A 71,153-nucleotide genomic window follows, 5' to 3' on the forward strand; every position below is an offset into this window, starting at 1 on the left:
TCTGGCTTTCATAGTCTCTGGTGAAAAATCTGGTGTAATTCTGATAGGCTTGCCTTTATATGTTACTTGGCCTTTTTCTCTTACTGCTTTTAGTATTCTATCTTTATTTAGAGCATTTGTTGCTCTGATTATTATGTGTCGGGAGGTATTTCTTTTCTGGTCCAGTCTATTTGGAGTTCTGTAGGCTTCTTGTATGTTCATGGGCATCTCTTTCTTTAGATTTGGGAAGTTTTCTTCTATAATTTTGTTGAAGATGTTTGCTGGTCCTTTGAGTTGAAAATCTTCATTCTCATCCACTCCTATTATCCGTAGGTTTGGTCTTCTCATTGCGTCCTGTATTTCTTGGATGTTTTGAGTTAGGATCTTTTTGCATTTTACATTTTCCTTGATTGTTGTGCCGATGTTCTCTATGGAATCTTCTGCACCTGAGATTCTCTCTTCCATCTCTTGTATTCTGTTGCTGATGCTCGTATCTATGGTTCCAGATTTCTTTCCTAGGGTTTCTATCTCCAGTGTTGCCTCATTTTGGGTTTTCTTTATTGTGTCTACTTCCCTTTTTAGGTCTAGTATGGTTTTGTTCATTTCCATCATCTGTTTGGATGTGTTTTCCTGTTTTTCTGTAAGGACTTCTACCTGTTTGATTATGTTATCGTGTTTTTCTTTAAGGATTTGTAACTCTTTAGCAGTGTTCTCCTGCAATTCTTTAAGGGATTTTTGTGCTTTCTCTTCATTGTCTTCTGCCTGTTTAGCAGTGTTCTCCTGCATTTCTTTAAGTGTGTTATTAAAGTCCTTCTTGAAGTTCTCTATCATCATCAGGAGATATGCTTTTAAATCCGTGTCTAGCTTTTCCGGTGTGTTGGGGTGCCCTGGACTGGGCGAAGTGGGGGTGCTGGGTTCTGATGATGGTGAGTGGTCTTGGTTTCTGTTAGTAAGATTATTACGTTTACCTTTCGCCATCTGGTAATCTCTGGGGTTAGTTGTTATCGTTGTCACTGTTTAAAGATTGGAGCAGAAGCTGTGTTCCACTCACCAGCAGTCTCTAAATCCTGCGGCGGGGGTCGTGGGTAGCTGACGGTACCCCGGTGCTGGTCCAGCCGGAAGAGGCCTGTGGTCCTACACAGGCCGTTTTTCTGCTTCCCTAACTAATGCAGTCTCTGGTCCCGCGTGCAATTGGATTGGAGCAGAAGCTGTGCTCCACTCACCAGAAGTCTTAAGATCCTGTGGCGGGTGTTGTGGGTAGCTGGCGAGTGTCAGCAGACCCTGCGCCCCAGCTGCCCCGGTGCTTTTCTGACCGGAAGAGGGTTGTGGCCCTATGTAGGCCGGATTTCTCTCTCCCCAACCAGAGCAGTCTCAGGTCCCGCGTGATTTGACTGGAGCAGAAGCTGTGTTCCACTCACCAGCAGTCCCAAAATCCTGCGGCGGGGGTCGTGGGTAGCTGGCGGGTGTCAGGCAACCCTGCGCTCCCGCTACCCCGGCGCTGATCTGGCCGGATGAGGCCTGTGGCCCTACTCAGGCCGGTTTCTGCTTCCCTAACTAATGCAGTCTCAGGTCCCGCGCAATTGGATTGGAGCAGAAGCTGTGTTCCACTCACCAGCAGTCCCAAAATCCTGCGGCGGGGGTCGTGGGTAGCTTGCGGGTGTCAGGCAACCCTGCGCTCCCGCTACCCCGGCGCTGATCTGGCCGGATGAGGCCTGTGGCCCTACTCAGGCCGGTTTCTGCTTCCCTAACTAATGCAGTCTCAGGTCCCGCGCAATTGGATTGGAGCAGAAGCTGTGTTCCACTCACCAGCAGTCCCAAAATCCTGCGGCGGGAGTCGTGGGTAGCTGGCGGGTGTCAGGCAACCCTGCGCTCCTGCTACCCCGGCGCTGATCCGGCCGGATGTGGCCTGTTTGGATTGGGTTTATAATGCTGAGAATATTTCATGCATTCATCCTATTCATTTGTATTTTGGTCTGTTTTTTATTTAAATTTATTCAATTAAATCTCAACATCTAAACGTTTACACTACAGCCTAGCAGTTATCATGAGAAGGTCACCATGCAGTACACTTGTTCAGAAGACAGGTCTGGGATGCAGAGGCACCTGAGCATGTTCGTGTGGAATGTGTGCAGGCTTTGGAAGCCTCAGAGGAGAGCTTCCTGACACAACTGGCCAGGCCATAGCCTGAGCTCCTTTCTTCCTGGCTTCATATCACACTGATGTGGTACACACAGGGGATGCTTGGAAAGAATGAACACAACATTCTGCTCCTGAGTCTACATCTCATGGTGACCACATTCAAGAAGCCAGCAAAAGCAAGACACACACACACACACACACCACACACACATTGCCTAGCCCACTTTTGGGCCTTCAAGAATATATAAGCAGCTTTATAGGAAAGTGTTTGGCCAGAATTGGCTACTCATATTAACCCAAGTCTTTCTGATCAGAAGTAGCACATGAGTATTTGACTTTTCTTCAAAGCCATTCAATCCAAAAGATTTCCAAGCATGTCATATGTCACTTTTTTCCAAAGATGGGCATTCAGCCAATTGGCTAACACTCATTGCCTAGGAGAGGAGGGAGGGAGAGAGAGGGGGTGGGGGAGGGGAAGAGAAGAGGTAGGTGGAAAGAGAAGTGCTTAGGCAGTCACTAAGCAAATAGTTGCGTTCCTACAATATGTTTTATCTTGCTAGTCCTGGATAAATTACACTTGCTTTCCTGCTTTGATTTTCCATACAGACTGAGCCTCCAAACACACCCTACCTACATAATATTGCTCCTGCCATTGTGCAAATCCCATTCTCCTTGTCAGAACTGAGGCCATCATTTAGGTCCCTTACTCAGGACCCATCTCTGTAAAGCTTTCTCCTCTGCCCCTGCCTTTCTTGGATCAAAAACCTGAAGAGTTCACTATGAGGGTGATTTTTGCAGTTGCCTTCTTTATATAAGTAAGTTATAAGGAAACCACTTTGTGGAACCGCCTTATAGATTGTTTATTGAGTTCATTCCATAAGGCTACTACATACCATTTGATAGGTTCCAGCATTGGAAACACACGTTGTAACTCTTAAGTTTCAAATCATTCCAACCATGCATGTCTGCTGCTCCTTTTTTTCTGTGGTTGCCACTGGTGACTGTGAGCTCTTACAGTAAAACCCAGATACAATTAAAAGTCTCATTCCCTCCTGCTGCTTCTCTGGACAGTGGTGTGTCCTTACACAGACACTTGTAGCCTCAGACCCAGGAGCTGTTGCTTTCCCGGAGACTGCTGGGCCTGTCTTGCTTTCTTTCATTTCTGCTTGAAATCTTCTATGTAACAAACAGAATCCAAAGAACTGAAAGAATCATTTGGGAACAAATAAGTCTCATCTGAGACTCAAGAAACAAACAGTTGCTTAATGATTGACAGGCTGTGTGCTGTGGATGAAATGGACAGCTCTGTGTTAACACCCCAGGTTTCCACACCCCCTTCTCTCACCTGACATCTTTGCTGACCATGCATCTATCGGTACAGCAGTGTTTGCCGTCTGAAATGCATTCATATTTGAAACAAACAATTCAAAAAAGTACCTTTTCATAAATTATCTTAAATGTTTCTAAATATTTTGATTATTTACATACAGCTTGTGTTTACATGACAACAAGGAGGCCTTTCATCAGGGAAGCATCTAGCAGGAACATATGCTTGTGAGCAAACATTTTGACAAAAAACAGTCCTAGCTTTTTTTTTGGAAGAGAGTTTTCCCAATGAAGGTCTCGGGTGGGTTGCCTATGAGAGAACCCTATCCTGTCATACCAGTGGTACTGCCCTCCTTTTTGTGCCTCACGCAACAGAGAGAGTCATCCTTTGTCACCATCAAGGAGTAGTTCTATAACCCCTGCAGATTCTAAAATCTACGGGTACTGTCTTAGTCACGGTTTCTATTCCTGCACAAACATCATGACCAAGAAGCAAGTTGGGGAAGAAAGGGTTTATTCGGCTTACACTTCCATATTGCTGTTCATCACCAAAGGAAGTCAGGACTGGAACTCGAGCAGGTCAGAAAGCAGGAGCTGATGCAGAAGGCCATGGAGGAATGTTCTTTATTGGCTTGCCTCCCCTGGCTTGCTCAGCCTACTCTCTTATAGAACCCAAGACTACCAGCCCAGGGATGGTCCCACCCACAAGGGGCCTTTCCCCCTTGATCACTAATTGAAAAAATGCCTTACAGTTGGATCTCATGGAGGCATTTCCTCAACTGAAGCTCCTTTCTCTGTGATAACTCCAGCTGTGTCAAGTTGACACAAAAATAGCCAGTACAGGTACCAAAGTCCCTCTTGTATGGCAAGTATTTTCCTGTAGCTACACCTATCCTCCTATAGACTTTAAATCATCTGTAGCTAGATTATGATAATACCTAATACAATAGAAATGCCTTGTGAATGGATGATTTACTATATTAAATAGAGAGTAACAATGATTTAAAAAAAAAGTCTATGTGTTTGATCTGGAAAGTCAACTCCTTCTTCCTTAAATTTGGATTGAGGGGTCGGGGCAGGGACAGGGTCTTACTGTGTAGCCCTGGCTAGTTTGGAATGTACTTTCTAAGTAAGGCCAACAGAGATCTGCCTACCTCTACCTCCCAACTAAATTTGGGTTTCTGTGTGTAAGAGAGAAAGAGACAGAGAACTGATAATTAAAATAATTTCATATTCCTTTCTCCTTGTTTGCAGGGTTGGGGTGGAGAAGGTACAAGGTTTCTCTGTGTAGCCCTGGCTGTTCTAAAACTATAGCTTTGTAGACCAAGCTGGTCTAGAACTCAGAGATCCACCTCTGTCTGCCTACCAAGTACTAGGATTAACAGTGATCACCACCAACCATGGCTTATATTCCTTTCCAAACAAAAGCAGTCTTTTAAAAGTATGTGTATCTCTTCCTAATCACAGAAACCTCTGCAGTTCAGCTGTGGGGTGGGTCTGCTTAAGTAAGGTTGGATCTAGGGGATATTCAAAGCCAAAGTACAGTTTTGAAAGTCTATTCCAATGTTGTACACAAGACAAACCTGTAGTAGATGCTATGGCCAGCTCACCTGTGCATAGGAAAAGCACTGCAGTGCAGCACCATTGTCCTCCCTGTGCCAGTACTGCTGTGAACAATACACATTCCTAGAAAAGTATAGTAATGAAATTGAATCATTAGGTCAGCTTAGACACAAAACGAAGCAAGGGTCTGTGGGAATCCACCATTCCTGAAAAGCTACAGTTAATTAAAAAGCATTTAAGACCCTGGCAGAAACAGAACCAGAAAAAAAAAACTGCTATAATTGTATGATATTTTTTAATTTGTGCATTTGCATGTTTTCATTCCTAAGAAAGAAAAATCTTAATAGATTTAGTTTGGGACTCTGAAGACATTCCACTGAGAATCTTTGTCCAGTTTCTAACAGTTGCTGTAATTTGTAAAACCCTAGTAAGAAGGGAACGTGATGGTAATGGGCTTCGTCGGAGGAATTGTTTTAGCAGAGATTTCATATGCAAGACTAAATGCTGATCAACAGAGCATAATATTGTATTCTGAGTGTGCGGGAAAGCAAAATTAATTTTTTTCTTCTTTTCCTTCTCTCACCATGTGCCCAGCGACTGCATTTGCCTCCAGACTTGTCAGACACAGTGGGCCGTTCAAGCAAACAGGATCTGGCAGCATCCACCGCGCGGCTGGGTGCAGGCTGTAGCTCCATGGCCGAAGGCAAGAAGCACCTGGACTTCTAGGGACCCTCCATAGTCACCGAGTGCGAAGTTATCTGACACTCTGATTAGGATTGCTAGTAGCTCATGTAAATATTTGTCTTAATGATCTGACCCTCCAGACTTTGAGAAATACAAGGTCACAAAGTGGAGCCACCATCCTTAAGTTTGAGTTGTTTCATGACTTATTTTTTCTACTGACTTTTGTACAAACGTAATATGGCAGAAATACTGCCATTTGACATTTAGCTGCTGTTGGGTTTTTTTTTTTAAAAAATACTAATTACTTTTAAATAAACACCCAGAAAATCCCCAAAATACAGTTTGTCTTAGAGTTGTCGTTGGTTCAAGTGGACTATAGCAATGGGATGATGGTGACTTGTGTCTTATGGTAACAGGCATGGCACACGCCATAGAGTGTAGAACATTGAATTTAAGTTGTGTGTGAATACATTTCAGATCACTTTGTTTTTGAAAAAGTCACTGCCAAGACTTTTTTTCAAAGAATGTTTTGTTTGCTAGTATTTGAAAGAGTTAGCATTTGTGCATCCCTTTGTTGAAAATGGTGAAGACAAAAATCATATGTGGTGATTCAGTCTGCATTACCCACCACATTAGACAATACATCCAGGACTTGATGGGAAGCAGACAGGAAGACTCTGGGTGGATGGCTGTTCTAAAGTTCTGGATAATTGAGGTCAGCACTATAACATTATGTCAGCAGACAAAATTCAAGCTGGCAGCTCCACTAATGCCAGGGTCCTAGAGATGTGTACTGAAGCCTGGTGAGCAAGTTATATAATATAGGTCTAAGACAACGTGAGTAACTGAGACACACTCAGACTTCCATTGTGCCTTTGTTAACCATGAGCACTGGCTGAGCCTGTAAATGATATCTGACCATGCAAAATGTCTCGGGGACACAGCATATGGAGCAGGTTTTCCTGTAAAACACTAGGCTTTGGTGTCATGGGTCCATAGTCTTGAAGGGTTTGATGAGCCATAGGTAAACAGTGGAAGCCAGAAAGCAGCTTGCGTGTGTTTAAGAACTCCAGTTTTTTAAAAAGATATTTAACATCTTTTGGTAGAAATTGAATTTTCAAATAAATTAGAATATTTTAAAGTACCTTTAACTAGCATTTTAAGCAGTCTCCTTTTAATATACCACAAATTATACTCTATTTTCTCTTGACAACATTGTCGAAAACAAAGACTAGGTTTTTAAAACTGTCTCACCAATATGATGAATGTCAGTCACTTAAAAAAAAAAAAGCCCAGTGTAGCATAAACACGCACTGTATACAGTTCTCATTCAGAATTAGAATAATTGAATCAATGACAGTGATTTGCCAGGATGTCAAATCTCTCCATCATATCCTGTCACTACCAGTTTATTTTTTGTGATAAAATCAAAAAGACAACTATTTTGTCACCAGGACTTCATTAGCACTAAAAAATCAGGTTGATTTTTTTTTTTAAGAATATCTGGTTTATTTTTTTTTAATCTCTTTAAATTCTCAAGACAAATTCTTCCCCATTTTCTTTTCAAAATAAAGTTTTAGAATTGACCTGTCAGTTAAAATTAAAGGACTTTGTATTAAAGAAAGGTACTTTTAATATTTAAAACAACCTCAAAAATTGATTTCCTCTGTAGATTATAAGTCTTGTTGCAGAGGTACCAAGGAAGTCCTGCTGTCCTCTAATGGGTTGTGAATAAACTGAAGTGAATGCTTGATTGTTTTAATAACTAACCTTTCTCTTACCCTGTTGTGATTCATTTCACACAAACACACAACAGCACAATTTCTTGGCAGTTGGCTCTGAAAAGGAAGTGTGAGGACATCAGGTGTGTAAATTATTGTAAAATATCTAATGAGTCATTGGTTTCTTTCTTGATCCCTGTATCTACAAAATTAACAATTGACCACTAGTAGTTATGAGCTTTGCAAATAGCTAAATTCCCTTGAAATTGAGTGAACATATTTGAACCCTCAGCTTAAATAGAGGTTAAACTTTTCAAAGTTAATAAACCCACATTTTAAATAAATACAGTGCCTGTATTTAGTATTCCAAAAATACTACATCTACTGCTTTATTTTTCAGACTCAGTCAGCATATTTTAATACTACTACTACTAAAAATAATAATAACAACAAGAAGACACTGCTATTGGAAATAGATGTATGGTATATTTTATTTTGTTTTGTTCTCCTCTGATAAAAACCCAGTCTAACAATATGTTTTCCTTTATCTGGAAATTTTTGTCCTCTACAATTGCACAACTTCCTACATGAAAATATTGGCCTTCAAAATGCTAACACACACACACAAGCACATGTCCTTCTGATATATTATGAAATGTACACTCTATTCATAGTTTTTAACTTGTCTTGAGTATAAAGACTTAAGAACCCTGTCAGAGTAACTGAACTGTCTTTGTGTCAGCATCGCAGTGCATGAAGCCTGAGGCCCTGTGAAGTGATTCATTCCCCAGCTAGATCTGCCTTTCCTTAACATGGGAAAAGAATTTGACTACTCTAGGCTAACAAGGTATATGGATCTGAGACCATCAGATTTTAATAGCCACGGGACAAGATCACTTTTCTCAGCTTTTTTACTTATTCCTTAGCACTTCCCCCAGGATTTTCTAGTGCTAACACCAACACAAATGAAGAAGCTTCTAAAGTAAAGGCTATTCTTCTATTCTCTGTCTTTTTATTTTAATGACTGGAACATATACATACACTTACAGCAAGGGCATGTGGGGAAAACCATCGCTTAAGCCCATTATTAATGTCACCTCCAAGATCTCATGTTATTATGTCCAAAGATAGTCACCATCAACAGTGTCAAAATTAAGCAAAAGATTTACATTTTGATTTTTAAAAATGAGTTTAGTCATCTGTGACAAAAAAAAAAAGTTACTAAAAACTAGAATAATGTGTATTTGGCATCAGTTAACCAAACATAGAAACAAAAAGATCTTCTGGATAACATTAAGGCCCAGAGCACAAAGAATAAAAATGCTCGGTGCCTTCTGTGATGGCAGTCATTCACAGGACAAGGCTGAACACTAACGCTCTAGACGGAGTTCTCAGAAGCCTACCTAGGATGTTTCCTTTAAGTAGAAAGAGGAGATGATGTGAGCAGTGTGGAGAAGCCAGTTGCTCACCAGATAAAAGTCGTTTCGAGGTATAGCTTTGGAGGAGAGGAAATCCTCAGAATTTCATAACAGCACATGGCAAAATTATTTTCACCTAGAGGCAGCATTCTCAACCTATAAGTCATGACCTCTTAAAGTCGAACAAGCCTTTCACAGGGGTCGTTCCTGCATATCAGATGTTTGCATTACAGTTCATAATAGTAGCAAGATTGCAGTTATGAAGTAGCAATGCGATAATTTTATGATTGGGGTCACCCCAACATGAGGAACTCTATTAAAGGGTCACAGCATTGGGAAAGCTGACAGACCACTGTCCTAGAGTGATTCACCTGTAATTCTGTTCACCCAATGCCTCTAAGTCAGTGATAAAATGTAATCTGTATGCACCAAGATGTCATAAAATTTGGTCTTTGTCCTGGAAAATGACCCTATTGACAAATCTATAAATATACCTGTCAGCAAACAAACAAATGAAAATGACCACTGGGAGTCAGAACTCCCAGATCCTGGGATGACAGCCTGGGATGTGGGAAGAAGGCAAGGCTGCTTGCTGTCCTCATCTTGCTGAACCAGAGACTCCCACATCTGAGCTTCCTTCCTTTGGGATATACCAGACTGTCCCACTGCACTCTGGCAGCCTGGACCTGCTGATGACTTGTATATGTCTCAGACTGCACACATCCATACCCTCAGCTTTCATGTCACTCCCAGGTCTTGCACCCAGAATGCCCTGTGCCTTTCTGTCTGTGTGCTCTACTCAGCAGGGCCATGGGCCAGCACAGGATGCCTGACACCAGCCCAAATCACAGCCAGTTGAAAACTGCTCTCTCTTTTTCAAGGAATAAGTAAACCAGCCAGCAGAGGCTACAACACAGCTCTTCTCTGACAGTTCCCTCAACACTTGTCCCTCAGGGAACGGGAGGCTGCAAAATGTCAGGAGGTGGAAGTGTCTGCAAGGGTGATTGTACCAACAGAGGATACGTGCCAGCAGGCAGTGTGGGCTGACATGGACGACAACTGTGCATGCATGCACACACACACACACACACACACACACGGGCATATGCACACACACACTGCAATCCAGTTAGGATGCCATCTCCAGACATGAAGCAACTCCACTAGAATAAAATGGATCTCGATGATCTGTTCAGAAGTACCACATAGATGTCGAACTGCAAGGTTATGTTGAAATCCTCCAATCAATTTATTTCTGATCATTTGCCTTTGGCGATTTACAAAACCAAAAATCCTCAGAGTTGGGAGTCAGTGAAATGTCTTCCCCCTAGGACGAGTCTCCTTGTATTTTTAATCTAGGTGGCTAGGACCCCAGAGTTTCTCTCTCTCTCTCTCAAGCTTGCTAAAGAAAATGTGTCTATTTGACTTAAGTGTTGCACAGAACAGACAGAAAATAGCAGGCAGGCCTTTTTCTAACCAACAAAGGCTTCCTTTTTTTTCACTCCATTGCTTGGGCTCAGGCACTCCTGCCCTGCATGCTGCCACTTTAAACATGATCAGATCTGTGCTTCTTCGCAAATAACAACTGACCAACAATGGGCCCTGCTTCATAGATTTGGGGATGTTTGGCTTAAGCTGCCAATGACTGAAGGCCTTTAACTCCCACCGGCCAGTCACAGTCTGCTTTGTTGTTGTCTCTTAGTGTGTCTGTGCTCATTATTCCTTGACATGCAACATCCCCCTCCACCCTCCAACCATCCACCACAGCACCGAAAGCAAGACACAAATGGGAACAGCTGGAGGGGTTCAATGGGAACCGATGCCTCTTATGCAAAGAGGCGGGAGACAGGACAGCAAGAGGGGTTATCTGAGATTGGCAACAGCTTTCAGAGGATCTTGTTTAAGAACTCAACCTTTGAATATGACTGTAGTGGAATTATTGTGGGGATTGGTTGCCCAGGTTGAAAATGCCAGCTCTAATTCAAAACAATTCCTAGTGAATCCCTTGTTGCATATTTTTAATTACTTCTACACTTTGAGCTTTAAAATCAAATAAATATATAAATTTGAAATATTACCATTTTCTGTACACATTGTGGGATGCAGATCTACATACAGCTGTGTTTTGTTTTAGGTTTTTTTACAATACATTACCAACTCCTGATACCTGTAAAAATTATTTCTTTGAGGACCATCAGGTTGTAAAATGGAGTATATGAAAGTAACCATTGATTTAGGACATTAACCTAATGTGGGAACAAAATTTGTAACACCACACTATAAGGTTAAAAAGAAAATAGTGTAATAAAGAAAATACAAAGGCTTTGGCATGGTTTTTTTTTTACAATCAACAATGGTTAATTTTGATATGTATTTGTGAACAACTGCAAAACACTTAGGTTTAAAACTCTTGCAAGCACTTTTAATTGATTAGGAATGAATTCTAGATGCACAAAATGATTGGACTGTGAACAGTAATACAGCTATATCTAAGAACAATTAACTTTTGCTGGCCAAGAAAGAAACAAATGATTGCATGAAAATGTGTATAAAACATCTATAGAGTATTGTCAAATATAAATGAAATTAACTTTATTATAGAAATCATTCTGAGGATTTCTAGGGAAGACAAATACTTACATTTTGACATAAAACAAATTGGATTATATCGAAGACACACTCTACCTTTTAGCTATCAACTTCTCCTTAAATTCATATCTTACCCTTTTTTGCACATAAACTTCATCTGTTAACAACCTTTGGAAAACCAACAGATAGTTTTTACATATATCTAGTGTGTGTTGTCCCAGGTTCAATTATATGCAAAGGAATGATACAAACTTGGAACATCGGTCCATAAACTATGAACAGATGGGGAGAAGTATTTGATATATCTTGATAAAACTCTTAAATCCATGGCAAATCTTGTCGATCATGGTTTCCTTTAAACAACCACATGAGCCAACACAGATCCACGATCTGACAGCCTGTGTTGTTCTTTTCTTCATTATAACATACCAATGCCCATTTACAAATAATACACCAAAATGAATAAAAGTTTGGATACCAAAATGAAGATTTGTTCCAACTGATACCGTGCCTTCTGTATGCAAAGGTCCTTGGTTCTAGTCCATTCCCGGGCTCCAGTTCAGGACACAGTTACAAAGTGAAGTGCTTCTAACAGCCATTTCTCTTTCTTTCCTGAATACCCAACTGCTGTGTCCACATAGTCATTGGCGGAGTGAACACAATTTCCTCTCTCGATCACACTCTCTCTCTCCTTCTCTCTTTACTGTAATCGAGGCCAGTACTGAGACATGTCAGGTTCACTTCCGGGAACTTGGACGGGAACTGACACTCCAGGTGAAATGAGTCCTATAAATGAATACAATAACAGCTGCATAGGTACATTCTACAGTAGAACACGGCACCGACACACAGACTTTCTAAAATTCAAACACCAGCCGCATAGGTAGATTCTACGATAGAACACAGCATGAACACACAGACCTTCTAAAAATTCCTAACACTTCATAATACAGTTTTTACTTTATAAAAAAAAAAGAAAGAAAACTTTCAACTATTAGAAAGAAAAGCAGACCTTTTGAAACTAGAGGCTATGTTTGCACGTACCTCATGATACCCAATGTTTGGAAGTTTCTTAGTACAACCATCTCTGGAAGACTAACATGCTACATCCTCAGAAGCCAAAATGGGGCTGGGTGGGAAAAGCAGACCTAACATCTACACTCCTCAGCTGGCATCAAGAAGCTAGAAGATGTGAAAGTCGTCTAAAGAGTACTCATCACATCAAAGTTCAGTGGAGCCTCGCTGTCCAGCTCTGACTGAGATATCATCTGAAAACGTGATTTGGGTTCTTGTCTTCATACTCTATTTCTGTGATTACGTTCACCATAAGTGATGACTTGTCTAGATGCTGTCAACGCGCTAACTTAACTGAATTTCCCTAGTCAGTCTGTTTGCTTTCAAGACAAGAGTAGTAAAATATTCAACACACTCCTTTAATGCAAGGTCAGAAGTTTCTCTTCAAGTCAATAGGAAACACAGTGTGAAAGATCAGCTGGCCAAAGAGGCCCAGTAGATGCCTCTGCACAGCTGCAGAGAGCTCACCTGTTGAAGTGGTCCCCGAGGTGCCCATGGGCTGACTGTTCATGTGTGTTTGCATGTGCGGAGGGGTGTAGGTATCATAACTCCGCCCATTCACTGAAGGGCTGGTGGGCAGCATGCACGAGTACGAGGAGGTCTGACTGGGGACTGGGGGCTGCCAGAAGAAAGAAAAGCCTGTGATTACTGGAACCACCAGACAACTACATCCCAGGCTACCCTCTTCTCCAGGGCTTGCCAGCACACTTGGTCATTACTGGTGTCTCTTTGGAATGTCCTAGAATTCATTGGCCACCACCAGAGCATGCTGTGTATTACATTTCTGAAACACAGTAAACGCAAACAAACGTCCAGTTTTGGCAGTCTGTGCTGACTTTTACCTCTGCTAGAGTTACGATCATGAAAGACATCCTCCCTCTGCAAACTTGGATCTATTGGGGAATGCTATGATCACCAAATCCCATAGCTCAAGAGAGCAATAGGAGGACTCTCTGGAACGTTTAATGGAGGGACCTTGGGAACAGTTCAGTGCTGGACTTGAAGGATTAGAGAAATAATAATAATAATAATAATAAACCGCACAACCATAATGACGTCACATTGAAGAGGTTAGAAATGTCACGAATATAACTTAAACACAACCTGAGAATTAACTGTGACTTCCTAACTGACCCCAAACCCCTGCTTGAGTCTCATCCATAAAATTGTATTGCTATCTTCAAAGTATTCAAAACAGAAATGTTGGGGAGATGAATGTCTCTCATAACTAAACAAGAAATATGCAGAGCCAGGAGAGAGCTCCCTCATGGAAGCTCTCAAGGTTACTTGAGGTCAAAAGCCTCAGGAGGTGGATCAATAGAAACAGAGGGTCAGCAATAGCTGTTCTGCTCTGAAAATTCTTGACATCCTCAAACCTCCCTTCACAAAAACTGACAGCCACCGAGGAAGGTCCAGTAGGAGATACCCATTCTTTGCAAGACAGAGAGGATCTTGGTCAACAGGAAGAAGCAATTGACAGAGAAACTACCCCTCCCCATTCCAGAACCTACAAAGGAGTTCTCTCTGAACAATAAAATCACACATTGTTTCTATTTTCTTTGTTCAATGATGCTATTTACTTTTGTGACTGTATAATCTGTGTAATTTTTAAAGTCAATGTTTAAAATAAGTCACCCCAACCTATTTCTTTAGAAATGGAAGCAAGCTTAATATAATCCCTCATCTATTTAATTATTTCTGGTTTTTTTTTTTTTTTTTTTTACCATGTGCACATTATGTCACCCTCATAGAAACCTAGAAGTTGCTACAGTATATAGCAACAAAAGTGCACAAGCTACTCTATGGCCTCATTAAAGTCTGATGATGACTGCTCGTGTCAAGTTCAAAAAGGCAAACAGGCCTAAAGGGCCCTGCCAGAACTTCAGCTTGCATTTGCTTCTAATTCCTGCAATCACTTCCTCTAGGCAAACTGACTTCTGGGAAATTCCAAAATAGTTGTAGCCATACCAACTTAATGGGCTGCTGGCCCCTTCATTTACATCAATTGCACTATGTCCAATAAAAAACAGATGCCATAGAAATGAAGCAGGTGAATACGTCCTCTGGAACTGCTTATCCAGTTCTAGGCCTGAAGATTGAGAGACTTTATTTTGCTGTTATTTGAATTCCAAGCCTGGCAAAAGATGTTCAGTGCAGGCTAAGTAATCTGTATAAAACCCTCAGAACTGCTTCCAGCAGGGCTCATGCTTCTAATCTTACACCAGCAGGCATATCTGATGGTCGTACAAGCAGGAACCTTAGGAATGCTGATGTTCCTAAGACATCAGAATCCTCTAAGCAACAGTGATCTAGCACATACCAGGAGTCATGCAGAACTTACACTAGGCAATGCCAGCTTGGTCCAGGACCAACCCCTAAGAACACGGGCCAGGGTATTATAGTAAGAATGCCATCCAGCTCCCTAGGCAGCAAGGGTTACCACTGACCTGTCACATCGGCTGCAGCTGACACACATTAAATTTCTAGCAAATACCTTCTATTCCATTTTTACTTTTAAACGTAGAAGGAACTAGTTTCCCTATTTTACTAAATGCATTTCACTCTCTAAAGAGGAATCTTGCTTTTCAGCCGCCCCTCCCTTTTTTCCTCTTCCTCACTAGTTTCTTAGAGGAACCAAAAAGTAATCCTCAAAATATCTGTGCTGCTTCTGCATTTATTAATACAAACCCACTAACATAAACCTAAGCTTTTTACATGCCAACATCTTACTACCTTTCATTATGCCCGAATTATTTCTACTTTGATACAAACATCCCTGGTAGCCAAAACGGACCTCACTCCCGCCCGGCATTCTCCAGCTAACATAATGATGAAAGGCACATTAACTTGACTGAACAGATCGAGTGTTTGTTTTCCAAGGGCATGAATCAATCAATCAGTCAATCAATCAGCTAAAAGAGGTTGGATTGACTGTCTCAGAGTTGACTGGTCAAGCCAATCACTGTCACAAGAAGGACTCCCAAGGGAGTAAATGCAACGAATGGGGTCTGCAAGCCTGAACCCATCCCTTGCCCTGTGCAGCAGGTGACCGTCCTCTCTTACTTGCATAGGCAGGTTGTTTGCCATGGTGAAACTGGGCATAGGTGGCAAAGCACTGTACGTGTTGGTGAGGGCGGTGTCTGTTCGGCCCAACATGGAACCTGATGTGAAGGAGGAGACTGCAGAGGAAGAGAAAAGAGACAGAGAGAGGGCAAGGTCATTCATTACAAGGCAAGAGAGAGCCAAGGGCAGGCAAGGTTAAGAACCGTTTCTTGGCAGTTGGAATTTCAAGTTACCAGGTGTGGTGGGCTGTGGGATTGGCTGGTAGACACTGGTACTGAAGCTGCTGCTGATAGGAATGTGACTAGGGGTGTTGCTGGCCTGTCTTCTCTGGTTCCTTAGTTTCTCTTCTCTTCTCCATTTGGCCCTTCGATTAGAAAACCATACCTGGAAATGCACAGAACAGGTTAGCCCTGTGCTTGCTACCACTTGGTCACAAACAAAAAGCCCTCCATCCCCACCCTTGCCCTAGGACAAGGGAGTCTTTGCAAACCTGACCACGCTTATGTCAGTGACTGGTATGCAGCCAAGGCAAAATATAAGTATCCCAATGCATAAAAACCACATGGTCCCTAGGTACCTGTATTCTTGCTTCAGGTAGATCTATTTTGGCTGCTAGTCTTTCCCGGGCAAACACATCTGGATAATGGGTCCTCTCAAACTCTGAAAGAGTGAGATGGTTTTATATATTACACCAGAACACAAAATAGTTCAGACACTGGATCAACCTAGCTTTTAACACCCAACTCCCGTCTCATCCAGCCAATCAGACAGCTTAACAATGTGCTGACTGTACTTGCAAGAACTTTCCCACCAGGAGCAAGTTTTCTTTGGAATGACATTTAGTGTCTGTCCTTATCTGTGGCCTAAGACAGTCAGACAGGTCATCATTTCCTTTGTCTGTCAGAATTGTAATATTTCAGTTTACTGGTGTGTGAAAAGAAGAGAAAAAAATGCATGTGTGCTCGCGCGCGCACGCGCCCACACACACAACACACACACACACACTGAAAAGTGGGGGTGGGGGGCTTTTCATCTTTTATGCAAAGAGCCCTGGCTAAATTTAGCCCTTTTGTGCTTTTGCTGTGGCATTTACTTTGATTTAAGGTTTCTCTGCTTTGGAAATTTCCCAGTCACCTTTCTCCAGAGCCTCAATCTGCTCTTGGGTAAAAGATGTTCTATTTCTTTGCAGCTTCCGCTTCAGCTGAAGTCGCATCTGAGCTTCATCCGAGTCTTCTCCGTTAGAACTGATGGAGTTGGTGTTCTCTCCCCCTCCTTCCTGTTGCTGGCAGCCATCTGCAACAAAAAGAATAGGACAATAAGAGAAATCGGAATGGCATGGGGGGCTTCTAACTCGGTACAGTTAGAAACTCTGAGGACTGGGTAATCTGCTTCTCCACAAAGCCTTCCTAAGTTAGTCAGACATTAGCCTTCTTTGAATGACACCGTTACCAGAGTCACATTTCCTCTGTTTTCATTTAGATGAGACCTGACAGTGCTCTCACAAGGTCTCTTTGAATGACAAAGCAAGCCAAAAAGTTTCCTGGCAAAATGATCTTTTTCTCTGACTCCTCATCCAATTCCCTTGCCCTACAGAAAGTATTTACCTATGGCTGTGTTGGGAAAATAGAGTGATGTGCACGATTTCAGCTGATCTATAATCAGTAATTCCTATCTAATCAATTAGATGTTGATAGGTTTGTAGAAAATGCTATTAAGAAACCAAACCAAGCTTGTAATCTTTTTAAAAAAATATTTATCTAGTTTTTATTTGAATTCTGCACAGTCAATTTCATTTTAAAGGTTGTGAATTTAGAAGTGCTTGCATTGTTCTGCAGTTTTATTCAACCATTGTGTGAGTGTGTTTCGCCTTGACACCTATTACGAGCACAGCTGTAATTATATCATCACCAAGAACAGGCTATAATTGCTGAAAATGGAATTTTATATTTAGATAAAAGGACTGTCCATTCTTTGTAATGTGTTGCACCAGAGAAAAGTAAGATTTCTTTTAAATTTTTAACGTGTAATTTTAAAAGAGAGACGGCGGAGAGTTCACTAACTAGCTAAATATGCTAAGCTGCAGCTGAGTCCTTGGCATATCATTTAAGTGGTACATTTTTAATTAGGGCATTTCCACCACTTTTAATGTAATTTCTATCATTAAACAGGGAAAGTTTCATTGTTTTCCTTTGCGCTTGGTGAAGAGCTGTGCACTTGGGCTAACCGGCTCTGCCGTGCACCTTGCGGGCAAGGCGGCAGCCTGTGGGAAGGAAAGGACTCAGGTCTTGGCTGGGCTTCCCAGGGCACTGCAGGCTGTCTTGGGTCCTAAGGCCTGTGGCCCCCACGGGATACCAACAGGAACTGTTCTCTCCGGATCCTAGAAACTTGGCCAGTTTGGGGGGAGGGGGCGCCAGGCCTCTGTGGGAATCGACTTGGCCAGGAATATCATTTATAACCAGGAGACAATAGGCCGCGCCTTCAAAGCGTTCAGGGAATTGTGACAGGATCTAGTGGGATCTTTTCAGGAACTTTGAAATGTTTTAAAACCCCAACTTTCTCCCCCATTTAAACAGGCGGATTCATCGGCACTGGCCACCATATGGGCCCTTGGAGATCTATTGAGATGACCACCAACACTTGAATAGCGAAGGGCTGCTTTTCAGCACCACACAATGCCCCGCGAGTAAGGGAAACTATTAAACTCCTGGGGCAGGAGCGTTGGCAAACTTTCGTGGGCAGAATTTTGAGGCCACAATAAGCACGGACAACAAAAGGATTCTCTTGAGGCGTGCAGCGGGCCACATTGTGTTACAAGAAGCCCAGTCAACAGACTTTTCAGCGAAGTGTGTTAACCCCTCTGCACTGCTATCATTAATCACTGTCCGGAGAGCGGGCGCCTCGGTGCTATTTAGGGCGCTTGGCTGGGGGGGGGGGAGGTGGATGGGGGGCCAGGGCAGGGGGTGGAGGGAAGTGGGGAGGGTGGATGGGGACCAGAGCTGGGACTGAGGGGAGGCAAAAGGAGAGAAGCTAAAGAGGAAGAATGGTGTGGGGGAGGGGCGGAGAAAGATGGAGGGCTCCAAAGAGATGGTGGTCAAAAAGGATAAGAAGGGACAGAGGGGAAATGTAGAGGAAAAAGAGACTGGAGAGTCGACAGAGATGGGAGAAAACCACGAAAAGGAAGAGGAGGAGGGAGCGTGTATTGGTAAACAAGCCGCAGGCATCTTGCCCTACTTCAGATGAGTGGGGGAGGGGAGGGTCGCCTGCCGAAGGAGACGCGCCGAACTCACGTGTAGGGGCACAAGTGGCTGTACTAATTTGCTGCCCCAGGTCTCTTGAGGACTCTTCAAAGTGGTACCCCCATCCAGGGGGGAAAATGATGAGAGCCTGTTCCATTTCCCTTTTATTGTCGGATTCGGTGAAGGAGGATACATTTTTGTCGTCCCCCCCCACCCCCCCGTTGGAACTACTAAAAAGTCCATCGGTTACTGCTTTTGGAAACACAATCCTGCCTGGTCACTTATGCCTCCACCCAAAAGAAAAGCCCCACCCCTGTCCCTTCTCTAGCATGTTAGATCTTGTCAATTAAACAAAGCTGGGGGTCTCCCTCTGAAGGCGCCAAGCACATAGCGTTTCTCTATTCTCATCTGCTTCTTGGACATCCTCTTCATTTTAAAGCATGGAGGTTATATTGACAGTCCTCCACGCTCAGGCACTACTTATAGACTAGCACGTGCTGGTTACATAAGCCTAGGGTTTGCGCTACCTTGAAAAATGATATTTAGGGAGGAAATAAAAAGTCTAGAGGAGCAGGAAAATGGCATTTAAACCCTGTTTTGCTGCTTCTTTTTAAAAGTGGAGTTAGAGAACGCTACGGGATTCACCGCCGCCCGCTGCCCGCCGCCACCGCCTCTTAACCAGCCCAGAAAGCAATGCTGAAAATGTGTTCACTACTTTAAAAGTAGCAAGTGTTTGCAGCCAGGTGACTGAGTGCTCACTTAGATAGAGCTGGAGGGTTTTTTGCTCCCTCCCCCAACCCCACCCCTGCCTTTGGTGGCTTTACCTTCCACCCTTAAATCTTTTAAGAAACTAAAAATAGAAGTTAGAGTTTTCTAATTCCCCCACACGATAAACTTAAGTGGCAGACAATTAAGATATCTCCTTTAAAAGGCGTCCCCTCCTAGCAGCGCAAAGAAGGGACCTTCAATGGGCGCCGTGCACCTCCCAGGCTAATCCCAGAGAAGAGTGAAAGCGCCTCCCATTATCCCAGCCCCAGGACCATCTGACGCAGGGGATAGGATTTGTTTCCTGGAAGAAGAAGAGGAGAGAGAGAAAGAGAGAGGGAGAGGCGGGGAAACAGAAAAGAAAAAAAGAAAAAAAAAAGACGCTGGGAAATAAAATCATTCCTTAGTTTCTTAGTGTCTTAATCAGTGAGGCGGAAAACAAGCAAGAAAAGATAGCAACGCGGTTGCGGAACCTTTTCAGCTCCGGAGCGCGGATCAAAACATTGAAGCATCTGTTGAAAGGAGGCTGACTAAATCCTATAGAGGGCCTGGGTATTATGGGGGTTGGGGCGAGGGAAGGAGATGAGAAAAAGTGTCTTCGTGATCCCTAAAACCACCAAATCGCTGGAGAATTGGGGCTGGAATAGAGTCGTCTCCTTATTGTCAGCCCACGTCGTCAGGATTTTATTCACCGCCGCGTGGCGTAGATCAGATGGAAACCATATTTGTCTCCCTCAGAGACCTAACCTTTCCTTATGCTTCTGGAAATGGACTCTTTACAACCCCAGATCAGCCACTTGGGCTGGAAAGGAGGCCAGGGAGGGAGGGAGACCCTCTTAGCACCAAAGGGCCAGAGGAATCTCCAGGAATTTAAGCCTGGAAAGCTGACACCACAGACCCCCGAAGTCCCCACGCCCAAGAGCCACGCTTCCTCCCCACGCTGGAGGCGGAGCAGAGAGCCTGGGGGGAATGCACTTAGGTGGGGGTAAACAAGGTGGGTGGGTGGGACATTCAAGAAGTGTATGACCCAGCACACTCTAGTATCTAGCTGCCTTGAATTAAAAGTCCCTGAACTAGCGCCACCTCTCGCCCCCAGCGGCCACCACCAGGCCTTTCCCTTTTAGTCTCTAGTTCTCCAGCTCTCCAGGAGGAAAACCTGCCCTAAGCAGGGAACACTTCCTCTAGCGGAAGTTATTGCCCTGGACTTTAGTCTTGGCACCCAGAGACAGGAAGAGGGTGTTCATTCCCTGGTCTCCATGCAGACCTGAGCCCCAAACGCCAGGGAACACAGGAGTGGAGGGCTTCTGGACTCAGCCCTCCTAGATCTGAGCTTCTGGGCCCATTGCCCACAACCGAGACACCTTCGATCAAGTGGGCGGGGAAGGGCTTAGCAGAACTTCAGAGTGCTGGGGGTGGAGAGTGGATGGTCACCAGTTGAGGTTCTAGCTTCTCTGGGGTGTGTTCTTTGGGAATGCATGGAGGAGTCAAACCTCAGGCCCTGTGTGATTGGTTATATCTTTTCCTAGTAGACACCGGAGACTCCTGGACCTGTGAGCACTCTGAGTTCCAACTCAAAGCTGCAGGTTCGAGGTCACCTGAGCTGGGGCGAGGTGTCACCCAAGGGAGCCCGGGCCTGCACATCAGAAGCCTGCACTGACCAAGTGCGGCGGCGGTGCTCGGAAACCAGAAAGGAGCACTTTTCTCCCTACCGTCCCAGTGTCCGTCCTATATTGTTTTCTGCTCTTAAAACTGACATGTCTAATTGGCAATTGGTGCCGAATCGTGTCCAGGGGTCTCTTGTGGAACATTTCTACAGCTGTCTCCTTCAGCTAGACGCTTATTCATGTCGCCTTAATGAGAAACAAAACGTTCTCTAATGAGCAATTACAGAGCGACAGGATTGTTCCCATAACAAATTCTTGCAAGTGACAGAAGCATCCTTTGTACCAGATATTTCGCATACTGTTACCGATTTTCCCTTCTCTAACCCGGCTCTGTGGAGGCGCCCTGCACGCGGGGCCGGTCTAAGAGCTCACTGATTCACAGCAGCCCCTTCGCCATCCCTGGGCAGCCCCTGGCCCTATGCCCCCAGGCTCGGTGGTGCTCCGGGGGAGTGAGACTCCTCGTCCCATTATCCCCGCATATTATCTCCTTGTCACAAAGACAACAAATACCGATTAATCTTCGAAGTAAACTGTTTCCTATTCTTGACCAAGTTACCTCGGTGTGAGTGGGAAGGGGAGAGAGCCAACCCACTCGCTCCTCTTCCTGCACCCTTCTCACAGATCCTGGGAAAGGAAAACATAGTTCCTATCTGCCCCCTGGCCCCAGAACCTCTTCTCTTAGCCTCAGCCCAGTACTTGGTTTCCCTACCCCACTTCTAACCAGTTGCCACCACTGAGAATAAGAACTGGAACTGGGGGGGGGGGGGAGTACGTGGGTTAAAGTTGGGGGAGGGAACTATCACTGGAAGTCTTCAAACTGGCCATGCACATGGGGGTAGGGGGTCCGCCTTCTCCTACCACCTTACTCAAAGTTACATAATTGTCAATTATTTCAAAAGCAAATAATACAATTATATTTACCTTGCAGTCTCTCGGTGTGTTAACTTGTCTCAGTTGTACTGCAAGTGCGCTCTACTGCATTATAATGTCAATTTTGAATAAGGCACCACTAGGTTCGACCTTACACATGCACAACCTCCTAACCAATTCATACAACCCTTGACATACATAATTCTTACAGTCACCAAGATGGTTTCACAAACACCAATTAAAAAGTGAGGTTGGGGTATCAAAGCCTTCCAGGATCATACCCTCTTTAATCTCCAAGGCACTGGAAGCCCAGAGGAGTAAAACACTTCAGGAAGGTGACTGCTTGAGTTTTACCTTGTGTGGGTTGCCCTGGTACTGAAGTCCCAGGATACCAACCAGGGCGGGTGCCCCAGCTTCCGGTCTGCCCGTTCAACATCCTTAGTTTATCATACATGCCGTCTGCGCCCATCTGTTGCTTTTCGCTAGCCAGGTTGCGAAGAACTCTGTTTATTGATGACACCTGCAAATCAAACCAAATGGTAGTGTCTCTGAAAGACATAGTCACCCCATCTTAGGTCCCCATCTCAGCTCTCCCAAGTTTTAAAGAATGACCCCACTACACATACAAAAGCTCCCAGCCATCCTGGAACAGTCTGTGGATTTTTAACCTACTTTGTGGAAAGAATGGCAGCTATCATTTTGTTCCTGGAAATGAAGTTGGGTAAAAAGGAGGAAGCAGTCCTTCACCTCTGTAGATATCACTAATAACAGCTCACTGGGCTGCTCCGCTTTGACCAAAGACTCGGTGATAAAAGACTTACTTTAGAGATCTACTTTATCGGAGAGCAGAAATGGATGCATGTTGCCTGAAAGAAGCTTCAGGAAAATGCTTTGAGGGGAATTTAGAATCTGGTTTTCATTTTCATTTCCCAGTGCCTTTCCCTAGTTCCTTTGACTCCTGGTTTGTGGTATCCAAATGAAGGGAACTACTCCTCACACTTCAACCCCATTTTCCAGATGGTCAAAAAGTCAAAGCCCACCTCTCCATACCCCCAGGTACCCTGGAGACCCGTGCAAATCAGGGAAGAGAGGAAGAGAGATGGCAAGGCCTGGGGAGAGAAAAGAGCAGGAGGAGATAAAGAAGTGCCAGAGATGGGACTTGGGGCAAGGAGGACAGATGTTCACAATAAACTTACACTGGGTATGTTATCGTTGGTACAGACACCCTCGGATAATAATCTGTCTCGGATTTCCCAAGCAAAGATGGACGGGCACTCCCGTTTATACTGGGCTATTTTGCTTACAACTTCTGGAGTCGCCACTCTTGGCTTACTCCCTCCGATTGCCCTGGGTCTGATGGAGCCAGTCTCGTAATACCTGCCCAGAATTTTACTCACACAACCGTTGGACACCTGCATTAGGGAATTGGACAGAAAACCACATTATTAATAATTTCAAGACAAAAATAAAATTGTTTAAGTATGCATTAAACAATGACAAGCTTACGTTTTCATTGTCCAGCACCTGGACTTTTGCATCTGCATGGGTCTATAACACAAAAATATACCTTCAATGGTACGAGAACTTACTGTAGAGAGCTTTTTTTTTCTTAAAAATTACATTTGTAGCCCTAAAACTACAAATAATGATGATACTTTCAAACACTTTGAATTATTTTTTTAAAAGCTTTTTTAAAAAAAACTATTTTTCTAAACACTGTGTGAAGATGCATCAAAACGAAGTCAGGTTAATTTTTTTGTGCTGACCTTGTCTAAAGTAGTATTATGTTGTGAAGAACAAAGGGAAAATAATTGAATTTTTATGATTTTTCCCTTAAATTTTTGCCCAGTTGAGCAAATGTGAGTTAGGAGGGGATAACATTTGCCTTTGAAAATCCATATACATTCTTCACAAGCACGATGGATGCAAACAATTTTCTAAAATCTGAGGTTAGCACGGGATGGGAAGAGGGGAATGAAATTATCCCAGCTTATATAACTCAGCTCATTACAGCTTATACACTGTTACCACAATGAATGTCTTTACCAAATGAAAAAAGTATATTTTTAATTCACTCACATTCTTTTTCTTACGCAGATGAATTATCTTACGTAACTGACTGAGGTTGGAAGAGACAGGGACTGTGGTGGAAGGAGAGGGGAAAGCTGGAAGGTAGGGAAGTGGTGGGGATGGAGTTGGTGAGGGTGGTGTGGTCCGTAATTAGTAGCGTTTACAGTAAGAAATGAAGAGAGGACGCTTAGAGTGGAGGGCCGCAGGACGAGGGGGCGGGGTGGGGTTGGGTAGGGAGCGGCGAGTAGGGCAGCCACGGGAGGATCACCTGCAGAATTCGGGAAATGTCGCACGGCCGGGCCCCGCTGTGAGCTAGCTCTACGATCTTCTGCCGGGTGGAGTCCGGCAGTGGCCGCCCGTTGACAAAGACACCACCAAGCTGATTCACTCCGCTGTGACCTGAGGAAAGGACGAGGAGAGGAGAGGAGAGCAGAGAAGAAGAGGAAGAAGAGGAAGAAGAGGAAGAAGAGGAAGAAGAAGAAGAAGAAGAAGAAGAAGAAGAAGAAGAAGAAGAAGAAGAGGAAGAGGAAGAGGAGGAGGAGGAGGAGGAGGAGGAGGAAGGAAGGAAAGAAAGAAAGAAAGAAAGAAAGAAAGAAAGAAAGAAAAGAAAAGAAAAGAAAGAAAAAGAGAGAAAGGAAGGGATGAAAGAAAGAAAGAAAGAAAGAAAGAAAGAAAGAAAGAAAGAAAGAAAGAAAGAAAGAAAGAAAGAAAGGAAGGAAGGAAGGAAGGAAGGAAGAAAAGACCACAATGCAACCTCAGCTCCCTGCCAACCTGTGCGAACCTCAGCAATTAGGTCCTGGTTTTAAAAAACAAAAAATAAAAAACAAAAACACCCAACAACAGAATCACCAGCCACGCAGTGTACTGGGCAGCCCAGCCTCAAATACAATTGAACCTGCCCACTGGACTGTTGTCAGACCTGGGCGAATACACAGGAACATATCCACCCAGTACCATCATCACCCCTACAGTTCCCTGAGTCTATTGCCCCCTTCATAAGCATCCCCAGCCCTTCTTGGAACCCACAAGGGGCAAAAGTCAAGCTCTTGAAGTCTTCTCCCTACATCACCTCTGAGTGTCACCACAGAGTCCACACAGAAGTCCCTGCAGTGTTGGAACAGCACTGCAAATCCCAAGTCCTGCACGGCTCTACAGAACGTTATAAAACCTTAGCATGGTGATTTAACTCTGGCAGAGGTGCACAGCACATAGCACCGTGTGTGTGTGTGTGTGTGTGTGTGTGTGTGTGTGTGTGTGTGTGGTGCGTACGCGTGTGGAATAGAAAAAAGTCAGAAAGATAAATTTGTCGCTAGAGACCCCCAATCCGTGAATCCACAGCAGGCATGGAGTTGGAAACCCCACTCACACAGTGATCTGCCTGCCCCAAGTGGTGCTCAGAAGCCTGGAGTCTTCCCACCCGCCACTACTCACTTTACTTCCGCTGCTGAACTCCGCCCTCCCCCTCAGCCAAGGACACAAATATTAAATTAACCCAAACCAGAAAAAGAAAAAGACCACATCACAGTGTCACCGGTCCTTCCTTCCACTCTTGTCTCACAACCTCGTCCCATTGTCTTGTCGTAGAGACTAGAGCGAGAGGGAAGGAGCGCGTCTATGATTTTACCCTCCTCGGAAACAACAGGAATAGAAGGAAAAAAAAAAAAAACAGTCCCCTCTTTCCACTTCCTCAGACATCTCCAACCTGCAGCCCCGTGTCTAGACAGAAGCCCTCTCAAGGAAATGTGGTTCTCAGCTCCTCTCTCGGCTCCTCTCTTCTCCTCTCTTCTCCTTGGAGCCTCCTGATAAATTGACTCCAGGAGCCTGTGCTTCTTAGCAATAAATAAGCTCCAAATATAGACGAGGGGGGAATATGATGAGCCTCTCTGACATTTGTCTTTAAAATAAAACTAGCTGCACGTCAAGTTTGAGCTTAATTTCTGGAAATAGGCGGAAGTCGCTCCGGATCATGCATGGAAGGCTAATTGAAAAGATCAGTCGGGGCGCTTGTGGCAGCCTTGTCACTTTGTGACAGTGCTCCGCTCCGGGAAATTGCATCGTCACGACAAACGGGACCGTGATAAAACGACCCTTTCCGTCCCTATTTGTAGATCACTCAGACGAGAATGAACTGCACTCGGCTCCCCTTCGAGGGGAGCTGCGTTTTCAGGGTAGCTTGAGGCTTGGGGCTGGAGGAGGGTTATAGCTCACGGAGGGGGGGCGGGGCCTCAATTCGATGAAAAGTGACAGGCATTTAGGGATCTGGGCTCTGGCTGTCCCGGGCCAGTGCAAGAGGGGACATTGCACATTGCAAGAGAGGGCTTCTTAAACAGGGCAAGGCCTACCTACCTTGAGCTTCCAGTTTCTCCTAAATTTTCTCTCATCATCTACCTTGGCTTTCTAGATCTCATTTACCATGCAGGTATGGAGGCCCATCTCTGGGCAAAAGAAAGCTTCCCAGAAAAAGAAAAGCCGTCCCAGAGAAACGAAGAGAAACTTTTCAAAAGCAAAGCCAGGGTAATTCCCAGTCTACAGATGCCAGAGTGTGCAAGGCCTCATAGACCTTCCTTATCCCTTATTGCAAAACTAACGTGCCCAGCACCTCCACAGCTGAAGCCCGGATTTGCTGGTCTGAGAGACCCAGGGCCAGGGCGCCTCTGCCAGCAACGAAATGGCAGCGAAGAAACATAGCTCTAAATTCCCCTTTAGAGGTTAAGCCTCAATCATTGTGTCCCTTCCCTAGGGACTGCTGGCGTTCTCGCCCAGTGGCGATGATTATGCGCCTAGAATTCGACCGCAAAGCTTCTAATACGAAAACATATGGTGTCAATTTGGATGCTCCGCGCTTCGCGCACACCCGGGAACCAGCGGCACAAAGCCTACAGGCCAACCCGCGACCCGTACCCCTCTGGGCCTGCCAGCCAGGCCATAGCGTAGCGGCAAACGATCGCAACTGAGCGCCTCGGCCCACCTGAAAACCTAAGGCTAAAGAGTCAGACCTCCGGGGTATGAATCTGACAGGTTCTGCTCAAATGCAGCTGCAAATACACCTTTGCTCACTTTCCTGATCTTAGCGCCCCTGGTCCTGTGGCATCAAGAGCTGCTGGTCTCTCTAAGCTTCTGCCAGTCCACAACCGCAGAAGACCCAGGCCTCTCCATACTCCCAAGCATAGTTTTAGCCTCTGTAGATCTCCACCTTTACCCAGGCCTAGCTTCAGTGGCTCAACTCTATCACATACCAGCAACCATTGCCTGAGTACAAAGGTTGGGGCCCAAAGGACCTGGGCAAAGGTAAGAAGAGAGGCACAAAGGAGCCTGGTCAAAGGCACCAGGAGCCTGGGTCATCCTGAACCCACTCAGTTGCTCTTGCTAGTGCAAGGTTTATCCAATTCCTGACCCGCACAGCTTCCACTCTCTTCCCAGATCCAGTAAACTCTCCTTTCCAGTAAACCCTGTGAGGTTTACTTCCCCACTAGGGTACCAGCCCTGGGTGCTCCACTCCCCTTCTCTTCTAGGCCGGTAGCTAGGGTGGGGAGGGGAGGAGCTGGCCAGAGATTGACTAAGGGAGGGAAGCCCCCCACCCCTCGGGGTCGGAGGAGACGCTCAGTCTTGGCCAAGCCCAAAGAGGCCTCCTTCTCTTCTCAGGAGAAGCCTTTGCTTCGCCCCGCCCTGCTCGGCCCAGCCCCTCTCTCTGGGGTCAGAGCCCGGGCAGGGGCGGGGAGGGGGTATGAGTTACAGGATTGGGGGGGGGGCGGGTTTCTCTACCGCAGCTTCAAAAACTCAGAGGAGTAGTTTTGAAGGGCCCCAGCCTCTGCCCTTCTAGAACCTAGCAGAGCAAAAAACATCTCTCAGCTTTTCCTCGCGGGTGTTGCCCGGATAGATCTCAGGCCACCTCCCTCCCTCTCTTCCAGTGGCTTGGACTCCCCTAACCCATGGCCCGCATGCCTCCAGCCCTACAGTCCAGAGAAAGACCTGAGACACTTACTGTTCTGCATGCTGGAGCTGGTTGGCAGCCTCCGGATCCCACGGGGCTCGAATACAGGGCTCTGTTAGGAAAAAACTTGGAGTTAATCCCGGGCTTTGCACAGGTAGGCCTGTACTCCTACTGAGGAAAACCTGGTGCCTGAACTGGAGAATTCCCCTTTTCTTAGAAATTGAGCTACTCAACTGCTTGGGGCGATCTGAGGGTCACATAGTCTTGCCCCCATATGCATGCAAAATGGACTTTATGAGCAGCGAATAAAATAATCCAACATTCACAATCCGTTTCCCCGAATCTTTTAGTAGTTAGCCCTTTCATCGGGAGAAACAGAAACAATGATCGGGTTTTGATTTGTTTTCCCACCTGAACTACGGTCTTAAAAAACTCCTTCAGATTTTTGAAGCCCAAAGCAGCACCATAAAACTTGCCTGAAAACTGGGATATATGTCCACTTCTAGAATAGAAGATCTCACACATCTGCTCACCCGCCCTTAGTTAAAGTCTTCTGCCTAAGACAAAACAGAGTGAAAGAGAAAGGTGTGTCAAACTGGCCCAGCACATAGTTGACTGGCTGTCTGCGGTCCACTTAAAGTGAATCTGAGGCTAGATCCTTCTGCCTAGAAACACCAAACCCACCCCAAGCTTCCAGTGGCCTCTCCCACTGAAATTCACATGCTCAGGAAAAGGCTGTATTGGCTAGGCTTGGGAAAATGGGGGAAATTGAGTTGTGGGTCTCACTTTGCAAAACTACCAAGTACCAGGGAAAGGAGAAGGCTTAAACTAAAACATTAGAGAGGGGAGGAGAGACAGCGCTGGGGAAGGAAGGCGATGAGCACCTGAAGTGTGCGGAGGAAGAATGGAAGGACCTGGTGGTGCCTTGGGCCTCAGGTTAGGAAGTCTGGGTGAGCCTCAGACCAAGCTCCCTCCTTTCCTGAGGAACTAAGCTCTCTGGTTACTCCTTTATCCTTAACCAACCCCCCACACATACACCCCCAAAAACGCTTTCAAGTCAGACCCCCACAGTCCATCTCTCAGCTCCTTCCCAACTGAGCAAGTGGTGAGCCCTTTTCCCTAGATCTCATTTATTGTAGCTAACTTTGCTTTTGGTGTTTAGATCTTCCTCTTTTCCTGTACCGTGACACACGCTGTCCACCTCGCCTCCCTGCTTTAAAAAGTACAAATGGGAAGGGGTGTAGACAAAGTCTGCAGACACCAGACAATGGCTTCTATTCTGTGGCTCTCCCCAAACCCAGACAGTAAAGCCCAGGCTCTCAACCCAGCTACACCAGGTCCAAGCAAAGGAACCAACAACTCTGCAACTCCCAAAGGGGGGAAAAAAAAAAAAGAGGACTCTACTCACTGAAGTACTGACTCGCCACAGCGCCCCTCAAGGCGTCCAGTCCTCCGGGCTTTCCCTCAAAAAGAGGGTTCTTGGGAGTGAGGTGGAGAAAATAGTAAAGTAATTTCTTGTTATAAATATCTGGAGGTAATTGTCTTACTGGTGTGAGTTGTTAGGGGCTGTAAAAAGATACAAGGGCACCGTGGGGAGCTCAATTGGAAAGGGGGAGTTACAATAAAGAGCCCATTCAAGAGGATTGCCCAGGAAAAAGGGGGAGGGTTAAAATAATGAAATAGTCACAGCATCTCATTTAGTTTTATTTTTAAGAAATCATTCCCCCCCCCCGGTTTTTTTTTTTTTTTTTGGCTATGATAATGATTAATTTTGCCACCCTGCAAAGAATTCCAGGGAATAGTTTTCTCTTTAAGGCCTTTTATGATTTAACTTTTAAGTAACTGAGAGGCAACTTAAATCCATAAGACCTAAGTCTAGGATGAGGACTTTCTCAGTGTCTGTTTAATGACTGAACATAGCCAAGGACTAGATACCATCATTGCGGTTAACTCCTACAGTCTCCCTCCTGTCTCTAGGCCAGTTCCTGAATCTATATCATGTCGCAAACAGATACCTCACCCAGAACAAAATGTCCATCTTACTTATATATGTAGGACTCAGGCTGCAAAGGATAGCAGGTGTATGTGGAGGGTGTGTGTATGGAGGGTGTGTGTGTGTGTGTGTGCGCGCGCGGAGAATTCTGTTTGCAGCAGAAAACTTCCTAAGCTCTTCTGGAACCACATTTTTTACACAGCCTCATGTCTCCAAGCCGGCTCGGACCTCCGTAATACCATTTTAGAAAATTGTCTAGCTGATCCCCCAAAAGCTAGCTGATTAGTTTCCCAAGCAAGTGGGAAGGTGATAGCACTTCAGGTTCCGGTTTTGCTCGGTTCCCACCCTCCTCTCCTCTAAGAAGCTATCTAATTACCTAAGTAGTCGTTAACACTCAGTGCAGAAAGCACCCTGGGAAGCAGGGCACACCCTGCACCCGGAAGCAGTCCTATTCTTAAAGAAGCTAGACCCCTCTGCCTCAGCCCAAACCCCTAGCCTAGGCTAGGTCTTTGTATTGCCTTGGAGGGGGTCATAGTCCTGCATCAGGAATGAAGGAGTATTCAGAAATCTCCAAGGCCACAAGGTCTGAGTCTCCAAGGTCCATTGGACCTCTGTCCTCCTCACTCCCTGACCCAAACCCAAGCCAGAACTCTCACACTATGCTATTGTTTCAATTATTTAAATTTCAAAACCCACTCCCGCATTCCTCAGCTGAAGTGTTCGGAGAAGCTTGGGTTCTCTCTTCCAGATGCCCTTCCTGGAAATTAGCAATTAGGGCGACAAAGTTTACCCTCCAGGGCCAAATGATTACAACTCATCAATTGCTTTCAAACATATGCAAAGATCCCCAGCAACCCTCCTCCCGGTCAGCGGCAACCCTCCTCCCCGTCAGCACAACTATTCGTGCTCTTGGGTAAACCTGCTAGGCTTTCAAGGATTTTAGCTTCTCAGTTGTTTTTCTGATCCTATCTCCTCAACCCTTCCCAAGTTCGAGTTTAACATCCAAAATGGCGAGAGAGAGAGAGAGAGAGAGAGAGAGAGAGAGAGAGAGAGAGAGAGAGAGAGAGAGAGAGAGAACACATTCACTTTGTTTTTAAACTTTTCAGAAAGCTCATTAATGAAAGGCCAGGTTTTTTAGCACTCGAAAAAGAAAGCATTTCCACTTGAAATTCAACTCCATTTCCCTCAATTACACTTGCTAAAATTCGAGGCTATTATGGCTTAGGGAGACTGAGAAGATCTGCCCCGGGAAAGAGGCAACAACTTTCTGAACTTTGAAAAGCCACTTTTCCTCCTGGGGTCTTAGAATCCAAAAGCTCTCGAATTACTCAGACTAATTAGCAGGGAGAGGACGCGATCCGAGGAGAGGGAAAGCCAGTGCTTTCTTGTAGATTTTTTTTTCCCCTTTAGGCCACACAAAGAAAAATATCAGTACACTCGAAAAGGGAGCAAACCGCATTTCCAGCTTGAAACTTGTTGAAAAGGCAACACGGGGTACAGCTTGGTCAATGGAGACACGGGAAAATACCCACCAAGAGCTGGAGGTGGGAGTCCACAGGACAGGGAACACACCAACTTTCGCAAGATAGAGTTGTGGGAAGCAGGGAGAGCTAGGGCGTTTGTTTCCAAATCCGAGCTCAGCGCTCGGCTGAGGCTGGAGGCGAGGGCCCTGGGGGGTGGATGGAAGCTGGCAGTCCTTGCGATCGGCTCAGAGCTCCCTCGCAGAGCTCATCCGACCGCCTCGGCCTAGTGGCTTCCTTCACCGCCCGCGCTCGCTCTGGGTCCCTCGTGGCCTCCGGCGCACGGCCGTGGTCCCCATCCAGACGGCTCTGGCTGGCGGAGGGCGCGATGACCCTTTGGTGCTCGAGTGCTGCGGGCAGTGCTGCGCCGGGAGAATCTTGCACAAAGCCCGAGCGCGGGCTGGCGGGAGGCGGCGCGGAGAGTCGGCTGGTTGGGCGCTCTCTGCGCGCTGGCTCGGCCCCGGCTGGACAAAAGCATCGCCAGCGGCTGCTCTCCGCGGCCTGGGGCACGGCGGAGCCTCTTCGTCCTTTTGCGCTGACCGCGAGCTTTTGGAGGCGCTGAAGCCGAGAGCTGCGGTTTGCGGGGGCGCCCTGCAGCCTAGCTGCTCTCCGAGAGCTCCAGCCGCACTTGCGCTCGTGCAGAGCCAGCCGCCTGCCTGGAGCTCCGCGCTGTTGTGGCTCGCGAACCGTCGCCCTCCGACGCGGGCTTTCGCTGGAAGTAGAAAGTTTGGGCTCCTGCGTGGAAACTTCTCCGGCCCAACTCTCCCGGCGTAGCAGTGGGGGAGGGGACCGGCGAGAGGGGAGGAAAGAAGAGAGGGAGAGACCTGCCAGGATATTGAAATATAAAGAAATCGAGAAGAAAGAAGCGGGACTCACCTTTAAGAGGCATCCTCTCTTTCGTCGTTGTCAAGGCTCCTGTCAAGAGTTTTGTTGGGCTTTTTTTTTTTTTTTTTTTTTTTTTTGGTTTTTGTTGTTTTGGGTTTCCCTCCCCCTGTTGTTGCTTAAAGACCACAACGGTTTGAAATGACGGTATTTTAAAGGAGTTGCTCGTGAGAGTTTTCTCCACGGACGCTGCTGGGTTGGTTTGTGAGAGCAATTCTCAGATCCCTGGGAAGAAGACAGAGATTGACAATAAAATGGGCTGTCAGCGGCTGGAGAGTGAGAGATAAAGAGTGTGGGGAAGTGGCTGCAGCCAGCACACCTATGCTGATTGGTGATGGCTCAAGTGTGTTAATGTGTGTGTGCCGGCGCCCGGCCTCGCCTCCACCGCTCCTCACTGGCCCATTAGCGAAGCCTGACCTCTGTCATCATCCTCCAGCAAAACACTTCCTCCTGCGCCTGAACCAGAGCGGGAAATGAGGCCGAGCCACGGTTCGCTTTTCAAACCCACTAATCACTCCGCAACATGCAAATGCACCGCTCGCTCCCACACAAAATATTGCTTTATGCAAAGCAGCGCCGGGGCCTCGCGCCAGCCGATTGGATGCTCCCTCTCCCTGCCTGGTGCAATTGGTCGGTTTGTTTGAATATGAATACACTTGTTTTCGGCTCTGCCGGTGGGTCCCGGCTTCTCTCTCCGGCGCTGGGCCCCCCGCTCCTAGGCTCTGGCGCTCGCCGAGGTCTCCCGCTCCACGCGCTTCGGCGGCCAGCGCTGCGGCCGCGAACTTGATCAGTCTAATGGAGGCCTCTGAGCTGGAAGTCATGCTGCCCCCGTAACCCCAAGCTGGGCCAGGGGTTCTCAGTCCGTGGAGGTAGCAAGTTTCACCATCTCTACGAGGTCCTTTCTTGTACAGTGGCCTGCCGCTCCGCCCCGGTCCACCCTAACTTCCCACCCCTTGTCCACCTCGGCCTTGGCCCCAGGACACAAAGTACAGCGGTGGCGGCTCTCTAGCCCACCTGACTTTTAGGAGCAAGAGAAAAGAGGCGGGAGTGTCCCTGGATCCCAACAGCCCCCACTCCTGCGATGGTGGCACAACTATGCCTAGGCCCGAAGAGGGCCTCCAGGCCGAGAACTCAGCGAGGCCCGGCGGTCGCCCCTGCCCAGGCCTCCCGAGCCTGCCCATTTCCCCACTCCACTCCCGCACCCCTGGCATTTTCTTCTCTTTCTGCTTTCCGAGAAGCCGCGGTGCTCAGCGGAGCGGACGCACTGCCCCAGCTTGGAGAGGCCCGAGTAAACACGCCACTTACTTTGTGTACAGAGGATTCTTGTGAAAAGCTCTGAAGAGTCCTCACCAAACACTCTCCAACTTCTCCCACGTGCCATTTGTTGACTAAGTGCGGCTGCTTTTCCAAGCCATCGAAAGGAGGGGAAGACAAGAGGGGAGGGGAAGTAGTGGAAGCCTGAGGGTGGGGGTGGGGTTTGACCAATGCTGGGAGAGATTCTGCGAGTGTGTGTCCTCGCCGGCTTTCTTGGTGTGTCAACGTGTGTCGTTGTGAGGAACCGGTTATCTGTGTGTGGTGCTTATGTATCCCCGCCAAGACTCCCTTCTCTTGGGTCAGCTCAGTCCACGGAGGCAATTCCCCTTCAACTGTTGCCAGAAAAACGGCGAGGACAGTAAGTAAATGGCTTTTCCCTCCTGACCACACACCAGAAGTCCATTTGTTGAATGCTGGACATTAGGATACACCTCAGTACACTCCAAAGACGTCCCTTGGAGTGTGCAGTTTAGGTGACAGGGGAGCAGGCGGCCGCCTTGTCCTGCGCTGTCCGGAGCTATCTCGCAGCCTGCGGGCCTTGGAGCCGAGAAGTAGAAGGCCTGAGATCCGGAACACACTCAGAACCCAGCAAAGGGAAGTGGGGCTGGCAAAGCTCAGGCAAGGAGGCCGAAAGCCACCATCGAAGCCTTTGATTTTTTTTGACTTAGGGAAAGAACCGAAAGTCAGCGTCCAGCAGTAGTCTGCTCACTCAGTTGGTCTCTGGCAGGCTGCGCTGATGAATCCCCATGGGAGTTGGAGCCAGATGGACGCTGCAGGCTGCCTCTGAGCCTGATTTGGACATCCTAGTCTAGCCCTTGCCTGGGGCCCAGCAATAAGGACCCAAGGAGCCTTAGCAGAGTTCCCGGGACAGAAGAGGCCTTCCGTTGCCCGAGCCAGAGGTGGGTTAGCACAAACTGCTCATCTCCTCAGCTTGGGAAAGGTGGCTGACTAGCTGGGCTTATTCCGGAGAACCTAGGGCACTGGATCGGAGCTAGAAGGAAACACTGGCCAGAGGCTAAGGAGGTGGCGCCACTGCTTCAGTTGGCGGCCTCCAGTGAAAGATTTCGTAGGACCGGGACTTTCAGAGGTTCCCAGGAAGTCCTGCCTGAAGTCCAGGTTCCAGATCAGAGAAGTCTGCATTCTCCTTTTCTCCCCTTTTACATCTCAAGCAAGCATTAAAGAAGCAAGATGAAGGGGGGTGTGTGTCCAGCGACTGTCCCAATTGGAGGCAGCGAATATCATTTTTACAACCTCTCAATTAGCAACCCAGTGGATTAGCACCCTCTTAAGCTTTGCCTAAGAAAGAGGCAGCCATAATCTTGTTGCTATTTCCCCCCAGGGCACTGGCTCTTTCAATCAGCCCCTTCTCCCACCCACAACCCCCATCTCACCTCATAGAAAAGTTTTAACAACAACAACAAAAAAAAAATCAGAAGAAGCTAGGAGCCTGGCATGAATGCCGCTGACGTCATTGGGTGGGGATGGGGGCTTCGGGTGGGACTGTTGGAAACTGCACAAACAAGAAACAGAAAGGACTTGGCTGCTCTAGTGTGTCAATATTTGGGGAGGGGAGCTGAGGAACAGAAAGAGGCAAAGTTTCTAAAGTTTAAGGAAAGGGGTGAGAGCCAGGATCTCTCTCTCCTCTCCTCTCCTCTCCTCTCCTCTCCTCTCCTCTCCTCTCCTCTCCTCTCCTCTCCTCTCCTCTCCTCTCCTCTCCTCTCCTCTCCTCTCCTCTCCTCTCCTCTCCTCTCCTCTCCTCTCCTCTCCTCTCCTCTCCTCTCCTCTCCTCTCCTCTCCTCTCCTCTCCTCTCCTCTCCTCTCCTCTCCTCTCCTCTCTCCTCTCTCTCCCTCCCTCCTTCCCTCCCTCTCTCCCTTCCTACCACTGTCTCTGTCTCTGTCTCTCTTTGTCTCTCTCTGCCTGTCCTTGGCGAATCCTCTTTTCTGCCAAGCACCTGCTGTCGGGAAGAGACCTGGAAGGAGGGAGGCTAAAACCAAGGTGCAAGGCACTAGTAAAACTGAGACAACGCTCAGGTCGCCATTTTAACTGAGCATTCAACCCGTCGGAGGCCCATTTCGCTTGTCCTCCAGTGTTAGCATAGAAAGGCTGGCCAAGCTGCACTTTAGGCGCCCCCACCCCCCCACCCCCGCTGCCTTTCACTACTACTCTTTGCTACTCTTTCCTCCGTTCTACCCTCTGACCCGTGCGAGGACGGTTTTCCTCTAGCCTGGTAACCGAAAGCTCGTGGTGTGGAGAGAGTGGCGCTGGGGGCATCGAGGTTTGCCCGACGGTGTTCAGAACCTCTCTAATCATCATGGATGCGAAAGTGGGAGGCCCCTTCAGAATCACTCCCAACAGTCCCTGGTAGCCTGTGCCCACAAGTGCATCAAGTTCTCTGTCCCGAGAGCGGCCCCTGGCGAGGCAAAGAAGTGCCCAGTTCTCTGGGGAAATGTGCTTTAGCCTCACAGCCTCAGAACAACCAGTACTCCATTCCGTGTTCCCACACCTCCAAACTCCCATTTTGACTGGTCCTAGCTGAGGCGCGGTGCAGACACACTGAGGAGGGCAAGGATGCATTTCTTTGGAGGAGGAAGGTCTCAGTAAACACCCGAGACACTTTAGAGAGCTCCAAATGTGCCTCTTTCTGCAGGCCCTGAAGAGTGGATTCCACGGATCTCTGGGATGGCAAACAAATTAAAGGGTCATAAAAACCAAAGTCTTCCACCCTAGCCACCCAGTTTCTGATGCCTCCCTGGCTTGGGGCATAGTCTCTCCGCTTTCCCCAGCAACCTGCCGGAATCCTGCTCACCCGCTAGTCTAGCCAAAGGCCAGGACAGTACAGAAACAGAAGAGAGCCGAACGACCGCCCAGCGGCGCCTCCAGGCTTTAGTTTGACTGGAAAAAGCCACGGTGCCCTTGCCTTTCCTTGCTTCCTGCCAAATGGTTAGTGTATCTGGGCGCTCGCAGGTCCAATCCTCTTCTCTTCATATTGGTCAGCACCTCTCCTCCCCCATTTCCCTCCCAGCCCACCCCTAAAATGCTTAAAACCCGGCATTGTCCGGATGGGTGTCCCAGCAAAGAGCTTTCTTGTAGGAGGCGAGTTAACTCTCAAGCTTCCCTTTTTCCACATCCTACAGTTGTCTATATGGAAAGTAGATTCAAAGTCTCTAACGCATAGGACACCCTGAAATCCCATCGTTTTGGGATTTTTACAGATAGGGTGTCTAGAAAAGTTCTCTTTCCACTCTCCAACCCCGGGACATTCCTTCAAGTCTCCTTTTCTTCTAACCTCAGTACTAAAGAGGTAAGTGTTCAGCTTCAAATGAAAAGCTTGCTAAGGTCACCGCTCTATAGAATATGTCTAAACAGCTGTCTGGTAGAAGGGCCAGGGACTGACTCCTGCCATTTGTTTTGTCCAGGAGCTAGAAACGAACAGGCCTGATGCTCAGGATTTTGAGACTGGGAAAGAGAGAGCAAATGTCAGGGCTGGCTCACTCCAGCAGCCTGGAACCGAACTAAGCACATCCTGACAGGCTTTTAAAATGACATTGATTGAGACAAGCTGTTCCCAACCCCAGTAAGAGTTAATCTGCCTGTTAATCAAGGCACTAAGGGGCTCAATGCGAGTTTTATTAGTGACTGGAGAGCAGAGGCAGCAGTAGCAAGGGATCAAAAGCTGGAATCCCAGATACTTTGTCAGTGCACACTCCTCCAAAAAAAAAAAAAAAAAGGTATTTTTCAATTAGAGAACAATTTGGCGCTTTTCGTCATTTCCTAACCCAGTCTCACAGATGGTGACTTGAAGCCTCCCCATCAGGGAAAAACTTGTGGAGATTGGGAGTCAGGGACAGAGCAATGAGGGATGAAGCCCCGGTTGTTTCATCGGAGATCCGGGTCCACTTGGGAGAATATCCAAACTCTGGACTCAAGGCCCTGCAGCCAGATTCCTCCAGAAAAGAAAAGGAACGGAAAAGTGAAGCAAAAAATAATACCACAAATACTGGCACTCATCCTTCTAGGTCTGGCCCAAGCATCTCTGCCAGTGCACTAGAAAGTTCTCATGCAGGATATTCTCTCTCTCTCTCTCTCCCTTACTTCTCTCTCCCTCTCTCCATGGAAGCTGGATTCTCTTTGGTTTTCCTTTCGAAGTTTACAATAAATAAACTCCTGGGCACTGAAGGAAATTTGAATACTAAGTTCTCCAATAATTCAAATGATACGAAGTCTGAGGGGGGAAAAAGGAGACACACCAATCCGTTTTGCCCTCTGATCAAGCTGGGCAGCAGAGTAAGACCGCAGTAGAGGAAGTCCCTGGCTCGCCCTGGGCGCAGGGCGAGGACTCTGGTCAGAGGTAATTATGTCACCGCGTTTTCTCGCCGTGACAGCCGAATAAACACAATCTCCAATAAACATCTCTAATGAGGGAGGAGGCCCGAGGATGGCTGGGTTTGATTTATGACTAGAGGAGAAGGTCCACTTCCTACTGCGAAGCGGGCAAACTGCTCAAGGCTCAGCTCTGGAATAAGGAACTCACGGAGGAGAGGACCCCCGTTCAGGTAAGGTGCTCAGACCAGTGGCCAATTTGCCCGCGGCCTTGTTTCTATGTGAGGCGCTCAGAGGGGACTCTGCTCAGAGTTAGACTCCTGGGCACCTGTCACAGGTGCTTGAGATCCAAACGAGCTGGACAAGTGCCTCCAGCGGGTCTAGAGAGAGGGCGTCAGGAGCACGCGTGGGAGTGGGCGAGATCCAGGCCAGGCCTGCTACATGGCCTCAAATTTCCGGTGGGTTCCTCCGGTGCCCCGACTCAGGCAGCCTGAGCGGCTTCTGGTAAACTTAGGGCTTGGCTGAGAGATTTTCCAACCTGGCGGAAACACCTTTTAGTTTAAGTTTGGGGTAATCGCTTTCCTGACCCACTTCGGCCAAGTTCTGGCCTTCCTGGAACCGGAGCATGATTGGGTATCTCTCTCCGGGGCACTCAGCAGCTGGGTTCCCCTGGAGCCCACACGCTTCCCGCCGAGGCAGAGAGCTCCGCCGCTGCTAGGAACCCGTTCCCGGTAACCCGAGCCCGCATTCTAGCTCAGTGAGAATCGCTAATTATTAGGTCTTCCGAAGGAAGCTCAAATCACACGCTGGGGCCTTCGCGCGCGCTGCCCAGCTCTGGAGGGCCGCATTCTTTCGTCCTGTGCTCCTTTCGGGGGAAACGAACCCCAAGACTTTGACTTCGATATGGAACACATATCTACACAACCTTGGGGAAACTTTTGTCGTAAATCGCCCGACCTTCCGCGGGGTGCTCCATGAATTCGACGCGAGGCTTGGTGGCTTCTCCAAGCATGAATGTCGCTAATTGCATCGGGGGAAGGCGTGTTGCAAACTGCATGCCCACCGCCTGCTTTTCTTAGTATCTCAGCGATTTCTTTAGACTGCGGCCACAGCCACCACCCTCCCACCCCCATCACCCCCAGCTCAGGACCAGACAGGAAGTCCACTCTTGAGACCACAACATTTGGTTACTTTTACAAAGAAGCATGCTTCGCAAAGACATTCCCTCCCCCCCTCCGTCCCACCCGCAGCAACTCCTCTACCATCTTTGTAAGCTTCCTTTAAAAAGAAAAAAAAAAAATCAAGTCCGGGGCCACTCGGGGAGGGTTTCTACGACCTGAACACACAGGTTGCACGTCGGAGAGGGGCGCCGCTACTCGCGGGGTGAGTCTGGCTAGAGTCAAAGCGGTTACCTGCGAGCCGAGGGTGGGGTGTCAGGTGAGTCTGGTGGCGCTGGTTCCCACACTTCTCAAAGCCGCTTCTCGGGGGAAGTAGCAGATCTGACAGCCGGGTTCTACGCGAGGACCTGCCCCAGAGTTTAAATGTCAACGATAAGAAAAGAGGGTGCTCCGGCAGGCGCTAACTTTCCTTAATATCCACGCCAGCACTGCCCTCATTGGTTGCCGGGCGCGGATGACGTCACGGCGGCCAGAGTTGGGTTCAGCTCGGCAGATTAGCTCTCCGGCCCGGCGGGAGACTCCCTCTCTTCAGCCAGAGTCTGACTCGCTCCATCCTAAGAGTCTTCAGGGGTCTGACCGGTAACTGCACACGCCCAGCCTGCCTCTGGCTGGTATTGTCCTCTTTGAGGCTCGGCTTAAGTCCCCCTCCCCCTACTTTCAAGTAAACAGGTCCTGCGGAGTTCAGGGGCCATCCAGTACGCAGATCCCACGGTCCTTGCTCTTAGGTCAGCCAGTTATCTCTCTAAGTGACCCCCTAGCCTGTCCTTAGGTTCTCTAGAGAGTCACTTCATCAGAGGGACGAAGACCACGAGGGGTCGAAAGGGATCTCTGGCAAGTTCTTTTCACGAGATGAGCCAATGGATAACCCTACCTGGCCCTTGCTTCCACAAGTCACAAGCTGGGCACAGACTGTGGCTCCAGCAACCAATGGGCAAACTCCTTTCCCAAACCGGGCCAAATCTAAGCCTGTTGGCGTTTTCCTTAGGGAAGTCCCAAAGCCAGAGTGCCCGGGCTTCCCTCGCTTGGAACTGAAAAGCTCCATTCATGTAGAAAATGTAGATGATGGTATTTATCTTTGACTCGAGGGCTAACTGTTGACTTTGTGGCCCAGAGGGGCAAAAGTGGGGACATGGAAGATTGGGAGGTTAAGATTTCCCTTCCTCGTGCTGAGTGAGTGAAGATATTGGGGCAAGGTCGCCAGATACTGATCCCGTGGTCTTCACACCCTCTGTGGAACAGAAGAGGGCTTAGATTTGCTAAGCCTGTCTATCTTGGAATAGATACCTACACCCGCGTCGACATCCTTGCCCTTTCGCCCTCGAGGGCTTCTCAACTTTCATTCTCCTCCCTCTTCTGCTTGCTTTGGGAATGGAGTTTGGAAATGACTGAGGTCCTGGAGGGGCGGGAGACTCTTGTGGAGATGGTGGGCAAGGAAGGGAGTGGGCGTGGAATTGCCTTCAGGCAACTTCTGGGAGACAGCCAGGGTGGACCAGGTTGTACACGTGTGGAGACCAGGAGGGGAACATTTAGACGCGAGGGAAGTTCGAGGGCTAGAGCCTGCACTCCTTGGCCGGATGAGGGCAGTGAAGGGAGAGAGTCTTGCGCAAATGGCGCTGGGGTGCAGGCTCTCCAGGTTCTTGCTCCTCCCCCGACACACCTGGACCGGTGTGGAAGTTTGCAACAAGACCAGGGCGCCTCCAGCAGCCCGCTGGCCGGCTCCTTCAGTTTTGGCCAGCTTTCTGCCAGACCTTTTCTTTTCTTCTAGCACCTTGCTTAGTGCTTCGCGCCTGGAGATCCGGTTCTGTGGACAAGGCGAAAGGGAACGCATTGGATAGGTCCCAATGGAGACATTTTAATTTACAAAAGCCTTCCATTCTTCCTCTCTCCATTTCAACATCTACTCCCCTCGAACCACTGTAGCGTGATCTGGATTCTAGAACGGTCTAGTCGTCCCGCGAATCCTGAGAGTTTGGGTAGTGGCGTTGAAGCCTTTGCTCTGCTTTCTTCGCTCCCCGCTGCCACCTCCTAAGACTTAGTTTTTCGGTAAGCCCCTACCTTCCAGCCAGAACTTCCTCCAGTCACGTCCTCAAATGTCTTGCGGTCCCGTCTATTCCACCATCTGCCTTGGGGGATGGGTGACTGGTGGGCCCTGGGCCTCAGATTGACTTTCCCAGCTTCTCTGTGTCTGTCCCAGGCTTTTCACCCACCCCTTGTTCCGACCGGAGGCTGCAGCGAGGGCTGCTGGAGCTTGTTTGGAGCCATTAAGCTTGTGCGGATCCCTGCAACCCAGCAGGGTGCTCAAGAGCGAAGCTGGAAACGCCACAGCCCTCGCCAGCTTATCTATCTGTCTGTCAATAAAGGGCTCGTTAGGGCCGAGTAGTGGTGGAGGCGAGGCCAGACCTTGGCCCTCCCGAGCTCCAGGCCAACGCTTAAAGCCGCTCTCTATTTGCCCCGGGCACACACTGAAAACTGGGCGAGAGGGAGCGGGCGTTGGGGTCACCACCTGGTAAGCATAACCACAGGCCTGAATCAGGTTCTCCTGGTAGCTATCAACCTTACAGAACTCTGGAAACACTACCAGAAGTCTCAGAAGGGAGGGCGGCGGTGATGGAGCCTCCCTTCATTGCCTTAGACTCTTTTCCAAGGTGTGCCTAGCCTTGGGGTTATAGCCTTGCTGGGCTTGGGCTTTCAGCGTCTCTAGGCCACACTGCCCCTGGCCGAGGTATACTGAAGATTGCTTGGAGGCTTAATAGATAACTTGTAACTAGCCTCTGGAGTGCTACTCCAGGCAGGCTGTAGGAGAGGTGAAAGAAAGGTTCTTTTCAGGTTTCTTGTCTCAATTCTTCTACACTTGGGGGCAATCTGTTTCTTGGCAGCAGCTTTGATTGCCAGCAGGTAGTGGCCAAAGGTCTGTGGAGTTTCCATTCCTCCCTGGGATGCTGGAGCGTCCTTTCCAACTAGTTGAAGGGAAGTGGAAAGTAGGATCCGGCAAGGGGGGGGGGCACAAGGAGGGAACGATAGATGGGGAGAGTGAGACTCAGAAGTGCAGAAGGAGGGAGGGAGGGTGGGAGGGGGAGGATATGCATGGTCTTGAACTATAGCTAAGACTTCTTGTTCAAGGAACATCTGGCTCACCCACCCCTCCCTGTGCATCTGGCTCTTTAACTACTTTATGAAAACAAACCATTTTCTGGATTGGTGGAACCCCGTCTACTGGATCTAGACTACAGGATGGACATTTGTCTTTTCGCTGAAAATATCTGTTTACAAAAATTGATTCACCCTGTTAAGTTCTATCTTTAAAGACTAGCATTCCAGGGTGGGTACTAATTCGTGTAAGACTGGTTTCATAAAGATCTTCCAGCACAAAAAATAAAAGAGCAGAGAAATGTCCACAGATAATTGAAAACAAATTCTGTGTCTCCTTGCAGGTCATTTCAGATACCTATATGAACTAGCCAAAGCTGAGGTCACTTAAGCAATCAAATTAACTGGGCACTGCATGGCCTCTTACTCCTCTCTCCCTGTCCTTCACACCCTCCCCTTTAAACAGCAAACTTGTTCTAACAGGGCTTTTTTTTTTTTTCTTTCAAATCAAAATGGGAGGAATATTTTGTGAATTCAAGCATCAAACAGGGAGATATTTATGCAAAGATAATATTTGCCACTTCTTTACCCTGGTCTAAAGGGCTGCATGATGGTCCGATTATATATGATTTTGAGATTTCTGTGCTGGTCAATTATTTCCATGCTCTCATACAAAGAGATGCCTCACTTAGCTACCTCAGTGCTGGCTGTTCTGCCACGTAGTAAGAAGTTCTGCCGAACCTTTTAGAAAATCCTCAGTTCTTCCAGTTTGCTTTCCCCACTGAGAAAAACTTCTGCTGCCACCAATTCAAGAACATTCCACTGTCTTTTTTTCCCTCTTAAACATTCTCATAAGAAGTCAGCTTGCCATACCACATTTGATTTCTTGCTCTCCCTTGTCTGGGTGGAGATGGAGACATTAGCTGAATTCCCTGGGGGTGATTGGATGCAATTCTCTGAAAGTAGACAGGCACGTCCTGGATGTTAGAGATTCACTTTTTCTCAACCTGACAAGGCCGGCTTCGATCTACAATTGTATTTGAATGGGCAATGAGCGGAAAGATCTCTCATCATTAAGGCTGTGTCTACTTTAGCAAAATAAGGAGAGCCTTCATTTGCACACAAATTCTCATAAAAGTTGAATACCTTGCAACTCTTTAATAAAAAAAAAAAAAGGATGGCTTAGTAATTTAAACAGGAGATGAAAAGAATGGGGCTGGGGGGCTTCTGGTGTAACCCCTCCCGCCCCCTCAAAGGGCTATGTGATCGAGTTGACTTTTTTACTTTAAATCTTAAATAAGATGTGAGTTCTAACAAGAGGACTGGCACTTACTCCGTGACCCTTATAATTGGATTAAATATAGACCGAGACATACAAAAACACACCAAGATTGACACCTGCCAACTGGACTTCCTTATGATTGATTGTGATGCTTCGTGCTGGCAACAATAATGAAATAAATTGTACGAATAAAACAGCACATTTGTCGTTTCCGTGCCATGAGTGAGGAAGTCAATGAGTTAGGCAAGCTGTTAGCTGACAGGCGCAAGCAGGAGGCAAGCTAAAGAGATAAATAAGGATTCCAGGCATTGACAGGACAAATTATAACTTGTCACAACCTTTTTAAATTCAGAAGTTTTCAATTAACATATATATTGCTGTTACATATAAGATAAGAGGACACTGAGGTAAACACAGTGGGATTACAGAGGACCCCCGCCCCCAACAAGCTCCAAGGGCTTGGGCATAGGGACTTTTAGGAGGGCAATGTAGGGGGGTCGTCAAGACTCTGAGGCTGGTCTGGGGGCAGGGCTCTGCAGAATGAGGGTTCCTCTTTAGCTCAGACAGCTCCCTTCCCATAGACCTACCACTCTGTCCCCAAAGAAGCAAAGCTTCTTTGTCCAGGCCTTCTGTCCAGCTCTGGCACACCGAACCCTGTTGTCCCCTTGTCTTCAAGTGTGGAGTTGGAGGTAGAAAATTGAGTGTTCCCCCTTCACTATCCAAACACACAAGCTCTTCTCTCTCTCTCTTTCTCTCTTTCTCTCTCTCTCTCTCTCTCTCTCTCTCTCTCTCTCTCTCTCTCTCTGTCTCTCTGTCTCTCTCTCTCTCTCTGTCCTCGGGGTGGGGTTGGTGATATTAACCGTGTGATATTAACAATGGCCATGGCCCTGGGGGAAGACCTAGGCAACTGGACACTCCTTGGATTTGGATCCTCAGCCATCTAGCACTGGAGGAGGCCACAAAACCAGTTGTGTTCTTTGCTCAAGATAATCTGAGAATGCTGATTAGCCAGGTCATTTTGGACACAGTTCCAATGGCTATTGGTCCACTTGAGAATAATGGTAGGGAAGCCTGCTTGCACCTTGGTGGGCACCTAGAGGGAGGCCTCCACACACTGGCAAATGATACTCTTGTGGTGCAAAACTTCAGAGTAAACTCTCAAGACTACAAGTTAGAGGCAAACCCAGGATGCCTGGGGCCTGAGACCTCTGTACCTGAAGTTTGACAGGTATAGGGGTAATGTAAACTCCATGATAATCTTTCCTCAGAAGAAGGGCGACTTCTTAGTTTCAAAGCCCATTCTCATCCCAGACTGGAATCAGGACTTTGCAGTGTTTCTCTGAACTCAGGTCCTTGTCCCCTGCCCAAATCTAGGATGAAAACTCTATGGGAACGGACATCCCTAGGTTTGAGACTGCTCTGTGGAAACCAGCCAGAGCTGTAGAGGAGGGTACAGAACAGGGCAGGTCTAGGTTTGACTGAAGAGCTCCAGGACCAAGGAAGTCAGAGATCCAACCTGGTGGCATGTTTCTCCAGGCTGCAAGCCTGGCCCAAGAGAATCAAAAGCTGGAGAAGTCCAGTCAGTGCTGCCTTCTGTCTGGTGCTCTCCGCTTGCCTCGCTGCTGAAAGGTGCTCGCAGCACTGTCCTTCACTCTGGTCCTTGTTGCTGACAAGACAGCCTGTCGGAGGCCACAATGCAAACACTACCGGAACAACCATGTCATGACCAAGCCCCAGAGCTGGTCATAACCTTCTGGCGCCTGCAGCAAATTAAACATTAGGAAGGCTCCAGCTCCTTACAAAGATGAAGCCCAGGAAGAAAGGAAGGAGGAAAAAGAAGTTGTGTGGAATTAGTTGGAAGCGGCAGCATTCCCCAGCGACCACAGCCATTAACATTATAATCTCAAACGCCATTTAAAAAAAAAAGTGTAACACTATTGTTAGTAAATCAACTCCTCAGGTCCTCAGAGACGCTGACCCCTGGCAATGCAGTGAAAGTGTAATTATCTCTCTGAATCTTGGACAGATTTAAGAGATTACATTTCAACTAAATCTATATCAATGCTAATTCCCTCCCCCCACCCCCCAACCCCAGCCTGCAGGTGCTAGGCACTGAGAAATGGCATTGGGCCCCAGCAGAACGCCTCACAAAGAGGAAAGAGCTTGCTGCGTACAAGGCCAAAAGAAATGAAGCCCCACATAAAATTACACCTTCTTTAAAAAAAAATACTACAAAACCTGGTTCTTATATAGCAACGTTAAACAAAGCAGTTATGCTAAATTAGCGTTGCATAAAGGCGAGTTTAATGCTCGGTTACAGTCAACTGGTGTATCTCTGATGGCTAATTGTCTATCAAAATTAAAGAGAAAGGAACAAATGATTCGTTATAAGGTGTTAAAAGCCCCAACAAAAGGACATTTCACAAATATAATATCGGCAGCTCGGGAATTGCCCGCGGGGTTGTTCAGGCCCCGGCCCTGCGCAGCTATGAGAAGTGAGGTGCGGGGTGCTATTTGCCTGGCAAGAGCTCATTTCCTCCCAAATGAGTATAATAAAAATCAAAGAGGAGATATTAGTGTAAAGATCGGGATTAATCTTAATCCGTGAGATTGGACGAGGGCTGACTGATGAGTAGACCGCTACTCTCTGCTCAGACTGGGATTACAGAGCGCTTTTCCAGATCTCCTTCGTTCCCCACATCCAACGTGCCACTGTCCAACGATGGGGACAAGAGGAGCAAGCATCTGGCTGAAGAGAAAGACAGAGAAAGAGAGAGAGAGAGAGAGAGAGAGAGAGAGAGAGAGAGAGAGAGAGAGAGAGAGAGAGAGAGAGAGAGACTCAGATCCAGCTCTTCCCGGCTTTCCCTGAACTCTCAGAGAGCCTGGATCCCCGCACAGTCCAGCACGTGCTTTTCTGCTTGGTTGGCCTCGGGGGGCGCAGGCAAGCACTGCCAGCCCTCACCCTCACCTCCCGCTCCAGGCTGGGAAGGACACAAAGTACAATCCAACCCCCTCCCTTTCCCAAGGCGTCACCAGATCCAGAACTCGAAGCATATTTGTTGTTCAAAGTTAATTAAACCTGAAAGCAACCAAAATGCTCGCGCCAGGTACACGGAGGCCGATTTTCCACCCGTGGACCGCTTCGGCACAGCCAGAGAAGCCACAAGGGCCGACGTGGCTCTTCCCATCCAGAGAAATCTCTGTAAGAGACTCTGAGGCTGGGGAATAAAAGCTGAAACTAAATCATGCAGCAAGAGTAACAAACCGTCTGGAAAATGGACCCACGGAACCGCGAGAATGTACTTCCTTAGGAAAAAAAATCTTTGACAACTTGTGTCCTAAGAAAATATATTGAAGATAATTGAAATGATTACATTTCGCTGCTGCCCGACTTTGAATATGAGCAGTCACATAATGACATTCCCCCTTCATACAACAACAGTTTAATTTCCATTCTCCGTCTTTGGAATCGTTGTGCCAGCCGCCCGGGCAACGCAGTGCTGATACAGAAATCTTGGCTCCCGTCTGCATTATCTATGCGTGTGTGTGTGTGTGTGTGTGTGTGTGTGTGTGTGTGTGTGTGTGTGAAACAGGAACGGAGATGGGGTTTAACCTCCCTCCACCCTTGGTCTGGAAATTCCAAGGGACCCATGGACACCAGGGAGCCGAGAGAATTGCTATCCTGGGCCGCTCTGCCCGTCGAGGCTGCGGCGAAGATGAGGTCTGGTTGGCTTCTTTGTCCTTGGGAGCCCTCCTGGGAACGTTCCTTCAGCTTCCACCTAGTTGGGCCGAATCCAGGGGTGGGCTTAAGCTGGAGCCCTATGGTGGATCAGTCCCATTTCTCCCATCCTTCCTTCCACCACCAATCCTTTCCTTTCTGTTTCAGAACTCCCAGGGTCTCGCTGAGCAGGATGGACCTCACTCTGGGAGTGGGGGTGGGGGCTTCGCGAATTTGGAAGTTGTCTCTGCCTTGATCTAGTTCCAGGCTCCCCGCGGCCACTCCAAACTCTGAGACCACCAGAAAAGAAAGAAGAAAAGAGTCAGTAGCTATGCAGTGCAAGACTCTCGCGCTCACCTTTGAGCGGGGTCTCTTGGAACTCTTAAAGTCCGGCCAGGGAGCCAGGAGGGGGTCAGTGCGCACCGGCCCAGACAGGCCTCTGTAGCGCGCAGGCGCGGACCCAGCGGCCGCCCCCTCTGCAAGCACAGGGTTGAGGGGACAGACCCTAAGCCCCACTCTGAGAAACTACTGCCTCTTAAAAAAAAAAGACCATCTGGTAATTGTCTTTCTTTAGATCTTCCCTTAATTATGCTTTTAATTAAAGATGGTTCAAGGCACCGGACCACATGAAGGGCAGTAATTACAAATTACATTACAAACCCGACAGATGTAGTGCGATCTGCTGGGAAAAAGGTAGCGGAATAAAAATTTGACTAAACTTTGGGATAAATTAATCGGCGGCCTGGAGAACAGAAGCGCAGTTCTGGTCGTGTAGACTGCAAAGCAGGATTTAAGTTTTGTGTCATCATGACTGTTTTCATATTTCTTTGACGTCTATTGATTTGGAGGCAGCTGCAAGCCTTTGTCACAGGAGAGAAGAGCAGTCACAATATATTAGCTTGATGGCATAACTCGAACCGGAGAGGCGAGGGGAGCTGCAGTGACGGGGGGCGCACGTGACCCCCTGCCCGCGGCTTGCCAGCCCAGCCCTCACTTAAAACTTGTTCTAACTGGAACGGTGAGTATTGCTCTCCGTTCAGTCTGAAGGTGCTCTTCTGTCTAGGGTGCGGATGGCGGAGGCAGAACCAAGGCGGCTGGGAGGCGGAAGTGTCCGAGGGTCCCGCACTACCTCTGTTGGGAGCCACTAAGGTTCTCGGTGGCACTTCTGGTCCAGGCCTTTTGGATGAAGTTTGGGGGTTCAACTGTTTAGTCCTCAAGGCTCTGGGCCAAGTCCTCGCTCAGTCTGGTCTTTTTGGGGGGCCTTCTCGCGAGGATGTGCGCCTGAAAGACTCTTGGCTCAGGAAGCTATTGGACTGCCCGGAAGGTGGCCCCCGCCCCAGCCCCCGCCTCCTGGTGCGGGGGGGGGCGGCCAACCCCCCTCCCCCACGGGATTGTACCAGGTCCGGATGCAAACTGCAAACTCAAGGGAGGGAATTAGGCCATTCTCTTTGCTAAATCTTACCTCGGCTTTTCTTACCTCAACTCTATCCTGGTAGCACCATAGCCTGGAACACATTTTCAAACCAGAGTCCACTCACTCTGAGCCAGTAGCTCCGCTTTATGGAAAAACTATGTGCCCATCACTCACCCATCTATTTACAACACCGGTGCTGTGCCTCCCAGAGCATGCATGGACAATTAAACACGCCCACTTAGGGCGGGATGATGAAGGCTTTCTATTAACCACAGGCGTTCAGAAATGGATGCAAACCTAATTTGGGCTTCTTGTTGGGGATGGATGTTTCCAGGCAAGGTGTGTGATTCAGCCCGCTCTGGGAGAAGAGGAAGACCCAGCGGCCTTGCATTTTCTTCTGCTTCCTTGGGAAGGAAAGTTTTCCTTTTGATTTACCGTCTCCTGTGTCCTTCTTTTCTTTTGTATCGCAGTTCCTGAGAGGAGTGGAGATATTTTGACTAGGCCTCCCCAGGGGCCTTTTAAATACTAGGCACCATCACCCCTGCAATAGTTCATGGTTTCAAAATGTGGGTGTAAGGGTCTGTCTTGCTGAGGAACATCATGTAATTGATGGTGACTGCTCAACTCATACAGTGAAGCTGTGTATTCCCTAGAGATGGCTCACATGTGAGGGGCTGCTGCTTTTCCAACAGTTTTTATGTGGAGGAGAAAAAAATTCTAACAGACTTTTGATATTGGGTCACAGCAAGATCACATCTCATTGTTCTCTTCCATCTCTCCCTTCTTGCTGTTGAGGCAAATACAGGAAAAACACAGAAATCAAAAACAATACTTAAAGGATTCAAAGCCTCTCTGGCTTTTCTACATATTTGAATGAGGACTCATTGGGTCCATTGTGATACACAATGGAAAGCAGCTCTGTTGAGACAGATATGTGTAGAGTTCAGAGAAATTAGAAGGAAAGCAACTGTGCCAAGGGTCTCCTAGTTTTTGTGGATAATACAGGTGATATGATGCTTTTTCTTTCAGAATGAAGCAAAAGGTGCCAGGAGGCAGACAGCCTCTCTTTCTGTGTCTGTCTCTTTCTGCCTCTGTCTCTTTTTACCTCTGTTTCTCTCTGTTTCTCTGAGTCTCTGTCTCTTGTGTGAATGTGTGTGTGTTTCCCAGGTACCCAGGTATCTATGACTTATACTCAGAAATTATTTCTAAAAACAGATACGTTGCCAAGTATGGTGGTACATGCTTTTAATCCCAGCACTGGGAAAGCAGAGGTAGGTCTGTGATTCCAGAACAGCCAGGGCACATAGTGAGACCATGTCTCAAAATAAACAAATAGAGACAGGTCATTACAAACTTGGCTTCATCTTCTGTGGATGTCTGGGTCTTTGGAGTAGTAACGGATTAGGTCATGGTTTTTAATTTCTATGACTTTCAATGGTGGCTGTGGCCGTTTTAGGGCCTAGATGCTCTCAACAAGGTACCCGGGCTGTGTTTATTGATTTCTCCTGAAGATTTTTCTGTTAGATGAAATGTATTATTTTTAGATTAAACATCTTAGCCACCTCTAAATTCTTTTAAATTACTCTATTTGTGATTTTTTTAAAGGTGGATTTTTTTGTTTATTTATAAGCAATTTCTAATGAATACATCACAATACCAAGAGTTTAACACAAACTTGTATACAATACTGAAAATGCTCTACAGTAGGAAAAAAAAAACAAAAAAGAAAAACGTTAAAACGCCTATAACATTGCTTGTGATGCTAATCTCTTTTCAGTGCAAGGAATGGAAAAATTTCAGCTGGTATTTTGTTTTCTCACTTTGTGTTTCTTCTGTAATGCTCAGCAGCGCTCTGCCTGCCTTTGCTGTCTTCCCACAGCCTGTGTGTACACTATGAATTTCAATAAATATAAATTACCGCTTAAAAGAGTAAAGAGTGGTTACTTCATGTCTCATTGTTCTCGCTCTTCAGATGGCTCAAAGATTTATTTTATTTTATTTTACAAACCCCATTGTAGCCATTTCCCCTCAATTCCATGATGAAAGCGAATGGCAAATGCCATTCAATCTAGAGGAGCTCAAGCCCAGAGAATATAGATTTGTTCAAAGCCTCTGTCAAGTCTATTTTTAGACTTGGAAACAGAACTAGTCTGGAGGCCACATCAGCACACATATCTGACTCCATATGAGGCTGCTTGAAGCAGGTGGCTTTGAGTTATCTTGGAAAGAGAACACATGCATAGATGTGCTCATTCCTCTGAGACTGACCAGGCTGCAGCCACCCTCAGGAGGAACAGAGCATTCACTCTGCAGCTGCCTCTCATTTGCAGACCAGAGAAACTTTCTTCTGATTTTTCTTGCCTGCATTACTTTGTGTGTGTCTGCCAGCCAAACCAGAGAGAAGCCTGAAACATCTTGTCTGGGGGGATTTTCTGCAGCTTTGCCACATTCCCTGGAGAAACTGACAATCCTGGAGCTGATGGAGGGATTACAGAGAGCCACAAACATCATTCCCCTCTAATCCATCTGGACCAGATGCAATACTGATAACAACCTTTACTTGACAGTTACAGACCATTCAAATGAGAATAATAGGTAACAGAGGTGGGGGAGAGAAAGCCAGTGATAGTCTCTCAGTTGAAAGGATTGGTTTCCAAAGCATGGAGCCAAGAGAAAAATGAACACTTCCTGCTCAAGCTGCTTGAAGCAATTCTCTCTCTCTCTCTCTCTCTCTCTCTCTCTCTCTCTCTCTCTCTCTCTCTCTCTCTTCCTGTTGTACATTTGGGTTGGAAAATGGATGCCTCTATTTACCAGGAAACCCTACTTTGCTGCTCCGATTAATCACTGTTCAGCCATTTGGATGTTGGGGCTTAAGTTTCCTCCTCTTTCCCTGCCCAGAGCTGTGTTGTTAGGCAATAAGAAAGCTTAATTTGCATTAAGTAATAACAATCATGGATGAGACAGACTCAATGCTGATTAAATAAGGGCTCCTATCCCCTATTGAGAGCTTTCTGACAACCAGAGCCACAGACAGATTGGCAGGTCAAGCAAAACTCTGAGGATAAAACCAACATCCGCTTCTCATCCCAGTGACAGTTAGTCCAGACAGACTCTCCGGAAGCAGATCACCAGCCAAGTCCAAGGGCAGCCCACCAGAAGCAAGCCGTCCACCCAGTCACCCTCCTCGATGAGTGCAGTTATGCTGTGGGTCAGATATCCCCCACCTACACACTAATGTGCTGCAGCACCGATTGCTCTGGTACAGACCTGCACACTGTACTAAAGCTCAGAGCTGTCCAACCAACCGTAGCCCAGGCTGCCTTATAAGTAAGTGAACGGAGACATGGAACATGCTGGGGTTGGGCACAGATCTGGAAAACTGGGAGGTAGTGACTTCCCAAATTCTATTTGTATCAGAATCACTTCAGGCACATTTTATTCCATCTATTGGTTAATTATATTGCACAGTCTTAGTATTATTGTTTTAAAATATGACTCTAGAGTCATAGAGTTCAGAATTGTAAAGATCAAAAATTATTTTGGAATTTTTTTTCTTACTACCCTTCCATGCCATCACCTAATTCTTTCTAAATGGAAAAAAATATTGCTACCAGTTCTTGTGTATAGAATAGATTTAAAAATACAGAACCCCACCCCCAACCACCACCATTTGTTTGTTTTTTCCTTTTCCGTTTTTCAAGACAAGGTTTCTCTGTGTAGCCTTGGCTGTCCTGGAATTACTCTGTAGATCAGGCTGGCCTCGAGATCCATCTCCTTCTGCCTCTCAAGTGCTGGGATTAAAGGCATGTACCACCACTGTCAGACCTTTTTTGGCTTTTCAAGACAGAGTTTCTCCATGTAGACCTGGCTGTCCTGGAACTCTCTGTAGGCCAGTTACTCTCAAACTCAGAAATCTGATTGCCTCTGCCTCCCAAGTGTTGGCATTAAAAGGTGTGCACTAGCACACCCAGCCAAGGTTTTTGTTTTTAAACTTGACTTCAACAAGTTATCCTTTGACCTTCACATTTCAGAATGAACAGAAAATAAATAAAAGTGTAAACAAACAAACAAATACCCTATGAGGGCATGGTGGTACATGCCTGTCATCCTAGCACTTGGGAAGCTGTGGCAGGAGGATCAGGACCCCTGACTGCATCGTGAGTTAGACTTAGTGGGATCCTGTCTCTAAAGCAAAAACAAAAACTGTTGTGGCACACACATGTGATTCCAGCGTTTAAGAAGTTGAATTACTTAGGAAAGGATCCCCCATCCCCGACTCCCACTCCTACCCACCTCAAAACCAGTTCTTTCCAGGGATTTTGTTAGGTTGGACTTAACTGACTCCTAGATTCCCTTCAAATATGGGAATTCGTGGAAAGTGATTTGGGGTTCATGAGTATTTGTTCTATAATTCATTCAAGGGCTAGAGAGATAGCTCAGTGGTTAAGAGCACTGGCTGCTCTTCCAGAGGGCCTCGGTTCAATTCCCACCAACCACATGGCAGCCCACAGCCGTCTGTAACTCCAGTTCCAGAGGACCCAATACCCTCACACAGACATACATGCAGGCAAAACACCAACGAGCACAATATATATTTTTTTACTCTATGTATTTTCAAAATCAGTATATTAAAAAATTCTTATAGCCTTTTGAAGTTTTCTTTTTCTTCCCTATCCCCATTTAACAGGAAATATATACAAAAATCTCAGTTTAATCAACTTGAACAAGGCCGGATAATACATAAACTCAGTGAAGGTCATTCTAAAACTTAAGCCCTTTCCTTTGGGGGTTCTACTCCTTGTCTTATCGAAAGACAATAGGTACCCACACATTCCCACGGAATTATTTTCTATAAACCCTTTTGAAATAATTTGGAGGAAATGATTTCTTTTATGATGCAAACTTTGTTGTATTGCTGCAAGGTTGTGCAGCAGCTGGGGAACTGGTGTCATAGAAACATCAACCATGGAAATAGTTGTTGCTGCTGACTTTACAGTGTTCTTGCTTTTTTGGAGTTACCAATTTTGGAAGTATGGCCGGAATTCAAAATCTTTCAAGCTCTTGAAGAGCCTACAGGCTTCAGAGTCTGTCCTGGGGTGCTTGTCTTAGTTATGCTAGGGCTGGGGTCCATGACAGATGGCAGCAGGCAGGACTTCAGTGGGTTAAAGGTCATTTCTCTCTTATCTGATGTTTCTGCTCAGGATGGCAGCTTTCATGTGACTGTCCAGAGGTATAGATTCCTCTTGGGCTTTTTTGTTTGTCTGAGCCACAGATCTTTCCAGGTTCCAGCTCATGAGAGTAGGGAGAGTGCTGAGGCTGTCTGTGGTCTTCAGGTCTACTCTGGAATTGATGCTTGTCTATCCCTTCTGTCATCTCTCTTTGTCCAGATCTCAGTCATTAACCCAAGGCAAACTACAAGTAAAACAGGCCATACCACATCAGTCTTCATAGACAGAGAGGAAAGGACCATTGTGCTGATTGACCAGCAGCATCCAGAACAATGGCCAGTGCAAATGGGACAGAGTTCCAACAAGGCTCTTGAGAGAGCTGGTTCTGGAAGCAGAAGTGGCTGTGTGACATGGATAGGCTCTGACTATGTGTCAGAGAACTTTCTGCTGTTTGATTTTTAATTTGAATCACATATCTATGTGTGGGAGTGGGGCAATATGTGCACGTGAGTGCCGGTGGGATCTAGAAGTGTTGGATCCCTTGGAGTTGGACTTACAGGCAGTTATGATCTGCCAGATGTGAGTGCTTAGGAACCGAACTTGCATCCTCTGCTAGAGCATAGCAGAGGTGGAATCATATTGCCAGTTCTTGTTTTGATTTTTTCCCTTTTATTGAAAATAGATATTTTTCAATATTTTTCACACCTTTAATTCCAGCACTTGGGAATCAGAGGCCGTCAGATCTCTGAGGTCAGACGTCAGTTTAGTCTACCATGTGAGTTCCAGAACAGCCAGGGCTGTTACACAGAGAAACCCTGTCTTGGGCTATAATATATATGAAAAGGACTTGTTACAGACCTGTGCAGGCCCTGTGCATGCTGCCCCAGTCTCTGTGAGTTCATATGAGCTTTGATCATGTTGACTTAGAAAGCCTTATTTTCTTGGTGCCTTCCATCCTCTCTGCATCTTACATTCTTTCTGCCTCTTCTTCTGAGGGATTCCCTGAGCCCTGCAGGGAGGATGTTAGCGCTGAGTGCTCCCAGGTCTCTTACTGCATAATGTCTGGCTGTGGGTCTCTGTCATTCTCTCCCATCTACTTTGGGAGGGGGGCTTCTCCAATGATGGCAGAGCAAGGCGCTGATCTGCTTCCGTGGCTGGAGTGGCCTGAGAGTTCTCAGCTATTTTGATTTTTTTTATTTTTGAGACAGGGTTTAGCCATGTAACTCAGGCTAGTCTCAAACTCCGGATCCTCTTGCTTTCATCTCCCAAGTGCCAGAATTCTGAGTCTGTGTCACCCTGTTAGGCTGTATCTTAAAGGACTTTCTACTAAGGAAGCCTGGTCTATAAAGAACACCAAGGTTTCAGTCTCAGAAACAGGAAGAGTGGATTTATAAGGACAGGGAGAAATAAAGGGGAGGCAAACTCTGAGTCACGTCTTTGTTTAGGAGACTGGGAGACAAGAAGGAATGTGTTTAGAGCAGTGGCTTTCAAACTTCCCAATGCTGGGACCCTTTAATACAGTTCTTCATGCTGTGGAGACCTCCAACCACAAAATTAGTTTTGTTGCTATTCCATAACTGCACTTTTGCTACAGGTATGAATCATAAAGTAAATATCTGTGTTTTCTGATGGTCTTAGGTGACCCCTGGTGAAAATGTCTTTCCATCCTGCCAAAGGGGTCATGACCTACAGGTTGAAAACCACTGGTATAGGGGATTGAATGGAACAGCTAATGAGGCAGGCAGATGACCAATGAAGGATAGTACGTAAGCCACCAGTGAGGAAACCAGATTGACAACAGTCTCAAATGCTGTAAGTAGGTTAGGTTGGATAGCTGAACACTGTCAGATTCATCAATACAAAGGATATTGACAATCTTCTTACAAACTGTTGGGTAAAATGACTAGTAGTGATAAAAATCTGATTAAGTGGGAGAGTGAGAGACAGACAGACAGAGAGACACTCAAAGAACACCTTGTAAGAGAAGGGGTCCTCATTGTCTAATCTGAGGAAAGAAGGGACAAAGCCTGAGGAGTGAATTTCAACGAAGAGGAAGCAGGATTAAGGCTCAGTGGTGTGTGGGAATAAAGATGTGAGCTGGAAAGGTAGCAAGTAGGGTTGGAAAGGCCAGGCATGATGGTGCCTGCTATAATTCCATCACTTAAAAGACTGAAGCAGGAGGATCCCTGCAAGTTCAAGCCCAGCATGGTCCATAATAGTGAGTTCCTAGGCTCCCTGGGCTAGGAAATAAGATTTTGTCTCACAAAGCAAAGCAAAACAAACAAACAATAAGGTGGTCATTGCAGAGAGATCGAAGAGATGGTGAGAGATGTGAACTGGCACCTTCTCATGTAAGAGCATATGATTGGAGGGAGAAGTCATGGCTTGGAAATACAGACTAGAAGCATCATGGGCAGGATGAATGCTAGACAGAAGGAAGCCATGGAGCAGCAGAAGTCATCAGGAGAGGGACACCAGCCACCTCGTGGGTAAGAGGTACACACACGCATGAGAGCCAATAGTTCACTGCTTCTTGGCCTTTTGGATAAATCAACTGTGTCTCTAGTCTTATCACCTTGATACTTTTTATGTCCATTAGCTGGGGCGCCCAGATCAGGTGGAGTTTTGCAGCAGGAAGAAGTCTGCTCCATGAGCCAACCTCCAAGAATAGAACACCTCAAAGTTCAATTGGAAAATGAAGTCATTGAAGTTATCGAAGTCATTGGTGGGCGATTTTAGGTAAGATTGGGACACAGATTTTATTTTAAAAGATTTATTTATTATATATAAGCACACTGTGGTTGTCTTTAGACACATCATAAGAGGGCATCAGATCTGATTATAGATGGTTGTGAGCCACCATGTAGTTGCTGGGATTTGAAGTCAGGACCTCTGGAAGTGCTCTTAACTGCTGAGCCGTCTCTCCAGCCCTGGGACATAGGTTAGAGGGCACAGGGGAGGTCAGACTCTGCAGATCTGAGGGACGAGGGGAAAGTGACCACCTAAGCAGGTTTCAGAGGAAGAACAGGCTGTCAGGACAAGAAAGTGAAGGGGTCCTTCAAAGAAGGTAGAGGTAACTGTGAAGCTAAACGCTCCAGGGAAGGAGACAGGAGCAGAGTGGGGTTCAGGCTGAGTGCAACAGGACCCTGTGCCTGTCTGCCAGCCCCTGTGTGAATGTTAAGATCCTAGAACTTTTTTTTCTTCTTTTTGAGACAGGGCCTTGTGTGTCCCAATCAGTCTTGGACTCACTGTATTGTTGGAGATAAACTTCTCACTTTCCTGACTCTGTCTTCTGAGTGCTGGGATCACAGGCATGCATCACCACAACCATGAGCTACTTGGGTTCAAACCCAGGGCTTCCTGTGTGCTCCACAAGCATGCTAGTGAGCTACATCCCAAGTCCTGAGGCTTTAGGATTTCTGATTTGCTCCCTCCTGCCGCTCCTTCCCTCTGTCTTCATGGTACCATCTCTGCTGCCCATCACAAGTTCTCTTTTTGTCTGCCTGCTGTCACTTAACTGCTTTTCAACTGTCCCACTGACTGTCCTTCTCCCCTTCATTCTTTTTTCCTTCCTTGATCTTTTGCTTTCCCCTTTAATTACCTTCCTTTACTTAGAAAGCGAGGCACATAATAGCACACACATTGAGGAGGGCGGGTTGCTTTACCAGAAGTGATGAAGAACTGTGTCTGCAAAGGGACACCATGCTGTCTCCTGCCTTGGTCATCATGTCCCTGGACATTAGTGTCTTGGCCATATTGGCAAGACACATTTAAAGGAGAGAAATGCTCTTTTAGGAAACAGTGTAGCCAGGTGCCCACAATTAAGCTTTGTCTAACCAGGTCAGCACTTAAAGGGCAACCTTCCCGGTGCAGGACACAGGAGGAGGCTCCAGGAGACATTGTGTGAGAACCTGGAGGAAGGGGGCTCTCAGCAGTAGATTGCAAAAAAAATGTTGCTAGGTTGGCACAATCTATCTCAGCTCTCCTATGATGTCAGTAGAGCTTCAAAAGGTCTCATTACAGCTTGCCACTGAGTTATCATCCAAAATTTCCCAGCTAAGGAGAGATTTTGAGTAACAGGTATATCCACCTTTGCTTATATAGACCAGAATTAAGGCATATGAAAATTAGAAGAGAAAAACATACATATTTAGAAAGTACAACATTCAGGTAGGTGCAACATCGAGTTTTTATAGCTAAGGGGAGGAGAGTGGGAGCTTGGAAAGAATTATGGAGTAGTGTGAGAGCAAAGGTGCCCAGAGAATAGAGCGCACTGCACCCGGGACTCTGGGATGCCACACTGTTCTTATCATCCTCTGCCCAGATGCCTGCTTTAGCCCAGGGCACAGCAAGCATCAGTGGGCAGGAGCTCTCATAGAGAGCAGTTTCCTGTGCCAACATCTTCACCTCTGCTCCTTAATTCAGCTCATTCCATCATTGGTGGGCAGTTCTGTCTAGACTCGAGAACTAAGTGGGATCAGAGACAGAGCAGTGCAATACTTCTGAGGTCAGTCTCCATTCTTCCTTGCTGTCAGTACTCACCTGACCTGGTTTCCTAGCAGCAGCAAGAACTTGCTTACTAGAGACCTTCTATTTAATCCCCTGTCCCCAAACTCAGTTCACTTTCCATAGCCCGAGGTGTTATCTGACTTCTCCATAGAACGCATGTCCTCTAGGATGGTAAGAAGTGAGATTACTCGTAGTTAGTGTCAAGACTGAACAGAACCTCAGTATGAATGGCTGAGCAGACAGAAATGGGTTTGGCTCCTGAATTATTTTTAATCATTTAATAAATAACAATCAGGGGCCAGGGAGAAGCCAGACTAGGGGAAGGTACTTGCTGGCAAGGCTGATGAGCAGGGTTGGCTCCCTGGAACCCACAAGCTAGAAGGAGAGAACCGATTACTGCAAATTGTACTCTAACCAACCACCATGCACCCGCCATGCTTGTGCCTTGCCCTCCCCACACACAGACCACACTTGTGTGCACACACTAAACATATACACAAATAAATAAGTAATGAAATATTTTAAAAGAAATAACAATGAACATGATAAAGAAAGAAAGATTCACATTTAAACTGCAGAAATTCATAAGGTAGGAGATGAGTTTCTACCTCTTTCAATCCAGTCCCAATCACATTCTCTTCTAGAAGAAGCCATATTGACTGGTAAGCATTTCAAAGTTCACCTGTCAAGGTCTTTTGATGCTAAATAGAAATAAAATATTTTCCCTAATGGATATTATTTAAAAGAAATCGTTTTCTGGGATGGAGATGCAGCTAAGCTGAGGGGGAGTTTACCTAGCATATAGGATGCCCTGGTTTGGGTCCCCAGAACCACATCAAATCAAGAGTGGTGGTGCCTGCCTATAATCTCAATCCATAGGAGGATCACATGGGGCAGGAAGATGGGAAGTTCAAGGTCACCCTTCACTCCACAGGAATTTGGGGGTCAGCCTAAGATATGAGACTATCTGCAGCTACCCACAATGCTCAGGTCTTGTAACCCTGACTAGGATGGGTGAGGGCATGGGGAAAGAACAGAACACAGAGACAGACACATAGTAGAGCTGGGGCCAAGTGGGACTCTGCTGTCACTACAACCAAACCCTCAGTGTATCTATTAGCAAATGGGGAGGGCTTAGTAAGTGTCTGTGGGCGAGCAGTCTCAGGCTGTAATCATTCAGACAGAAGCTGTAGTGGCTAACGCTTGCACACACTGAGCAATCCCCATAAGCAACATACTCAGACTCCTGAGGAAAGCCTTTGATTTTTCTCTTGAGCTTGGGACACATGGGTAACAGCTTTGTCGATTTCAACTGACAATTTCTCACCAGTACAAATCCTCTGAATTCTCATTATAGCTTTGCCGTGTCAACTATAGACACTTATTGAAGACTCGCTCACTCACTCACTCACTCACTCACTCACTCACTCACTCACTCACTCACTCACTCACTCAGGGCTTCCTCTACCCCCTACACTCTCATTTTTAGCCACCACATCGTGTTTCATTGCGTGGGCACCGCACACCTTGTTTAAGTGATCCTGTGGTTATAGGCATGCAGGCTGCTGGAAACTTTTTCTGCTATAAACAAATGCTGCAGGCGCTTTGCTGGGCAGTATATTCATTCCAGGAGTAGAATTTTGGAAGCTAGATCCCTTCTAAATCAAGGGGCATGGCACACTAGGTGGACACTTCAAAATTTTCTTAGACACCACCAAGCTGATTGTCCCTCCAAACTGGGCACCAGTTTACACTTCTCCAATAGTGTGTGGATACTCTTCCCCCCACATCCCACTAATAATTGTTCTCCCTCTAAAGGTCTGCAAAGAAGCAGTCTGTCAGATGAAGGAAGAGCCAGATGAGGATATGTGTACACTGAATGTACCTGACACCTTGTTGAGTCCCTGGGCTTATTCTGCTGATCTTGCTGCCTAAGGCGGGGTCCCCCTTCTCTCTGGACTCTGTGGGGATCCTGGCTGAGAGACAGTTGATGAGGGGCACCAAAGCACTCTCTTTCACTCTGATTTAGAGTCTGCTTCTCAGACCGTTGCTACTCGGGATGGCGTGCTCTGATCACTGTTAAGTACTCTGTGTTTATATTCTAGCTGGATTCTAGGCATTAGAGAGGAGCACCTCTTCATTCCTGTCAGGCAGTGTTTCCAGGCATAGAGTGCTTACCTTAATCTTTAATTGCAATCAGAAAATCAAAGTCCCACTGTCACCTTAAAGGCTCACATGGATCCCAACATGCCTAAGTCGCGTGGTCTTTATTCTACCTGTGTAGCGCAGGTGGAAGGCTCCATTTCAGAACCCCTTCTGCACTGCCTTGCCCCTGATTTAAAATGAAATACTGTAAGAGAGAAAGGCACTAAAGCCTGGGCAGTGAAGCACCAATAACTTGCATGAACAGTGCTCACTTTTACTTTTAAGACCACTTAACAGACTTCATTTCTCAAGCCCAAACCACAGATTAATCTTTCCCAGCTAAGTTCTTAGAGGAGAACAGGGCCAAATTTATTCTGAGGACCTCAGGCAGTAAAAAAATAATGTGTTTTTTAATGGACAGTAAAACTCCTGAAAACAAATGAACCCACACACAGACTGGGTTTTCCCAAAGAAGACTCAAGCTTCTCTTCACTTTTTTTTGGTATGTGTCTGTGGGCACACATGTGTGAAGATGTACATGCATGTGTGCGCAGGTATGTGTACCAGAGAACAACCTCAAGTGTCACCTGTCCTCAGATGTCAAATGCCATCCACCTCATTTTTGTTCTTAAATAGAAACAGAGATGTTTATTTTTTTCTTTTATTGGATATTTTATTTATTTATGTTTCAAATGTTATTCCCTTTCCCAGTTTGCCTTCTGGAAACACTCTATCCCAACCCCCTCCCCCTGCTTCTATGAGGGTGCTCCCCAACCCACCCACCCACTCCAGCCTCCCTGCCCTGGCATTCCCCTACACTGGGGCATCCAGCCTTCACAGGACCAAGGGCCTCTCCTCCCATTGATGTCCAACAAGGCCATCCTCTGCCATATATGCAACTGGAGCCATGGGTCACTCAAGTGTACTGTTTGGTTGGTGGTTTAGTCCCTGGGAGCTCTGGGGTTCTGATTGGTTCATATTGTTGTTCTTTAGCTCCTCCATTGGAGTCCTTGTGCTCAGTCCAATGGTTGGCTGCAAGCATCCACCTCTGTATTTGTCAGGCTCTGGCAGAGCCTCTCAGGAGACAGCTATATCAGGCTTCTGTCAGTAAGCACTTCTTGCCATCCACAATAGTGTCTGGGTTTGGGAACTGTATATGGGATGGATCCCCATGTGGGGCAGTCTTTGGATGGCCTTTCCTTCAGTCTTTGCTACATACTTTGTCTCCATATTTGCTCCCGAGAGTATTTTGTTCCCCTTCTAAGAAGAACTGAAGCACCCACATGTTGGTCTTTCTTCTTCTTGAGTTTCATATGGTCTGAGAATTGTATCTTGGGTATTCTGAGCTTTTGGGCTAATATCCACTTCTCAGTGAGTGCATACCACATGTATTCCTTTATTACTGGGTTACCTCACTCAGGACGATATTTTCAAGTTCCATCCATTTTCCTAAGAATTCTATAAATTTATTGTTTTTAATAGCTGAGTAATATTCCATTGTATAAATATACCACATTTTCTGTATCCATTCTTCTGTTGAAGGATATCTGGGTTCTTTTCAGCTTCTGGCTATTATAAATAAGGCTGCTATGAACATAGTGGAACATGTGTCCTTGTTGGAGCATCTTCTGGGTATATGCCCAGGAGTGATATAGCTGGGTATATCGGGTAGTACTATGTCCAATTTTCTGAGGAACCGCCAGACTGATTTCCAGAGTGGTTGTACCAGCTTGCAATCTCACCAACAATGGAGGAGTGTTCCTCTTTCTCCATATCCTCGCCAGCATTTGCTGTCACCTGAGTTTTTGATTTTAGCCATTCTGACTGGTGTGAGGTGGAATCTCAGGGTTGTTTTGATTTGCATTTCCCTAATGATTAAGGATGTTGAACACTTATTTAGGTGCTTCTCAGCCATTTGGTATTCCTCAGTTGAGAATTCTTTGTTTAGCTCTGTACCCCATTTTTAATAGGGTTATTTGAATCTCTAGAGTCTGCCTTCTTGAGTTCTTTGTATATACTGGATATTAGTCCTCTATCAGATGTAGGATTGGTAAAGATCTTTTCCCAATCTGTTGGTTGCCATTTTGTCCTATTGACAGCGTCCTTTGACTTAAAGAAACTTTGTGGTTCTTTTGAGGGAGATTTTTATTAAGAAACAGAAAGCACCTGCAAGATTGAGAGGTGAAGGGTGACCTAAAGAAGCAAACAAACAAAAGTCTTCAAAAACTGACACATTGACACATTTTGTTCTCTCTCTCTCTCTCTCTCTCTCTCTCTCTCTCTTTCTTTCTTTCTTTCTTTCTTTCTTTCTTTCTTTCTTTCTTTCTCTCTCTCTCCCTCCCTCCTTCCCTCCCTCTCTCTTTCTTTCTTTCTTTCTTTCTTTCTTTCTTTCTTTCTTTCTTTCTTTCTTTCTCTCTCTCTCTCTCTCTCTCTCTCTCTCTCTCTCTCCCTCCCTCCCTCCCTCCTTCCCTCCTTCCCTCTCTCTCTCTCTCTCTTTCTTTCTTTCTTTCTTTCTTTCTTTCTTTCTTTCTTTCTTTCTCTCCTTCCTCCCCCTCTCTCTCCCTCCCTCCCTTCCTTCCTTCTTTCCTCCCTTCCTTTTTTCTTCCTTTCTTTCCTTCATTCTTTCTTTCTTTTTCTCTCTTTCTTCCTCTTCTTTTTTTCCTGAAACAGTTTCTCTGTGTAGCCCTTGCTGATCTGCTGGGACTTGCTCTGTAGATCAGGTTGGCCTTGAAGGCTCAGAGATCCCCTGTTTTTGCTTTCAGAGTGCTGGGATTAAAGGTGTGCACCACCAGCATCCAGCAGATACTTTATTTCGGACAGGATCTCTCACTTGCCTAGAGCTCACCAGGTAGGTTAGGTTGTTTGGCCAGTGAGTTCCAGGGGTCCCATCTTCCCATCTTCCCAGGGCTTGGACCATCTCCTCTCTCTCTCTCTCTCTCTCTCTCTCTCTCTCTCTCTCTCTCTCTCTCTCTCTCTCTCTCTCTCTCTTGTTTTAATTATGACAGAGTGTTTTAGGTAGGTTCGGGGGATCCTCATGCTCATGATGCAAGCACTTTATCAACTGAGTTATCTCCCCAGCCTGTTTCTTCTTTACTGTTTCACCTTTATCTCTTTAAAGGTATTTAATATGTATGTGTATGTGCATATGTGTGCGTGTGAACATGTGTGGTGTGTATATATGTGTGTGTGGTGTGTATGTCTAGGTTTATATGTATGTTATGTATGTGTGTGTGTAGTGTTTGCATGTGTGTGTGCGTCCTCAATAAATTGGCTCCCTGGAGATGGAGTTACAGACAGGTGTGAGCTGCCTAAGGTCCTCTGCAAGACCAGCAAGCAGTTTTAATCAATGAAACTTCTCTTCAGTCCTCCTCTTTGCTTCTCAAAACAAGGAATATTTTCTTCTTTATAAAGTTGGCACATTGACAGTACAACTGAGAAGACCAAGACTAGGTTTCATGGTTCATAGTCTAAGCTCAGCACTCAGTAGGTGAGGCAGGAAGATCAAGAACTGGTTACACTGGACTGCACAGTGAAACTCTGACTCAAAATAAATGAATAAGCAACCAGAAAAAATTTAAAATACAAAACAATATGGCAGAGGATGTTTGTGGGAGTTTTGTTTGTTTGTTTTGTTTTGTTTTGTTTTCTTTTTGAGACAGTGTTTCACTGTGTAATTCTGGCTGAACTGGAACTTGCTATGAGGTGCCCTCCCAACTTACTTAGATCTCCTGCCTCTGCCTTAAAAGTACTGGGATTAAAGGATGAACCACCATACCCAGCTTTGGAAGGATTGTTTGTTTGTTTGTTGAGACAAATTTCTCTGTGCAGTCCTGACTGTCCTGGAACTTGCTCTGTAGACCAGGCTGACCTTGAACTCATAGAGATCTGTCTGCCTCTGCCTCAGGAGTGCTGGAATTAAAGGAGTGTACCACCACCATCCAGAGTGTGGAGGAAGTATTTAAACACATAATCTGTGAAATACCGCAAACCAGAAAGAGATTACATTAACATTTTGATCTCAGATTACATCTGAAATCCCAGCACTTGAAAGGACTGGAAAGAAGCATGCAAAGTTCAAGGCCAGCTTGGGCTACATGACAAAGCTGTCTCACACAAAATAAACCATCAAGCAAACAAACAAACTCAAAACACAGACAGACAGGCAGACAGACGGATGACTGATTTTTTTTTTTGTCTGAGACAGGGTTTCACTATGTAATCCTAGTTGTTCCAGAACTCTCTGTTAAGAATAGGTTGACCTCAATAAATGAAATTATTGTCACTTACATCTTCCTTCCAAACTATTTATTTATTTACTTATTGAATGTGTATGTATGTGCACCTGAGTATTTGTGCACCATGTGTATCTGAGAGCCTGAGGAGGTCAGAAGCATCAAGTTCCCTGGAACTGGAGTTACAGGCATTTATGATATGCTATATGGAACTGGTAAACAAACCTGAGTCTTTTGCAAGAGCAACAAGAGCTCTTAGCTCTTAACTGCTGAGCCATCTGATATACATATATATATATTATATATCTGATATATATTATACATGTGTATTCTATGTGTGTATAGTACATACATATACATGTATACATATAGATGTATGTGTGTGTGTATGTATGTATGTATGCATGTATGTATGTATGTATGCATGCTTGTTCTGAGTACTGAAGCAAGGTCCTTGTGCATGCAGGCAAGTTCCCTGGGTTCACCCTGAGCTCAACGTTCTTGTACTATTGATGCACAGATTATTCTGTGGTTCCTTATAATTTAATACTCAGTCTTCTTGCTAGGGGACAGATAGGCTCTTTCTAATTCTTTTACATGCAATTGCAACCAGTATTGCTGAGGTCATCCTTAGAGCCACAGTGAAATGTATATCTCAAAGGATAGCAAGTGTATTGAAGGGCTTTGCCCTCTATTTTATGCAGTTTAATTTTTTCTCAGTGTCTTGCTGTGTTGCCCAGGCTAGCTTTACATCCCTGGGCTAAGTGATTTTTCTGTCTCCATTTCTGCAGTATCGGGGATTATAGGTTTGTGCCCCTGCAAAACTCAGCTCTTAGAATATTCTAGAAAGGCAGAGATTTGTAATTCCTCAGCATATTAGGACAGTGTCTATTTTCCCAGTGAAAGTAGACATTGACATTAATGTTTACCGTCACCATTGTGATCAGCACAGAGTCTCTGTTCTAATTTGCATTTTTATTAATAAAGTTTAACCCCTTTATCATATACTTAACAGTTCTCTGCTCATTAAAATGGAGATTTTTATTAATTACTTATAACAACCAAGAGGCTACAGAGAGAGCTAAGTGGGTAGCGATCCCTAGTACCCATGTGTGGGGTTAGTTTTGCTTTTGATTTATTGTCCATTTGACACAAGCTGGAGTCATCTAAGAAGAAGAATGCCAATGGAGGAGTTCCCTCCATCATATTGCTGGATAGGCAAGTCTGTGGGGCATCTTCTTGATTAGTCATAGATGTGAGAGGGTCCAGCCCACTCTGGTCTTGGAAAAGTGGTCCTGTGTTGTATACAAAAGGTAGCTGAGAAAGCCAGGTAGGGCAAGCTAATAGGCAGTGTTCTTCCATAGCTTCTGCTTCATTTCCTACCTTGAGCATTTGCTCTGATGTCCCTCAGTGATGGGCTGTTATCTGGAACTGTGAAGATGAACGATACCCTTTCTTCCTCCATTTGCTTTTGGCCATGGTGTTTTTCACAGCAATAGAAAGCAAACGAGGACATCATGTAAAAACCCTGAGTATGCTGGCATGCTTGTGTCCATGGTGGTGAGGCAGAGACAGGTGCATAGTCCAAGACTTGATAGCCAGTCAGCCTGGCTTACTGGTAAGTTAAAAGGCTGGTGAGATATGCTCCTCCCCCACCCCACCCCCTCCCTCACACACACACACACACTCACACACACACACAAAGGAAGAAGAAAAAGAAAAAAAAGAAAGAAGGAAAGAACAATAGAGGCCAAGGAATGGCATATGAGGAACACATATGAACACAAACACATGGGAGCTAGAGACATGGTTCAGTGGTTAAGAGCTCTGGCTGCCGTTCCAAAGGGCCGGGGTTCAATTTCCCAGCACCCACATGACAGCTCACAACTGTCTGTAACTTCAGTTCCAGAAGACCTGTCACTCCGACAGAGACATATGTGCAGGCAAAGTACACATAAAAATATCTTTAAAAAAATGATACCCACACATAAACACACAGAAAGAGTAACAAGCAGGGGTGTTCGTGTGCCTTAGTAGGAGAGCGCATGCCTCGTCAAAGTTCTCAAGTATGCAAAAAGGAATGAGAAGAGAAAGGAAGAGGACATCAGTGATTTGTCATGACATTTTCATAGACACTTCTCAAATGAAGACATACAATGGGTCAGCAGGCATGTGAAACAGTGCTCAACATCCCTGACCATCAAAATCAAAAGCACGGTGAGATGTGATCTCATCTGTCAGCACTGTTATCAGTACAATAGGAGCTACCCACGCTGGTGGAGCTAGGGAGAAATGAGCTCCAATGTGCGAGGTTTTGTGTTGTAGGTGTATGGAAAACACAGTGGAGTTTCCACAAACAAACAAACAAAAACAAAACAAAACAAAAGAAAACGAAATAAAACCAAAACCCCCAAACCAAAACAATAACAACAACAACAACAACAACAAAGCCAAACCAAACCCAAACTAAAAAGAGTCTCCTTATGCTCCTACCACTGAGTATGTAGCCAAAGGAAATGAACTCAGGATATTTAAGAATCATCTTTACTTCCCTGTTTACTGCAGTGCAATTGACAAGAACCAAGAGTTGGAATTGGCCTAATTGGTGAGTGGATAAAGAAAAGGTGAGGTGTGAGTGCACCTACACACACACACACACACACACACACACACACACACACACACACAGACAGAGAGAGAGAGACAGAGACAGAGACAGAGAGAGGGAGAGACAGAGAGAGGGAGAGAGACAGAGAGGGAGAGACAGACAGAGAGAGAGACAGAGAGAATGAGACACAGAGAGGGAGAGAGAGAGACAGAGAGAGAGACACACACACAGAGGGAGAGAGAGAGACAGAGACAGAGAGACAGAGACACACACTGGAACACAATTCAGCCACAAAGCAGGTTGAAATCCTGTTGTATACCATGAGTTGGTTGGATCTGGAGGATATTCTGAAAACAGAAAACAGCGAGGCAGACACAGGATGACAAAGCACAGACGGTCTGCCTCATCTGTGAAAAATGAACAGAGTAGAAAGTGGTTCACAGAGACTGGGGAGGGGAAGGGCTTGAGGAGGGAGTGGGCGGAGGACGGCCAAGGGCATAGAGTCATGGTTAGGAAGAGTAATGTCTCGGTTCTCCCGCACAGTAGAGGGAGCACAGCCAGCATCGCTCTGTACCTTGAGTGGCCAGAAGAAAGGGTTTTAAATGCTTACTCTACAGAGAAGATGCAGGAGTGATGGACACGCTGATTGTTTTGATTTGATCATTGAACAAAGTATCCATTGAGTCAAACACCCCATAAATATGTAGAATTATTGCATGTATCTGTGGTCAAAACAATAACTACTTAACTATCACATACACATCCTATATATTTTCCAGTTAATTTTTAGATATGTTCATATCTGAATGAGTAGTAAGGATTGAACACAGCCTTGTGCATGCTAGTCTATGTTGGAGCTCTAATTTTTTTTAAAACCTTTTGTTTTGGGGCTGGAGAGATGGCTCAGCAGTTAAGAGCACTGACTGCTCTTCTGGAGATCCTGAGTTCAAATCCCAGCAACCACATGGTGGCTCACAACTATCTGTAACAGGACCTGATTCCCTCTTCTGGTGTCTGAAGACAACTACAGTGTATTGACATATAACAAATAAAACAAATCTTTATTTAAAAAAAAAACCTTTTGTTTTGCATTTTTGAGACAGAGGCTCAATCCGTAGCCCCAGCTGGCTCAAACTGACTACATAGACCAAGCTGACCTTGCACTCCTAGGGACCCTCCTGCCCTGGCTTCCTGAGTACTTGGACTAAAGGGGTGTGGTGCTACACCTGGCCTGTTTTTAATTTTGATTATGCTTAGCCAATCATGTTTTTAGATTTAGTTGAAAATTTAAAAGTGCACTTTGGAAGGGAAAAATGATACATGTGCCACGATAACAAGAAACTTTGATAAAGTTAACTTGGGAGCAGGTGGCAAAGTGGGACAGAAGGCATCTTTGGTCAAGGGTGCAAAAGTATCTGCTTGGCAGTTCTCCAAGCCAGCGGCATTTTCCAGAAGCCAGAAAAAAAAAAAAGCTAAGACCAAGCATCTAAGGACAGCACAGCCATCCCCCCTGCTTCTGTCTCAGCTTTGTGCATTTCTTGGGCCTCTGAAGAGAGAGGTTTGTGTGACTATATGACTGGAACTCAGTGAGGTGGTAAACTGGGAGTTCAAGGCTAGCTTGGTCTACACAGTGAGTTCCAGAACATAGTGAAACCTTATCTCAAATAACAACAAAACAAAACATTCCCCTCAAAAGTAAGTCCAGTTATGACTGCATAGACGTGCCCCCCCCCCATGATTTGGTCTCTTCTTTCAGCCTTGTGAAGACCTCAGTCTTCAAAACTGCCTAAAGATGAAACATGTGATTCTTTGCATATGACATTGACCTAGATTTAGCATTTCTCGGCAGTTAAAGGTTAAAGACAAGAAGCGAAACTAAAAATAAAACAACTTCAGTCAACGCTAGACTTTGGTGTGCTGACTCAAAGCACTTAACAAATGGTGTTGACCGAATAGGAAATTTGTGTGCATTTGGCCTCAAATTGCTTTCAAAATTATGTAGAAGTTCTATTGCCTACCTAAAAGAATGTTCTATCCTCAAATATCCTGACAATTTTGTTTTGAGAGGTGAATAAACACCATGTAAATTGGGGGACTATTTATCAGGCACCAGATACTGCTCTTAGTGACTTATAAATACACATATTTATTCAAATTTTTATTTTTATTAAGTCAAAGCAATTATTTCCTAGGAGTTTGGTATACACTCATGTATATACATATACTTTTATAATTTGCCTAATGTTCTACTCAAAGACCAAACAAAAGAAGGCTTAGGGTGAGCCAGAAATCCCAAATCAGAATAGGAATGGTTCTTTGCACAGAGACCTCCACATCTTAGGAGGTGCGCATAAGGCATGGAGGATCCACAATAACCATGTGTAACACACACACACACACACACACACACACACACACACACACACACACATATGATATATATACCAAAGCAGGCATGTGGTCTTCCTTCTCAATCTTATGGAATTAAGGAAAAACCTAGGCTTAAGAAAGCGATTGCTGGGGTTGGAGAGAAGGCTCAGTGATTAAGAGCATGGATGGACTCTTGAAGAGGACAAAAGTTTGATTCCCAGCACCCACATCAAACAGCTTAAAACCACCTATACTTCTGCAACAATGGATTCTGATGCCTCTGGCCTCTAAGAGCGCCTGCACTCATGTGCACATACCCACACAGACACATAAGTAAAAATAAAAACAAATCATATGTACATCATGCAGTGAAAGATGTCTCCTTCCCTTTCCCGAGCCTCCCCCTCCTCAAAGGCATCCATCACTGACTTACATGTCTACCTAGAAACACTTGATATGCTCACACAATGTTGCTCTCTGCCTTCCTCCCTGCTCTTTTTATCAGGGAAGTGGAAACATAACATGCAGTGAACATTGTATCTTGTGGTTCTTTTCTCACTTCATACTGTGTCTTGGGGATGCATTGTTCCATTATATCCTTCTGATGTATCAAATACACAATGCATTGATTCAGTTAGAAATGGGCTTCTTAGAGCCAGCAAGCTGGCTCATCCAGGAAAAGCCCTTGCCATGCAAGCCAGATGAGCTGAGTCTGATCTTCTGAACCCATGGTGGAATGAGAGAATAGACTCTTGAAAGTTAACATTTGACCTCCACATATGTGCTGTGGTGTATGACCACACACAACCACAACAACAATAATTAACTTAAAAAAAAACCCAACAACAAAATCCGATTTTTTCCTATTATAAACCAAAATGGCTACTGAGTATAGTGCTGTACACCATTATTACTAGCACTGAGGAGGCAGAGGGCAGGGGGCAGGAGCGATTTGTGAGTTCAAGGCCAGAATGGTATACATAGAAAGTTCCCAGCTACCTAGTTAGACCTTATCTCAAAAAACAAAACCAAGATAAAATAAAGTGTCTGGGACTGTTATTAAATACACATCATTTTGTGTGCATGTGGGTGCATTTGCAGAGCAAATTGTGGTAAGTAAACTTTCTGGATCAAAGGGCTCATGCACTTTTAATCCTGAAAGAAAGCAGAGATGAGATTCAACACAACTATTTAGCAAGCTCTTGTTTAACAAAATTACTCTGTTAAATACAGCAACAGTGTCTAGGTTGAATGGATACAGCAACAGTGTCTAGGTTGAATGGATATAGCAACAGTGTTTAGGTTAAAAGGGATACCAAA

At 46.1% G+C, this 71,153-nt stretch overlaps 2 protein-coding genes across 6 annotated transcripts in view; one reads left to right on the forward strand and one right to left on the reverse strand.

Moving 5' to 3' along the window:
* The window catches only part of Elp4 (elongator acetyltransferase complex subunit 4), a 224,480-nt gene extending 217,020 nt beyond the window's left edge, over nucleotides 1-7,460 (forward strand). Inside the window, exon 10 of the mRNA XM_021154303.3 lies at nucleotides 5,602-7,460. Within this exon, the coding sequence (XP_021009962.2) occupies nucleotides 5,602-5,733 (132 nt within the window). The 3' untranslated portion in view covers nucleotides 5,734-7,460. The remainder of the gene's footprint in view (nucleotides 1-5,601) is intronic.
* A 3,461-nt stretch (nucleotides 7,461-10,921) lies between these two features.
* On the reverse strand, nucleotides 10,922-39,687 carry Pax6 (paired box 6). 5 transcript variants are annotated; one of them, XM_085834595.1, is made up of 14 exons: nucleotides 39,535-39,687; nucleotides 32,482-32,712; nucleotides 28,569-28,649; nucleotides 28,144-28,204; nucleotides 24,430-24,560; nucleotides 23,598-23,639; nucleotides 23,288-23,503; nucleotides 22,446-22,611; nucleotides 16,691-16,849; nucleotides 16,134-16,216; nucleotides 15,790-15,940; nucleotides 15,557-15,672; nucleotides 12,962-13,112; nucleotides 10,922-12,205 (listed from the first exon to the last, which is right to left on the reverse strand). In XM_085834595.1, the coding sequence occupies exons 4-14, from the start codon at nucleotides 28,151-28,153 to the stop codon at nucleotides 12,120-12,122; spliced, it is 1,311 nt and encodes a 436-aa protein (XP_085690721.1). In that variant the 5' UTR covers nucleotides 28,154-28,204; nucleotides 28,569-28,649; nucleotides 32,482-32,712; nucleotides 39,535-39,687; the 3' UTR covers nucleotides 10,922-12,119. The 5 variants fall into 5 exon arrangements, with proteins under 5 accessions (XP_085690721.1, XP_085690722.1, XP_029327160.1 ...); XM_085834596.1 differs by lacking the exon at nucleotides 39,535-39,687 and adding an exon at nucleotides 33,793-33,871; XM_029471300.2 differs by lacking the exon at nucleotides 39,535-39,687 and adding an exon at nucleotides 32,807-32,936.
* Nucleotides 39,688-71,153: the final 31,466 nt, after the last annotated feature.

Source organism: Mus caroli, unplaced genomic scaffold (assembly GCF_978045245.1).
Source record: "Mus caroli unplaced genomic scaffold, Mus_caroli_1 scaffold_2, whole genome shotgun sequence".
NCBI lineage: Eukaryota > Metazoa > Chordata > Mammalia > Rodentia > Muridae > Mus > Mus caroli.

Coding starts and splice junctions, on each gene's coding strand:
- Pax6 (XM_085834597.1), bottom strand. Junction 23,504..23,597: donor AGGTGCTGGACAATGAAAAC/GTAAGCTTGTCA, acceptor TCCCTAATGCAG/GTGTCCAACGGTTGTGTGAG. Junction 16,217..16,690: donor GATTGAGGCTCTGGAGAAAG/GTGACTGGGAAA, acceptor TCACTCTTTCAG/AGTTTGAGAGGACCCATTAT.